We start from the raw sequence: 59,797 nt of genomic DNA, 5'->3' as shown, positions 1-59,797 counted from the left end.
GTGAGGGACAGGCCTGTCGAGTCTGACTGTGAGGGACAGGCCTGTAGAGTCTGACTGTGGGGGACAGGCCTGTAGAGTCTGACCGTGAGGGACAGGCCTGTAGAGTCTGACTGTGAGGGACAGGCCTGTAGAGTCTGACTGTGAGGGACAGGCCTGTAGAGTCTGACTGTGAGGGACGGGCCTGTAGAGTCTGACTGTGAGGGAGGGCCTGTAGAGTCTGACTGTGAGGGACAGCCTGTAGAGTCTGACTGTGAGGGACAGGCCTGTAGAGTCTGACTGTGAGGGACAGGCCTGTAGGTGACTGTGAGGACAGGCCTGTAGTTGGGGGACAGGCCTGTAGAGTCTGACAGTGAGGGACGGGCCTGTAGAGTCTGACTGTGAGGGACAGGCCTGTAGAGTCTGACCGTGGGGGAAGGGCCTGTAGTGTCTGACTGTGGGGACGGGCCTGTAGTGTCTGACTGTGAGGGACAGGGCCTGTAGTGTCTGACTGTGAGGGACAGGCCTGTAGTGTCTGACTGTGAGGGGACAGGCCTGTAGTGTCTGACTGTGAGGGACAGGCTGTAGTGTCTGACTGTGAGGGACGGGCCTGTAGAGTCTGACTGTGAGGGACGGGCCTGTAGAGTCTGACTGTGAGGGACGGCCTGTAGAGTCTGACTGTGGGGAACGGCCTGTAGTGTCTGACTGTGAGGGACAGGCTGTAGAGTCTGACTGTGAGGGACAGGCCTGTAGAGTCTGACTGTGAGGGACGGGCCTGTAGAGTCTGACTGTGAGGGACAGGCCTGTAGAGTCGACTGTGGGGGACATGCTTGTAGAGTCTGACTGTGAGGGACAGGCCTGTAGAGTCTGACTGTGAGGGAGGCTGTGAGTCTGACTGTGAGGGACAGGCCTGTAGAGTCTGACTGTGAGGGACAGGCCTGTAGAGTCTGACGTGGGGGACAGGCCTGTAGAGTCTGACCGTGGGGGACAGGCCTGTAGTGTCACCGTGAGGACGGGCCTGTAGAGTCTGACTGTGAGGGACGGGCCTGTAGAGTCTGACTGTGGGGGACAGGCCTGTAGAGTCTGACTGTGGGGGACAGGCCTGACTGTGGGGGACAGGCCTGTAGAGTCTGACTGTGAGGGAAGGCCTGTAGAGTCTGACTGGGGGACAGGCCTGTAGAGTCTGACTGTGAGGGACGGGCCTGTAGAGTCTGACTGTGAGGGACAGGCCTGTAGTGTCTGACTGTGAGGGACAGGCCTGTAGAGTCTGACTGTGAGGGACAGGCCTGTAGGTCTGACCGTGGGGGACAGGCTGTAGAGTCTGACCGTGGGGTGTGGGGGACAGGCCTTAGAGTCTGACTGTGAGGGACAGGCCTGTAAGTCTGACTGTGGGGGACAGGCCTGTAGAGTCTGACTGTGGGGGACAGGCCTGTAGAGTCTGACTGTGGGGGACAGGCCTGTAGAGTCTGACTGTGAGGGACAGGCCTGTAGAGTCTGACTGTGGGGGACAGGCCTGTAGAGTCTGACTGTGGGGGACAGGCCTGTAGAGTCTGACTGTGAGGGACAGGCCTGTAGAGTCTGACCGTGGGGGACAGGCCTGTAGAGTCTGACTGTGAGGGACAGGCCTGTAGAGTCTGACCGTGGGGGACAGGCCTGTAGAGTCTGACTGTGGGGGACAGGCCTGTAGAGTCTGACTGGGGGACAGGCCTGTAGAGTCTGACTGTGAGGGACAGGCCTGTAGAGTCTGACTGTGGGGGACAGGCCTGTAGAGTCTGACTGTGAGGGACAGGCCTGTAGAGTCTGACTGTGGGGGACAGGCCTGTAGAGTCTGACTGTGAGGGACAGGCCTAACTTTACAGGATCGCTTTATGACAGCCACCTGTGACAGTGACCTGTGTGTGTGTTGTGTGTGTGTGTGTTGTGTGTGTGTGTGTGTGTGTGTGTGTGTGTGTGTGTGTGTGTGGTGTGTGTGTGTGTGTGTGTGTGGGTGTGTGTGTGTGTGTGGTGTGTGGTGTGTGTGTGTGTGTGTGTGTGTGTGTGTGTGTGTGTGTGTGTGTGTGTGGGTGTGTGTGTGGCTTACTGTCATTATGATTTAGGAAATAGACTGCTGTATATTGTGTCCATAAATAGAAAAACATGGTTAAGGTCCTGTTTCTTTACGAAACATGAAAGATAAATGGAAAATGTAATGGACGTGTTGATCCAAGGGGATTGCTTGTTATGTTGGAGATTACCCCAGTTTGCCGTAGATGCACGGAGGAGTCACGAGTTTTGCGGATTTTTACTATGGAACTAGCATCTGTTTCTGCATCAACAATGTGCCCTGAGTCGGCAAACATCTGCTAGCTTCAGGGGGGGGGGCGTTGGATTCTGTGGTTTAGTTAGCGGCTAACATCGCTAGCTTCAGGGGGGGATGTTGGATTCTGTGGTTTAGTTAGCGGAAAATCCGCTAGCTTCAGGGGGGGGGCGTTGGATTCTGTGGTTTAGTTAGCGGCTAACATCCGCTAGCTTCAGGGGGGGGGGACGTTGGATTCTGTGGTTTAGTTAGCGGCTAACATCCGCTAGCTTCAGGGGGGGGATGTTGGATTCTGTGGTTTAGTTAGCGGCTAGTAAACGCATAATTATCAATCTGTGATATCGTGGGGGTCTGGGTGTATTTCTCCAGTCTGTGGTCCGAGTGCTAGCTTTGGGAGTTTGTCATAAGAGCTGCCGTCGTATTTAGCTGCTAGCCCTTTCCCTCGGTCGGATCGCTGGGATCTAGCTCGGTGTTGGGTCAGGGTTAGGGTTAGTCTCTAACCTAGTCTCTAACCAGGGTTAGGGCTAGTCTCTAACCTAGTCTCTAACCAGGGGTAGGGTTAGTCTCTAACCTAGTCTCTAACCAGGGTTAGGGTTAGTCTCTAACCTAGTCTCTAACCAGGGTTAGGGTTAGTCTCTAACCTAGTCTCTAACAGGGTTAGGGTAGTCTCTAACCTAGTCTAACCAGGGTTAGGGCTAGTCTCTACCTAGTCTCTAACCAGGGTTAGGGTTAGTCTCTATAACTAGTCTCTAACCAGGGTTAGGGTTAGTCTCTAACCTAGTCTCTAACCAGGGTTAGGGTTAGTCTCTAACCAGGGTTAGGGTTAGTCTCTAACCTAGTCTCTAACCAGGGTTAGGGTTAGTCTCTAACCTAGTCTCTAACCAGGGTTAGGGTTAGTCTCTAACCTAGTCTCTAACCAGGGTTAGGGTTAGTCTCTAACCTAGTCTCTAACCAGGGTCAGGGTTAGTCTCTAACCTAGTCTCTAACCAGGGTCAGGGTTAGTCTCTAACCTAGTCTCTAACCAGGGTTAGGGTTAGTCTCTAACCTAGTCTCTAACCAGGGTTAGGGTTAGTCTCTAACCTAGTCTCTAACCAGGGTTAGGGTTAGTCTCTAACCTAGTCTCTAACCAGGGTTAGGGTTAGTCTCTAACCTAGACTGTGTCTCAAATCGCGCACTTCCCTTAGTGCACTTACAGAAGTACACTTCGTGCACTACGTACTGTCTTGCATAGTGCGTACATTTTGACAGAGGAGTGTTGTCTCAAATCGCGCCCTACCATGTGCACTTACCGGAAATGACGATCACATTTCATCTCTTCTTCTTCTTCTTCTTCTGTACAATTAGGAATTTCACCAGGGAGAGCATTCCAGTCTGCTATTGTGTTTCGCGAAAAATAATTCCTGCTTTGTTTTTGATCGTTTAACAAAAATAAATGTGATATATTTGCTCCGTGTCACGCCAGGATGACGATTGCGACGCCGCCGTTATGTCACCCCCCCCATTAGCTTCAAACAGTACACACAACTGTATCGTAATATTCGTTCTTGTTACTGCACTCTTAATTCATTAATTATACCTATTCTTTGCAGTCCACTCTTTTATGTATATGCTTATGTTCCTGCTCTAAAAATCAGTAAAGTAAATATTCATTATGTTACTGTTCATTTTAATGCTCAGCGGTTTCATGAGGACACTGTTGCCCATAGATAAGACTGTTGTTATGAAGCATTACCCCTTACAACTTATATTAATATAATAACAATATAATAACAATATAACATACCTTACAACTTACCTAATAGACAAACCATCATTACATCTTTTATATAAGTTGTATTTTTGTTCTAAATGGTCTTCATACAGTGACAATACAATAGTGAAAGCAGAGGGAACAGACCTGACATTTAAATAGACCCGTTCCTTTATATTCATTATATGCTTGCTACAGTCATGCAACGTGTAATACAAAAGATAACAAAGTTAAATACTTTTAATATAATTTTATTTAAAAATGTGCTTGTAGTTCTGCAGGCTCCCCCCAGGCCGTAGCTAGTGTGATGGGGACAGGGACATGAGGGGGGACTTCAGGCTCTCCAGGGATCCTTCTACGGTCTGATGGCCATCGTCACCCCTAAATGACGGCCCTCTATTCCTCGTTGGTCCCTGAAGAGACGGGTTATACAGGATACTCATCAGGGGGAGGCAGTATAAACAGGATCTACATCAGGTGGAGGCAGTATATACAGGATCTACATCAGGTGGAGGCAGTATATACAGGATCTACATCAGGGGGAGGCAGTATAAACAGGATCTACATCAGGTGGAGGCAGTATATACAGGATCTACATCAGGTGGAGGCAGAAACAGTGGATACGTTTTAACATTACGCTACTGTTAACGTTACTGGCTATCAGCTGATCGCTATTTCGCTGAATCGGATCATCGGATTATGTACAACTTGTTAAGATCATACATCTAACACTAAAATCGTCTACAATGGGACGAAAGTTTAACACAAATAACAGTATACTACTACACATGTAACGTTAGCTTATAACTTATTTGCCAATCTGGTTAAACTGCCGCTGTTAGCTAGCTAAGGTTGGCTTGCTAGCACGTCAAATTACGGTACTAATAAACGTTATAATTCGTGGTACAAAAATTATTATCGACTGTAAAATTAACCAAATATACATTTACAAGTGGCTTATATGTATAGCAAAAAGACTCACGTTCAACTTTGTATTGCTCCGTCGGTCTCGCTATCGCGTCTTCGGCCGCCGCTATCTAGTTTTTCAACGGTTGTTAGCCCCGCCCCTTCCGCTACGTAGCCAAGATGGCGACCGTTGAGTGTGGAAAGTGTCCATCGATCTACACTTAACTCTGTGACCGGTTTGAGTACACCATCCGGGTATTTTAAGTACACTGCATTTGACCGCACTTCGACAATGTGAACGCACTATGTACTCAAATAGTTAGTATTTAGTACAGAAGTGCGCGATTTGAGACACAGCCCTAGTCTCTAACCAGGGTTAGGGTTAGTCTCTAACCTAGTCTCTAACCAGGGTCAGGGTTAGTCTCTAACCTAGTCTCTAACCAGGGTTAGGGTTAGTCTCTAACCTAGTCTCTAACCAGGGTCAAGGTTAGTCTCTAACCTAGTCTCTAACCAGGGTCAGGGTTAGTCTCTAACCTAGTCTCTAACCAGGGTCAGGGTTAGTCTCTAACCTAGTCTCTAACCAGGGTCAGGGTTAGTCTCTAACCTAGTCTCTAACCAGGGTCAGGGTTAGTCTCTAACCTAGTCTCTAACCAGGGTCAGGGTTAGTCTCTAACCTAGTCTCTAACCAGGGTCAGGGTTAGTCTCTAACCTAGTCTCTAACCAGGGTCAGGGTTAGTCTCTAACCTAGTCTCTAACCAGGGTTAGGGTTAGTCTCTAACCTAGTCTCTAACCAGGGTTAGGGTTAGTCTCTAACCTAGTCTCTAACCAGGGTTAGGGTTAGTCTCTAACCTAGTCTCTAACCAGGGTTAGGGTTAGTCTCTAACCTAGTCTCTAACCAGGGTCAGGGTTAGTCTCTAACCTAGTCTCTAACCAGGGTCAGGGTTAGTCTCTAACCTAGTCTCTAACCAGGGTTAGGGTTAGTCTCTAACCTAGTCTCTAACCAGGGTCAGGGTTAGTCTCTAACCTAGTCTCTAACCAGGGTTAGGGTTAGTCTCTAACCTAGTCTCTAACCAGGGTCAGGGTTAGTCTCTAACCTAGTCTCTAACCAGGGTCAGGGTTAGTCTCTAACCTAGTCTCTAACCAGGGTTAGGGTTAGTCTCTAACCTAGTCTCTAACCAGGGTTAGGGTTAGTCTCTAACCTGGTCTTGGTGTTGTGTCTCAGTAGTGTCCAGTGTGTCCGTCTCTGTTTTGATGAACGCTATAAAGCCGACACGTTGGCTTTATTTTTGTAAGTGAAGATGTTCGTGTTTTGTGTGACAACAACGTTACACCCAGCCCTTCGCCTAGTGGACTAGATAGGATGCTGACAACAGGTAACCATAGCTACCTCTCTGTCCTCTGATAGGATGCTGACAACAGGTAACCATAGCTACCTCTCTGTCCTCTGATAGGATGCTGACAACAGGTAACCATAGCTACCTCTCTGTCCTCTGATAGGATGCTGACAACAGGTAACCATAGCTACCTCTCTGTCCTCTGATAGGATGCTGATAACAGGTAACCATAGCTACCTCTCTGTCCTCTGCCTGCCGTGAGCGTTTCAGTGCCCGGTCTGCGGCAGGTAGCATCGGGGGTGTTACTTGCCGGTGGTCTATCGGTCTGCCCTGGACTGGAGCCTGCAGGCCTCAGGTTTCAGTCTGGTGGTCTATCGGTCTGCCCTGGACTGGAGCCTACATGCCTCAGGTTTCAGTCTGGTGGTCTTAACCTCACCAGTGATGGTGAGAATCCAGGGCTGTCGGAGGGCTGGCCCGTTTTAAGGCCGCATGAGTTGAGGACTGGTTCTTCTTGTCAAAGGTAGCCTGTGGAAATGTGTCCTAACCCCAGCTGCCTTAGCCCTGTACAGGTCCTTACTGCAGCCCCCCCAGCCTTAGCCCTGTACAGGTCCTTACTGCAGCCCCCCCCCAGCCTTAGCCCTGTACAGGTCCTTACTGCAGCCCCCCCCCAGCCTTAGCCCTGTACAGGTCCTTACTGCAGCCCCCCCCCCAGCCTTAGCCCTGTACAGGTCCTTACTGCAGCCCCCCCCCCCTAGCCCTGTACAGGTCCTTACTGCAGCCCCCCCCCTTTAGCCCTGTACAGGTCCTTACTGCAGCCCCCCCCCAGCCTTAGCCCTGTACAGGTCCTTACTGCAGCCCCCCACCCCCCAGCCTTAGCCCTATACAGATCCTTACTGCAGCCCCCCCCCCCCAGCCTTAGCCCTATACAGCTCCTTACTGCAGCCCCCCCCCCCCCCCCAGCCTAAGCCCTGTACAGGTCCTTACTGTAGCCAGGGCCAGTACAGTATGACCCCCCAGACTTCTTTTTTTCCATTTCCCCAGCCGTATGTCCTCTAGCCTCCGACTCTTTGTATGCTGTTGCTATGGCTGCGTTGCTAGCGCTAGTTAGCCACGGAGTAGCTTAGCATGCCAGTGACGTAGTAGATTGTGGAATTCCAACATGGCGGCGCCCATGTAACAAAAACAACGCTTTCAACTTGCCATTTTATCTCTTTTAACAAATTCACCCATTTTAATAATTGTACCAGTGAGAAGAAATAAAATACATCTGTTATTTCTCCATTATTCAAATTCCAGTTCAGTTCATCTTTAAGGGTTGCACTAGCTGAAATAGAGAGATGTCTGCAGCGATCTCCTTCCTGTTGCACATTCCAGACCTGGACCTGTAGTACTCTAACAGAAACTAAGAAGTCAACCCATCTTCTTGTGGCCTGGCTCACGCTAACCCAGGACATCTTCTGGTGACCTGGCTCACGCTAACCCAGGACATCTTCTGGTGACCTGGCTCATATTAACCCAGGACATCTTCTGGTGACCTGGCTCACGCTAACCCAGGACATCTTCTGGTGACCTGGCTCATATTAACCCAGGACATCTTCTGGTGACCTGGCTCATATTAACCCAGGACATCTTCTGGTGACCTGGCTAACCCTAACCCAGGACATCTTCTGGTGACCTGGCTAACCCTAACCCAGGACATCTTCTTGTGACCTGGCTCACGCTAACCCAGGACATCTTCTGGTGACCTGGCTAACCCTAACCCAGGACATCTTCTGGTGACCTGGCTCATATTAACCCAGGACATCTTCTGGTGACCTGGCTCATATTAACCCAGGACATCTTCTGGTGACCTGGCTCATATTAACCCAGGACATCTTCTGGTGACCTGGCTCATATTAACCCAGGACATCTTCTGGTGACCTGGCTAACCCTAACCCAGGACATCTTCTGGGGCCAGTTGTTCAAAACATTTTATCCGGATCAAAATGATCCGGATTTGGAAATCCCATTTCTTCCTATCCAGGATCAGGTAATCCGTCTTACTTTTATGCCGGTTTTTCATAGCAACATTGGACCGGATCACCCTGATCCAGATACACAGTTTTCAAGATGACCAAATCCGGATTACCACTGCTCTAAATAGGACAACATATCACAACGTGGGCTACCAGCTACGTACAGAACAGGTAGAAGAGCCAAGATGGGGTTACTCTAAGTGATTATTTTGAGACTAAACGAAAAAATAACTCCCACTTCCATTCATAATTTCTTTTATGACCCCTCATCTGAGCCACTACAAATAAAAAACTAATATACATTAACAAATACATTGTGGAAAGTTTTGAAAACATCTTTAAAAAAAAAAGGTTAAAAGTGAAGTAGTAGTAGTAGTAGTAGTAGTAGTAGTGTAGTAGTAGTAGTAGTAGAATGTTCCGGGTTCTTCTTCATCTGAGGAGGAAAGACCAGGAATTTGTATTAGATTGTTTCCTTGAAATTAATATACGGTGATGAATGAGATATGTATATTATTATTTTGTATTTTGTTTTGTTATTTAAATCTGTTTGGGGGATTGTTCCATGAGGACAAGATAATTTGTATTTTTATTTTATTTTTTGCTTTACTAAACTTAACTAAGGTTAAACAAGTCAAGTGCAAAATATAAAAAGTGTATACACTAAATGTTGCAAATGTATTATTTGACCAATTTAAAGTTTTACTAAGTTTTTGTGCTGGAATCCACCTTGAAATCCACCTGGAAATCCACCTGGAAATCCACCTGGAAATCCACCTGGAAATCCACCTGGAAATCCACCTTGAAATCCACCTGGAAATCCACCTGGAAATCCACCTGGAAATCCTACCCCTGTTGGATCAGGATAATCCTGTTTTTTTGGATCAAAGTTATCCAAATCCTACTGACAACACAAAGTGAAGGTTTGATCCAGATTAAAACTAGGATTGGAGTCCGTGATCTAATCTGGTTTCAGATTCCTTCTTTCCCTTTTGAACAACCCAATTTCAAGATTTGATCCAATCCGATAACCAAAATCCGATTAGCTTACCTTTGAACAGCTGGCCCCTGGTTACCTGGCTAACGCTAACCCTGGCTAACGCTAACCCTGGCTAACGCTAACCCTGGCTAACGCTAACTATGTTTACAGAATTCCAAGATGCTGCCACCTTCAAAGAGATTCAAGATGGAGAACAGTGTTTCTGTTCACCAGAATGGGATCCAGACGGTCAAAACAGGTACAACTTCTACACCCGCACTGCACCCTACTACACCTGTACTGCACCCTACTACACCTGACCTGTACTACACCCAACTACACCAGCACTACACCCTACTACACCTGACCTGTACTACACCCTACTACACCTGTACTACACCCTACTACACCTGACCTGTACTGCACCCTACTACACCTGACCTGCACTGCACCCTACTACACCTGACCTGTACTACACCCTACTACACCTGACCTGCACTGCACCCTACTACACCTGACCTGTACTACACCCTACTACACCTGACCTGTACTGCACCCTACTACACCTGTACTACACCCTACTACACCTGTACTACACCCTACTACACCTGACCTGCACTGCACCCTACTACACCTGACCTGTACTACACCCTACTACACCTGACCTGTACTAGACCCTACTACACCTGTACTACACCCTACTACACCTGACCTGTACTGCACCCTACTACACCTGACCTGCACTGCACCCTACTACACCTGACCTGTACTACACCCTACTACACCTGACCTGCACTGCACCCTACTACACCTGTACTACACCCTACTACACCTGCACTGCACCCTACTACACCTGACCTGCACTGCACCCTACTACACCTGACCTGTACTGCACCCTACTACACCTGCACTACACCCTACTACACCTGACCTGTACTGCACCCTACTACACCTGACCTGTACTACACCCTACTACACCTGACCTGCACTGCACCCTACTACACCTGACCTGCACTGCACCCTACTACACCTGACCTGTACTGCACCCTACTACACCTGACCTGTACTACACCCTACTACACCTGACCTACACTGCACCCCACTACACCTGACCTGTACTACACCCTACTACACCTGACCTGTACTGCACCCTACCACACCTGTATTACACCCTACTAGGGCACCACAAACTATTGAGACATTTTAAAAAGGACCAAAAACATTTATTATTTGCAGAACCTATGAGTTTTAACTTTGCACAATAATGTCGTCACACTATTTATATTTTAAACTGTTTTTATGCTTTTATGATCTTACCTGTAACACTTAGAGGTTGGTCTTAAATGCAAAGTGCATTATAAATAAAATGTATTATTATTATTACTACACCTGACCTGAACTACACCCTACTGCACCTGTAACTGGGGTTGGGTTTACCCTCTGCTGCTCTGAACCGTTACTGGCAGCAGAAGCATTGCTGCACAAGACGATAGCTAACACTACGTAGCAGTTAACGTTAGCTTAACAAAGCTAACGCTACGCAGCAGCTAACCTTAGCCTACCGTAGCTAAAACTAAACCACCCAGCAGCTTTTTTTTAGCCTATCCCAGCTAGCAGCTAGCTTAATCATGGTTAAAATCCCTCCGTACTTCAGCTGCGTCCAGACGTTAAAACTGAACATGTTTCTGCGTTTCTACTTTTCTCTCCTAGGCCGGACCACACTGACCCCCCCTATGACCCCCGCCGTGACCCCCGCTGTGACCCCTGGCGTGACCCCTGCTGTGACCTCTGTGACCCCCGGCGTGGCCCCTGCTGTGACCCCCGCTGTGACCCCCGGCGTGACCCCTGCTGGGATCTCTGTGACCCCGGCGTGACCCCTGCTGGGATCTCTGTGACCCCCAGCGTATCCCCTGCTGTGACCTCTGTGACCCCCAGCGTAACCCCTGCTGTGACCTCTGTGACCCCCAGCGTAACCCCTGCTGTGACAGATGTGACCCCCAGCGTAACCCCTGCTGTGACAGATGTGAAGCCCTGCTCCGTCTCCGTTTCTCCTCTGCTGATTGCAGCCGGATCCAAACAGCTGAGTACCGCTGCTGCCTCCAGGTGAGCTGGCCAAACCCCTATGTATGAAACCACACCCCTTCCATATGAGACTACACCCTATGTATGAAACCACACCCCTTCCATATGAGACTACACCCTATGTATGAAACCACACCCCTTCCATATGAGACTACACCCCCACCATATGAGACTAAACCTCTATCGTATGAGACCACACCCCTAGCGTATGAGACCACACCCCTAGCGTATGAGACCACATCCCTAGCGTATGAGACCACATCCCTAGCGTATGAGACCACACCCCTATCGTATGAGACTACAACCCTACCGCATGAGACCACACCCCTAGTGTATGAGACCACACCCCTATTGTATGAGACCACACCCCTATTGTATGAGACCACACCCCTATTGTATGAGACCACACCCCTATTGTATGAGACCACACCCCTAGCATATGAGACCACACCCCTACCATGAGACCACACCCCTATCGTATGAGACTACAACCCTACCGCATGAGACCACACCCCTATTGTATGAGACCACACCCCTAGTGTGTGAGACCACACCCCTATCATATAAGACCACACCCCTACCATATGAGACTAGTTTGATGTTACAGCTGATAGATTCTTTTAATAAAATCTTAATTTCAATAGTTATTTAATTAGTTGAGCTTCTCCACAATCTTCCCCTGGTTCCACGGGCTGATAAAGTGTTTCTCTACTCCCTCAGCGTCTGTGGCTCCACCCCCACCCAGGCTCTGCCCCCTGACTCGCCCATGGAGGTGGATCCTGTGGCTGCGAGCCAGGACCGGGTCCTTAGCTCCGGAGACATCTCGGCCCAGATGAAAGAGCTGGAGAAAGCTCTGAGTTCAAGTCCCGAGGCTCTGGAAAAATCCGGAAACCCTGCAGAATCACAGACTCCCGAGTCTGGCCTGGTCCCAGATCCTGGCTTCACCCAGACCCCTGAGCCCGGCCCCTTGCCCACCCAGACTCTGGCTCCACCTCAGCAGCAGAAGGACTTGTCTGTGTCGCTACAGGAGGGCCAGGAGATCTACATCCAGACGGAGGGGCTGACGGTGCAGATGGCCGAGCCCGGTCTGGACCGGATTGTGATTGTCAACGGGCCGGACGGCACCACCATGCACATCCAAACCCCCGAGGGCGTCCCGCTGGAGGCGGTGCAGGCGCTGCTGGGCATCGAAGCATCAGATGCAGCAACGAATCCTCAGTGAACCTGAACACACCACGCTGACAGTCTGCATCTACAGGGTGGTGTTATAAACCCCGGACAGAACCTGAACACACCACGCTGACGGTCTGCATCTTCAGGATGGTGTTATAAACCCTGGACAGAACCTGAACACACCACGCTGACAGACTGCATCATCAGGGTGGTGTTATAAACCACGGACAGAACCTGAACACACCACGCTGACCGTCTGCATTTACAGGGTGGTGTTATAAACCCCTGACAGAACCTGAACACACCATGCTGAAAGTCTGCATCATGAGGGTGGTGTAATAAACCCCGGACAGAACCTGAACACACCACGCTGAAAGTCTGCATCATGAGGGTGGTGTTATAAACCACGGACAGAACCTGAACGCACCATGCTGTCTGCAGCTTTAAAAAATGTGAGTTGGAGGACTAACGGGACAACGTGGTCCTTTAATCTCTCGTTGACCCCGTGAAGTCTTTCCCAGGTCGTCCCCCGAGCTGCCGTCTGAAGGAGACTTCTGCTTTTCTTTTTCTCTTTTCGATATTTAAGAAAAACTCAGAGAAACAAACGGCTTCAACATTATTCTCACAAGGATCCGTTTGAGTTCTCGCGCTCACAAGTCTTATTTATCGTTCTCCGATTGGTTCCTTCAGTTTCTCTCCGGCCGTTTTTAAGGAATCTGGACTGATCAATTTGTTTTTTCCTTCAGTGTTTCCATATCTGAATGTGTTCATTTCAAAGTAAAAGCTGATTAGTTGCTGTTTATATGTAGATAAATACGAAAAACAAAGTTTAAAAAAGTTGCACTATTTTATTACTTTTTATAAAACTACACAGCGGAACATTAATGGAACGTTTGGAGAACGTTAACGGAACGTTTGGAAAATGTTTTCGGAACGTTTTTGGGCTGAAAACCCTTTGGAGGAAATGAAAGTTTGCTGATTTGTTGATGGTTTAAAACATTTCCTCTTCCTCCAATAAACTGATGTGACGAACTCGACTCCTGTTTGATTTCACTGAATGATGTCATCACTGAATGATGTCATTGCTAAATGATGTCATCACTGAATGATGTCATCGCTAAATGATGTCATCACATGATGGATATGGTCCCATTGTGCTGCCGATGGGCGGAGAACGTGAGAACTAACCCATGATTAGAGAATGTCTGATGATAAAGGATTCTGCAGATATTAAAAACCATTTTGTAGAGGGGCAGTAACGTGGACTTTGGGCAGGTAGAAAGAAACTGTTGAACAATAGAGAGGTTTTATATATTATATATACAGAATGTATTATTTAAGTTAATATCAGCATTTCTGCAGACAGAACTTCTGTTTCTGTTTTACATAAAGACAAAGTCCAAAACAAATTAAATTCTTTATTTTAAACAAAACCCTGAATGTCAACACATCTCCAAATGGAGCAGAAACTCAGTCTTTAATTCTGTGGGGGGTTATAGAGGGCGGTGTCCGGTCTCCAGCAGCAGAGCCTCCAGTGTGAGTCTGGTCTGGGGGGGGAGGAATGGCTGCTGCAGCCAGCAGGACAGGTAGACCATGCAGAGGTCCGATGTCGCTGTGTGACCCACTTCCTGCAGGATCAGCTGCTTCAACCGCAGCTCCTGCTGGAAGGATGCCAGCAGGAAGCCACACGCTTCATCTGAAACATCAGAAACAGACTCATCAGACTCATCAGACTCATCAGACTCATGAGAAACAGACTCATCAGAAACAGACTCATCAGAAACAGACTCATCAGACTCATCAGAAACAGACTCATCAGACTCATCAGACTCATCAGAAACAGACTACTCAGACTCATCAGAAACAGACTCATCAGACTCATCAGACTCATCAGAAACAGACTCATCAGACTCATCAGACTCATCAGAAACAGACTCATCAGACTCATCAGACTCATCAGAAACAGACTCATCAGACTCATCAGAAACAGACTCATCAGACTCATCAGACTCATCAGAAACAGACTCATCAGACTCATCAGACTCATCAGAAACAGACTCATCAGACTCATCAGACTCATCAGAAACAGACTCATCAGACTCATCAGACTCATCAGAAACAGACTCATCAGACTCATCTGAAACATCAGAAACAGACTCATCAGACTCATCAGAAACAGACTCATCAGACTCATCAGACTCATCAGAAACAGACTCATCAGACTCATCAGACTCATCAGAAACAGACTCATCAGACTCATCAGACTCATCAGAAACAGACTCATCAGACTCATCAGACTCATCAGACTCATCAGAAACAGACTCAGACTCATCAGACTCATCAGAAACAGATTCATCAGACTCATCAGAAACAGACTCATCAGACTCATCAGACTCATCAGAAACATCTGAAACATCAGAAACAGACTCATCAGACTCATCAGAAACAGACTCATCAGACTCATCTGAAACATCAGAAAAAGACTCATCAGACTCATCAGACTCATCAGAAACAGACTCATCAGACTCATCAGACTCATCAGAAACAGACTCATCAGACTCATCAGACTCATCAGAAACAGACTCATCAGACTCATCAGACTCATCAGAAACAGACTCATCAGACTCATCAGACTCAGACTCATCAGAAACAGACTCATCAGACTCATCAGACTCATCAGAAACAGACTCATCAGACTCATCAGACTCATCAGACTCATCAGAAACAGACTCATCAGACTCATCAGAAACAGACTCATCAGACTCATCAGACTCAGACTCATCACTCATCAGACTCATCAGACTCATCAGACTCATCAGAAACATCAGAAACAGACTCATCAGAAACAGACTCATCAGACTCATCAGAAACAGACTCATCAGACTCATCAGAAACATCAGAAACAGACTCAGACTCATCAGACTCATCAGAAACAGACTCATCAGACTCATCAGAAACAGACTCATCAGACTCATCAGACTCATCAGAAACAGACTCATCAGACTCATCAGAAACAGACTCATCAGACTCATCAGAAACATCAGAAACAGACTCATCAGACTCATCAGACTCATCAGAAACACTCATCAGACTCATCAGAAACACTCATCAGAAACAGACTCATCAGACTCATCAGAAACAGACTCATCAGACTCATCAGACTCATCAGAAACAGACTCATCAGACTCATCAGAAACAGACTCATCAGACTCATCAGAAACATCAGAAACAGACTCATCAGACTCATCAGACTCATCAGAAACAGACTCATCAGACTCAGACTCATCAGACTCATCAGAAACAGACTCATCAGACTCATCAGACTCATCAGAAACAGACTCATCAGACTCATCAGAAACAGACTCATCAGACTCATCAGAAACAGACTCATCAGACTCATCAGAAACATCAGAAACAGACTCATCAGACTCATCAGACTCATCAGAAACAGACTCATCAGACTCATCAGAAACAGACTCATCAGACTCATCAGAAACAGACTCATCAGACTCATCAGAAACAGACTCATCAGACTCATCAGAAACATCAGAAACAGACTCATCAGACTCATCAGAAACAGACTCATCAGACTCATCAGAAACCGACTCATCAGACTCATCAGACTCATCAGAAACAGACTCATCAGACTCATCAGACTCATCAGACTCATCAGACTCATCTGAAACAGACTCATCAGACTCATCAGAAACAGACTCATCAGACTCATCAGAAACAGACTCATCAGACTCATCAGAAACAGACTCATCAGACTCATCAGACTCATCAGACTCATCAGACTCATCAGAAACAGACTCATCAGACTCATCAGACTCATCAGAAACAGACTCATCAGACTCATCAGACTCATCAGAAACAGACTCATCAGACTCATCAGAAACATCAGAAACAGACTCATCAGAAACAGACTCATCAGAAACAGACTCATCAGACTCATCAGAAACCGACTCATCAGACTCATCAGAAACATCAGAAACAGACTCAGACTCATCAGACTCATCAGAAACAGACTCATCAGACTCATCAGACTCATCAGAAACAGACTCAGACTCATCAGACTCATCAGAAACAGACTCATCAGACTCATCAGAAACAGACTCATCAGACTCATCAGAAACAGACTCATCAGACTCATCAGAAACAGACTCATCAGACTCATCAGAAACAGACTCAGACTCATCCGACTCATCAGAAACAGACTCATCAGACTCATCAGAAACAGACTCATCAGACTCATCAGACTCATCAGACTCATCAGAAACAGACTCATCAGACTCATCAGAAACAGACTCATCAGACTCATCAGAAACAGACTCATCAGACTCATCAGACTCATCAGAAACAGACTCATCAGACTCATCAGACTCATCAGAAACAGACTCATCAGACTCATCAGACTCATCAGAAACAGACTCATCAGACTCATCAGAAACCGACTCATCAGACTCATCAGACTCATCAGAAACCGACTCATCAGAAACAGACTCATCAGACTCATCAGAAACCGACTCATCAGACTCATCAGAAACAGACTCATCAGACTCATCAGAAACCGACTCATCAGACTCATCAGAAACCGACTCATCAGACTCATCAGAAACCGACTCATCTGAAACATCAGAAACAGACTCATCAGACTCATCAGACTCATCAGACTCATCAGACTCATCAGACTCATCAGACTCATCAGAAACAGACTCATCAGACTCATCAGAAACATCAGAAACAGACTCATCAGACTCATCAGACTCATCAGACTCATCAGACTCATCAGAAACAGACTCATCAGACTCATCAGAAACAGACTCATCAGACTCATCAGACTCATCAGAAACAGACTCATCAGACTCATCAAACTCATCAGAAACAGACTCATCAGACTCATCAGAAACAGACTCATCAGACTCATCAGAAATAGACTCATCAGACTCATCAGAAACAGACTCATCAGACTCATCAGACTCATCAGAAACAGACTCATCAGACTCATCAGACTCATCAGAAACAGACTCATCAGACTCATCAGACTCAGACTCATCAGAAACAGACTCATCAGACTCATCAGACTCATCAGAAACAGACTCATCAGACTCATCAGACTCATCAGAAACAGACTCATCAGACTCATCAGAAACAGACTCATCAGACTCATCAGACTCAGACTCATCAGACTCATCAGACTCATCAGAAACAGACTCATCAGACTCATCAGACTCATCAGAAACAGACTCATCAGACTCATCAGAAACAGACTCATCAGACTCATCAGAAACAGACTCATCAGACTCATCAGACTCATCAGAAACAGACTCATCAGACTCATCAGACTCATCAGAAACAGAATCATCAGACTCATCAGACTCATCAGAAACAGACTCATCAGACTCATCAGAAACCGACTCATCAGACTCATCAGACTCATCAGAAACCGACTCATCAGAAACAGACTCATCAGACTCATCAGAAACCGACTCATCAGACTCATCAGAAACAGACTCATCAGACTCATCAGAAACCGACTCATCAGACTCATCAGAAACCGACTCATCAGACTCATCAGAAACCGACTCATCTGAAACATCAGAAACAGACTCATCAGACTCATCAGACTCATCAGACTCATCAGACTCATCAGACTCATCAGACTCATCAGAAACAGACTCATCAGACTCATCAAACATCAGAAACAGACTCATCAGACTCACAGACTCATCAGACTCATCAGACTCATCAGAAACAGACTCATCAGACTCATCAGAAACAGACTCATCAGACTCATCAGACTCATCAGAAACAGACTCATCAGACTCATCAAACTCATCAGAAACAGACTCATCAGACTCATCAGAAACAGACTCATCAGACTCATCAGAAATAGACTCATCAGACTCATCAGAAACAGACTCATCAGACTCATCAGACTCATCAAAACAGACTCATCAGACTCATCAGACTCATCAGAAACAGACTCATCAGACTCAGACTCATCAGAAACAGACTCATCAGACTCATCAGACTCATCAGAAACAGACTCATCAGACTCATCAGACTCATCAGAAACAGACTCATCAGACTCATCAGAAACAGACTCATCAGACTCATCAGACTCAGACTCATCAGACTCATCAGACTCATCAGAAACAGACTCATCAGACTCATCAGACTCATCAGAAACAGACTCATCAGACTCATCAGAAACCGACTCATCAGACTCATCAGACTCATCAGAAACAGACTCATCAGACTCATCAGACTCATCAGACTCATCTGAAACAGACTCATCAGACTCATCAGAAACAGACTCATCAGACTCATCAGACTCATCAGACTCATCAGAAACAGACTCATCAGACTCATCAGACTCATCAGAAACAGCTCATCAGACTCATCAGACTCATCAGAAACAGACTCATCAGACTCATCAGACTCATCAGAAAACAGACTCATCAGACTCATCAGACTCATCAGAAACAGACTCATCAGACTCATCAGACTCATCAGACTCATCAGAAACATCAGAAACAGACTCATCAGAAACATCAGACTCATCAGAAACAGACTCATCAGACTCATCAGACTCATCAGAACAGACTCATCAGACTCATCAGAAACCGACTCATCAGACTCATCAGAAAACCGACTCATCAGACTCATCAGAAACCGACTCATCTGAAACATCAGAAACAGACTCATCAGACTCATCAGACTCATCAGACTCATCAGACTCATCAGACTCATCAGACTCATCAGACTCATCAGAAACAGACTCATCAGACTCATCAGAAACATCAGAAACAGACTCATCAGACTCATCAGACTCATCAGACTCATCAGACTCATCAGAAACAGACTCATCAGACTCATCAGAAACAGACTCATCAGACTCATCAGACTCATCAGAAACAGACTCATCAGACTCATCAAACTCATCAGAAACAGACTCATCAGACTCATCAGAAACAGACTCATCAGTCTCATCAGAAATAGACTCATCAGACTCATCAGAAACAGACTCATCAGACTCATCAGACTCATCAGAAACAGACTCATCAGACTCATCAGACTCATCAGACTCATCAGAAACAGACTCATCAGACTCAGACTCATCAGAAACAGACTCATCAGACTCATCAGACTCATCAGAAACAGACTCATCAGACTCATCAGACTCATCAGAAACAGACTCATCAGACTCATCAGAAACAGACTCATCAGACTCATCAGACTCAGACTCATCAGACTCATCAGACTCATCAGAAACAGACTCATCAGACTCATCAGACTCATCAGAAACAGACTCATCAGACTCATCAGAAACCGACTCATCAGACTCATCAGACTCATCAGAAACAGACTCATCAGACTCATCAGACTCATCAGACTCATCAGACTCATCAGACTCATCAGACTCATCAGACTCATCTGAAACAGACTCATCAGACTCATCAGAAACAGACTCATCAGACTCATCAGACTCATCAGACTCATCAGAAACAGACTCATCAGACTCATCAGACTCATCAGAAACAGACTCATCAGACTCATCAGACTCATCAGAAACAGACTCATCAGACTCATCAGACTCATCAGAAACAGACTCATCAGACTCATCAGACTCATCAGAAACAGACTCATCAGACTCATCAGACTCATCAGACTCATCAGAAACATCAGAAACAGACTCATCAGAAACAGACTCATCGGAAACAGACTCATCAGACTCATCAGACTCATCAGAAACAGACTCAGACTCATCAGACTCATCAGAAACAGACTCATCAGACTCATCAGAAACAGACTCATCAGACTCATCAGACTCATCCGACTCATCAGAAACAGACTCATCACTCATCAGAAACAGACTCATCAGACTCATCAGAAACATCAGAAACAGACTCATCAGAAACAGACTCATCAGACTCATCAGAAACAGACTCATCAGACTCATCAGAAACATCAGAAACAGACTCATCAGACTCATCAGAAACAGACTCATCAGACTCATCAGAAACATCAGAAACAGACTCAGACTCATCAGACTCATCAGAAACAGACTCATCAGACTCATCAGAAACAGACTCATCAGACTCATCAGACTCATCAGAAACAGACTCATCAGACTCATCAGAAACAGACTCATCAGACTCATCAGAAACATCAGAAACAGACTCATCAGACTCATCAGAAACAGACTCATCAGACTCATCAGACTCATCAGAAACAGACTCATCAGACTCATCAGACTCATCAGAAACAGACTCATCAGACTCATCAGAAACAGACTCATCAGACTCATCAGACTCATCAGAAACAGACTCATCAGACTCATCAGACTCATCAGAAACAGACTCATCAGAAACAGACTCATCAGACTCATCAGACTCATCAGAAACAGACTCATCAGACTCATCAGAAACATCAGAAACAGACTCATCAGACTCATCAGAAACCGACTCATCAGACTCATCACTCATCAGAAACAGACTCATCAGACTCATCACTCATCAGAAACAGACTCATCAGACTCATCACTCATCAGAAACAGACTCATCAGACTCATCAGACTCATCAGAAACAGACTCATCAAACTCATCAGAAACAGACTCATCAGACTCATCAGAAACAGACTCATCAGACTCATCAGACTCATCAGACTCATCAGAAACAGACTCATCAGACTCATCAGACTCATCAGAAACAGACTCATCAGACTCATCAGACTCATCAGAAACAGACTCATCAGACTCATCAGAAACAGACTCATCAGACTCATCAGAAACAGACTCATCAGACTCATCAGAAACAGACTCATCAGACTCATCAGAAACAGACTCATCAGACTCATCAGACTCATCAGACTCATCAGAAACATCAGAAACATCAGAAACAGACTCATCAGACTCATCAGACTCATCAGAAACAGACTCAGACTCATCAGACTCATCAGAAACAGACTCATCAGACTCATCAGAAACAGACTCATCAGACTCATCAGACTCATCCGACTCATCAGAAACAGACTCATCAGACTCATCAGAAACAGACTCATCAGAAACAGACTCAACAGACTCATCAGACTCATCAGAAAGACTCATCAGACTCATCAGAAACAGACTCATCAGACTCATCAGACTCATCAGAAACAGACTCATCAGACTCATCAGACTCATCAGACTCATCAGAAACAGACTAATCAGACTCATCAGACTCATCAGACTCATCAGACTCATCAGACTCATCAGAAACAGACTAATCAGACTCATCAGACTCATCAGAAACCGACTCATCTGAAACATCAGAAACGGACTCATCTGACTCATCAGACTCATCAGAAACAGACTCATCAGAAACAGACTCAACAGACTCATCAGACTCATCAGAAACAGACTCATCAGACTCATCAGAAAGACTCATCAGACTCATCAGAAACAGACTCATCAGACTCATCAGACTCATCAGAAACAGACTCATCAGACTCATCAGAAACCGACTCATCAGACTCATCAGAAACCGACTCATCAGACTCATCAGAAACCGACTCATCAGACTCATCAGAAACCGACTCATCAGACTCATCAGAAACAGACTCATCAGACTCATCAGAAACCGACTCATCAGACTCATCAGAAACCGACTCATCAGACTCATCAGAAACAGACTCATCAGAAACAGACTCATCAGAAACAGACTAATCAGACTCATCAGACTCATCAGACTCATCAGACTCATCAGACTCATCAGAAACAGACTAATCAGACTCATCAGACTCATCAGACTCATCAGACTCATCAGACTCATCAGACTCATCAGAAACAGACTAATCAGACTCATCAGACTCATCAGAAACCGACTCATCTGAAACATCAGAAACCGACTCATCTGAAACATCAGAAACGGACTCATCAGACTCATCAGACTCATCTGACTCATCTGAAACATCAGAAACAGACTCATCTGACTCATCTGACTCATCTGACTCATCAGAAACAGACTCATCAGACTCATCTGACTCATCAGAAACAGACTCATCAGACTCATCTGACTCATCTGACTCATCAGAAACAGACTCATCAGACTCATCTGACTCATCAGAAACATCAGACTCAGAAACATCAGAAACAGACTCATCAGACTCATCAGACTCATCAGACTCATCAGAAACAGACTCATCTGACTCTTCAGAAACAGACTCATCAGATCTCATCAGACTCATCAGACTCATCAGACTCATCTGACTCATCAGAAACAGACTCATCAGACTCATCAGACTCATCAGAAACAGACTCATCAGACTCATCAGACTCATCAGAAACAGACTCATCAGACTCATCAGACTCATCAGAAACAGACTCATCAGACTCATCAGAAACAGACTCATCAGACTCATCAGACTCATCAGAAACAGACTCATCAGACTCATCAGACTCATCAGACTCATCAGAAACATCAGAAACATCAGAAACAGACTCATCAGAAACAGACTCATCAGACTCATCAGAAACATCAGAAATAGACTCATCAGACTCATCAGACTCATCAGACTCATCAGAAACAGACTCATCAGACTCATCAGACTCATCAGACTCATCAGACTCATCAGAAACATCAGAAACAGACTCATCAGAAACAGACTCATCAGACTCATCAGAAACATCAGAAAGAGACTCATCAGACTCATCAGACTCATCAGACTCATCAGAAACAGACTCATCAGACTCATCAGACTCATCAGACTCATCAGACTCATCAGAAACAGACTCATCAGAAACAGACTCATCCGACTCATCAGAAACAGACTCATCAGACTCATCAGAAACAGACTCATCAGACTCATCAGAAAAAGACTCATCAGAAACAGACTCATCAGACTCATCAGAAACAGACTAATCAGACTCATCAGACTCATCAGAAACAGACTCATCAGACTCATCTGACTCATCTGAAACATCAGAAACAGACTCATCTGACTCATCTGACTCATCTGACTCATCAGAAACAGACTCATCTGACTCATCTGACTCATCAGAAACAGACTCATCTGACTCATCTGACTCATCAGAAACAGACTCATCTGACTCATCTGACTCATCAGAAACAGACTCATCAGACTCATCTGACTCATCAGAAACAGACTCATCAGACTCATCAGACTCATCAGACTCATCTGACCCATCAGAAACATCAGACTCAGAAACATCAGAAACAGACTCATCAGACTCATCAGACTCATCAGACTCATCTGACTCATCAGAAACAGACTCATCAGACTCATCAGACTCATCTGACTCATCAGACTCATCAGACTCATCTGACTCATCTGACTCATCAGAAACAGACTCATCAGACTCATCAGAGTCATCAGACTCATCAGACTCATCAGACTCATCTGACTCATCAGAAACAGACTCATCAGAGTCAGGTTCTGGTGGCGTGGCGGCTGGGTCGGGGTTTAGGTTAACTTACTGAAGTGTTTGGTACTCCAGCTGTGAAACAGAGGAACCTTTCTTCCTTCAGGTCCGAACTGAAACTCCTCCAGATCCTGAACGCCTCGCTGTGATGTCATCAGACGCTCCATCTTCGTCACCACGGTGACCTGACAGGAAGAAGAGAAACATCAGAAAAAATCCTGGAAGTCTCTAAATAAAAACAAGTAGAACCATTCAGAGGTTATTGGCCCGTCCACTTTAACAACAAGTAGAACTATTAGGTTATTGGCCCGTCCACTTTAACAACAAGTAGAACTATTCAGAGGTTATTGGCCCGTCCACTTTAACAACAAGTAGAACTATTAGGTTATTGGCCCGTCCACTTTAATAACAAGTAGAACTATTCAGAGGTTATTGGCCCGTCCACTTTAATAACAAGTAGAACTATTCAGAGGTTATTGGCCCGTCCACTTTAACAACAAGTAGAACTATTCAGAGGTTATTGGCCCGTCCAGTTTAACAACAAGTAGAACTATTAGGTTATTGGCCCGTCCACTTTAACAAGTAGAACTATTAGGTTATTGGCCCGTCCACTTTAACAACAAGTAGAACTATTCAGAGGTTATTGACCCGTCCAGTTTAACAACAAGTAGAACTATTCAGAGGTTATTGGCCCGTCCACTTTAACAACAAGTAGAACTATTCAGAGGTTATTGGCCCGTCCACTTTAATAACAAGTAGAACTATTCAGAGGTTATTGGCCCGTCCACTTTAACAACAAGTAGAACTATTCAGAGGTTATTGGCCCGTCCAGTTTAACAACAAGTAGAACTATTAGGTTATTGGCCCGTCCACTTTAACAACAAGTAGAACTATTAGGTTATTGGCCCGTCCACTTTAACAACAAGTAGAACTATTAGGTTATTGGCCCGTCCACTTTAACAACAAGTAGAACTATTCAGAGGTTATTGGCCCGTCCAGTTTAACAACAAGTAGAACTATTCAGAGGTTATTGGCCCGTCCACTTTAACAACAAGTAGAACTATTAGGTTATTGGCCCGTCCACTTTAACAACAAGTAGAACTATTCAGAGGTTATTGGCCCGTCCAGTTTAACAACAAGTAGAACTATTCAGAGGTTATTGGCCCGTCCACTTCAACAACAAGTAGAACTATTAGGTTATTGGCCCGTCCACTTTAACAACAAGTAGAACTATTCAGAGGTTATTGGCCCGTCCACTTTAACAACAAGTAGAACTATTAGGTTATTGGCCCGTCCACTTTAACAACAAGTAGAACTATTCAGAGGTTATTGGCCCGTCCACTTTAACAACAAGTAGAACTATTCAGAGGTTATTGGCCCGTCCACTTTAACAACAAGTAGAACTATTAGGTTATTGGCCCGTCCACTTTAACAACAAGTAGAACTATTCAGAGGTTATTGGCCCGTCCACTTTAACAACAAGTAGAACTATTAGGTTATTGGCCCGTCCACTTTAACAACATTAGAACTATTCAGAGGTTATTGGCCCGTCCAGTTTAACAACAAGTAGAACTATTCAGAGGTTATTGGACCCGTCCACTTTAACAACAAGTAGAACTATTAGGTTATTGGCCCGTCCACTTTAACAACAAGTAGAACTATTCAGAGGTTATTGGCCCGTCCAGTTTAACAACAAGTAGAACTATTAGGTTATTGGCCCGTCCACTTTAACAACAAGTAGAACTATTAGGTTATTGGCCCGTCCAGTTTAACAACAAGTAGAACTATTCAGAGGTTATTGGCCCGTCCAGTTTAACAACAAGTAGAACTATTCAGAGGTTATTGGACCCGTCCAGTTTAACAACAAGTAGAACTATTCAGAGGTTATTGGACCCGTCCAGTTTAACAACAAGTAGAACTATTCAGAGGTTATTGGCCCGTCCACTTTAACAACAAGTAGAACTATTAGGTTATTGGCCCGTCCACTTTAACAACAAGTAGAACTATTCAGAGGTTATTGGCCCGTCCAGTTTAACAAGTAGAACTATTCAGAGGTTATTGGCCCGTCCACTTTAACAACAAGTAGAACTATTCAGAGGTTATTGGCCCGTCCACTTTAACAACAAGTAGAACTATTAGGTTATTGGCCCGTCCACTTTAACAACAAGTAGAACTATTCAGAGGTTATTGGCCCGTCCACTTTAACAACAAGTAGAACTATTCAGAGGTTATTGGCCCGTCCAGTTTAACAACAAGTAGAACTATTCAGAGGTTATTGGACCCGTCCACTTTAACAACAAGTAGAACTATTTGGTTATTGGCCCGTCCACTTTAACAACAAGTAGAACTATTCAGAGGTTATTGGCCGTCCAGTTTAACAACAAGTAGAACTATTAGGTTATTGGCCCGTCCACTTTAACAACAAGTAGAACTATTAGGTTATTGGCCCGTCCAGTTTAACAACAAGTAGAACTATTCAGAGGTTATTGGCCCGTCCAGTTTAACAACAAGTAGAACTATTCAGAGGTTATTGGACCCGTCCAGTTTAACAACAAGTAGAACTATTCAGAGGTTATTGGACCCGTCCAGTTTAACAACAAGTAGAACTATTTGGTTATTGGCCCGTCCACTTTAACAACAAGTAGAACTATTCAGAGGTTATTGGCCCGTCCAGTTTAACAACAAGTAGAACTATTAGGTTATTGGCCCGTCCACTTTAACAACAAGTAGAACTATTAGGTTATTGGCCCGTCCAGTTTAACAACAAGTAGAACTATTCAGAGGTTATTGGCCCGTCCAGTTTAACAACAAGTAGAACTATTCAGAGGTTATTGGACCCGTCCAGTTTAACAACAAGTAGAACTATTCAGAGGTTATTGGACCCGTCCAGTTTAACAACAAGTAGAACTATTCAGAGGTTATTGGCCCGTCCAGTTTAACAACAAGTAGAACTATTAGGTTATTGGCCCGTCCACTTTAACAACAAGTAGAACTATTCAGAGGTTATTGGCCCGTCCAGTTTAACAACAAGTAGAACTATTAGGTTATTGGCCCGTCCACTTTAACAACAAGTAGAACTATTAGGTTATTGGCCCGTCCACTTTAACAACAAGTAGAACTATTCAGAGGTTATTGGCCCGTCCAGTTTAACAAGTAGAACTATTCAGAGGTTATTGGCCCGTCCACTTTAACAACAAGTAGAACTATTAGGTTATTGGCCCGTCCAGTTTAACAACAAGTAGAACTATTCAGAGGTTATTGGCCCGTCCAGTTTAACAACAAGTAGAACTATTCAGAGGTTATTGGACCCGTCCAGTTTAACAACAAGTAGAACTATTCAGAGGTTATTGGACCCGTCCAGTTTAACAACAAGTAGAACTATTCAGAGGTTATTGGCCCGTCCACTTTAACAACAAGTAGAACTATTAGGTTATTGGCCCGTCCACTTTAACAACAAGTAGAACTATTCAGAGGTTATTGGCCCGTCCAGTTTAACAAGTAGAACTATTCAGAGGTTCAGAGGAAAAACTGGGGGACATTAACTACAACTTCTTCTTCTTCTGTGTTATGTGGCGGGTTGCAACCAAAAAATGATTAAAACTTAATAAGTAATTATTTATTCAGCAGATCAGGTTTAATCAGCGTTTCTCACGTAAGAAGAAAATCATCAAGAGGAAATCTGATGAGACCAACGCATTTCCTTTGAGTCGAAATTCATCACATTTATTGTTTCCATTAAGAATTCTTTGATGTGGATGGAAACAGAGCTATAAAGAAGGCTTGTTCCATCAACCCCTTAACTGACTACAAACATGGCCACCCTACACAGATAATGTGTAAATATGGTGTCTTGTAAGGTACAAAAAAGCGAGGGGGGGGGGGTCCACCATTTTCTGGACGACGTCCTGCAGTTTGCAGCATTCTTCCTGCAGCTCTGCAGCGGCCCCTGGCTGCTCAGACATGGCCGCCGGGGGGGAGGGGGGGTCGTCCAGCAGCTGATCACTCTGAGATCTGGAGACAGAACAGAAGAGAGAAAGTGAGGTCACCATTATCATGGAAGAACCCCCCCCCCCCCCCCCTCGCTGCGGCGTCATAAAGTGTATCTGTAACTGACCGTGTGAGGGCGATAGCCGTAGAGTAACTAGAGTAGAGAGTACCTAGAGTACCTAGAGTAACTGTAACTGACCGTGTGAGGGTGATAGCCGTGATGTAAGAGTAGAGTAACTAGAGTAGAGTACCTAGAGTACCTAGAGTACCTAGAGTAACTGTAACTGACCGTGTGAGGGCGATAGCTGTGATGTAAGAGTAGAGTAACTAGAGTAGAGTACCTAGAGTACCTAGAGTAACTGTAACTGACCATGTGAGGGTGATAGCCGTGATGTAAGAGTAGAGTACCTAGAGTACCTAGAGTAACTGTAACTGACCGTGTGAGGGCGATAGCCGTGATGTAAGACTAGAGTAACTAGAGTAGAGAGTACCTAGAGTACCTAGAGTAACTGTATCTGACCGTGTGAGGGTGATAGCCGTGATGTAAGAGTAGAGTAACTAGAGTAGAGAGTACCTAGAGTACCTAGAGTAACTGTAACTGACCGTGTGAGGGTGATAGCCGTGATGTAAGAGTAGAGTAACTAGAGTAGAGAGTACCTAGAGTAACTGTAACTGACCGTGTGAGGGTGATAGCCGTGATGTAAGAGTAGAGTAACTAGAGTAGAGAGTACCTAGAGTACCTAGAGTAACTGTAACTGACTGTGTGAGGGTGATAGCCGTGATGTAAGAGTAGAGTAACTAGAGTAGAGAGTACCTAGAGTACCTAGAGTAACTGTAACTGACCGTGTGAGGGTGATAGCCGTGATGTAAGAGTAGAGTAACTAGAGTAGAGAGTACCTAGAGTACCTAGAGTAACTGTAACTGACCGTGTGAGGGTGATAGCCGTGATGTAAGAGTAGAGTAACTAGAGTAGAGAGTACCTAGAGTACCTAGAGTAACTGTAACTGACCGTGTGAGGGTGATAGCCGTGATGTTGCCCGCGGCGGTGAAACCGTCCTCGTTCAGTTTCTCCCAGCGCAGCAGCAGGTTGTGCCAGTCGGCTGCGTTGTCTTTGATCTTTCGGCTACTTCCTGTGACAGAAAGGCACTTCCTGTTTGGTGATGTCACTGTGATGTCAGCAGACAGAGAACCTCGTTAACGCCAGATAACTCTCATTATGATCCTAGAAACTAATTATGGTCTAAATGGTGAAACTGGCTGTGGGACGGTGAAGTAATGAATGGATAAATTAATTCATTAATGAACTGATAAATGAATGAACTAATGAACTGATAAATGAATGAACTAATGAACTGATAAATGAATGAACTAATGAATGGATAAATGAATGAACTAATGAACTGATAAATGAATGAACTAATGAATGGATAAATGAATGAACTAATGAACTGATAAATGAATGAACTAATGAATGGATAAATGAATGAGATTATTTGCGTTTCTGGTAAAAATTGAACATTTAAGTAGGGCTGCACGATTATGGCCAAAATGATAATCACGATTATTTAGATAAAAATTTTGATCATGATTATTCTCACAATTATTTATTGATTTTATTGTCCCGTAGGCTATTTCTAACTGCGAGAGGGGGGGGGGGGTGATGGACGCTACTCACAGAGAGACGGCTGATCATTATGAATGGGGGGGGGTGATCATTATGAATGGGGGGGGGGTGATCATTATGAATGGGGGGGGGTGATCATTATGAATGGGGGGGGGGGTGATCATTATGAATGGGGGGGGGTGATCATTATGAATGGGGGGGTGATCATTATGAAGGGGGGGGGGGGTGATCATTATGAAGGGGGGGGGTGATCATTATGAAGGGGGGGGGTGGGGTGATGGGGGGGGGGGTGTTCATTATGAATGGGGGGGGGTGATCATTATGAATGGGGGGGGGTGATCATTATGAATGGGTCCAGCACGGGTGGATACACATATCGTGAACGGTCGAAGTCAACACAAGGGTTAAATGTTTACATGTTTAGAGATAAACTATAGCTGGTTATGGTCGGCATAACACACCTATTAACCGATTAACGTGTTTGGTCCATGAACTATTAAATAATAATAGTTCCCCGTGTTGTTGTTGTTGTCCTTAGGACCGGAAGTGAGAATCAAGCATCAGCTGATTGACTCGCGGAGCCTCGTTTTCTCCTCACGCTAACCCAGGACTAGCGTCAGGCTACTAGTTACGGGTCGTTAACGTTAGGGTCGTTAACGTTAGTTAGGGTTAGGGTCGTTAACGTTAGGGTCGTTAACGTTAACGTTAGGGTCGTTAACGTTAACGTTAGGGTCGTAAACGTTAACGTTAGGGTCGTTAACGTTAGGGTTAGCTACAGCTCCAGTTCGCCCCAGTTCGCCCCAGTTCGCTCCAGTTCTCCCCAGTTCGCTCCAGTTCGCCCCAGTTCGCCCCAGTTCCAGAACAAGAGAAACCTACCTTCCATCCCCTCGGCACCATGGATGGATTATTATCACAGACAGTTATGATTATTATAGTGTGGACGTTGACGGTCATCCCTCCACGGTCTTCTTCTTCTGCTGCTGTATTTGATGGCGGACTCGTAGCGCGAGGATGTGTATACCGCCCCCTACCGTGTCTGAATATTACAACATGACCCTGTTACACGCTGAGACCGTTAATAATAACAATAATAATAATAACAATAATAACAATAATAATAATAATAATAATAATAATAATAATAACAATAATAATATACAGGTTACATCCAGAGACAGTTATATACTATGGTGCTGTGTGTGTGTGTGTGTGTGTGTGTGTGTGTGTGTGGGGGGGGGGCGGCAGAGGGCCCACCACTGCATCCAGGCAGCCGGAAGTCGAGAAGAAGAAGCGGAAGAAGTATGAGGGGGAGCGGTCTCGCGCTCTGTCTTTCAGTAGAAGATGGCGGACACAGAGGGTGAGTGTGCAGCACGTTTCAGGGAAAACTCAACTTTACAATTTAAAGTTCACAATTAGCGAACTCCTAACTCGGTTAAATGGCTCCAACCCGTCAGAATTAACGTGTTAACTCGGTTAAATGGCTCCAACCCGTCAGAATTAACGTGTTAACTCGGTTAAATGGCTCCAACCCGTCAGAATTAACGTGTTAACTCGGTTAAATGGCTCCAACCCGTCAGAATTAACGTGTTAACTCGGTTAAATGGCTCCAACCCGTCAGAATTAACGTGTTAACTCGGTTAAATGGCTCCAACCCGTCAGAATTAACGTGTTAACTCGGTTAAATGGCTCCAACCCGTCAGAATTAACGTGCTAACTCGGTTAACTAACCCACTCGCAGTGTAACGCCGTTACTGCCGAACTGCATTGGGGAAGAAGGATATTTAAAGAAATATATTTTGTAGTTTGTCGTGTTCTCTGATGTTTTCACCGCGGTGGCTAGTTCGGCTCGTGTCTCGTTACTAAGCAGAAGTCCAGTCCCCGGTACCGGAGGTCTTACAGCCGGTAACGGGAGGACCCACATGGGCAGTGTAGAACACCGTAAAGAGCACCAGGCCGCTGGTCTGCAGGGTCTTAAGCCTAATATGTAAATAATATCTGATTAACGGATTAATTGCCGACCAGCGGCTCCGCCATGTGCGCAGCACGCTGGGTAATTATGGGATGTTCTGGCGGCCTGTTAGCTTAAAGTTAGCCGTCTGATGCTAACTGCCACGTGTTGTCATGGCTTGCACGTGGGCTGCTGTGACCTCATTAATCTGAAATATCCTTCAAAAAGAAGATCCGTTTCATCCTTTAGATAGACAGATTGTGTTCATTATATTAAATGTGTGATGTTAATAAAACGCATTCCTGACTGTTTCAGTGAAGAAGAAGAAGAAAGTGAAGAAAGTCAGTGAAGATGAAGTCGGGGTGAGTTGTGTGTGTGTGTGTGTGTGTGTGTGTGTGTGTGGGTGTGGGTCCTTAAAGTCTTTAATCACGTTTCCTAAAAGGAAGGCCTTAGAAAGCATTAAATCATCTTAAATTCAGATTGGGTAGGTCTTAAATTTGTTTGTAGTAAATGAATGCAGGCAATCTGTTGTCGAATATTTTTTTCCCCGGTAGGCTTTGTGCTGCGTTGTCGCGGTAACATAACCCCATTTGTACAGGTCCTATCCCCTGACCAATCGGCTATCCTAACCTTAACCACTCCAACCAATCAAGCTGCTTCGTGGGCGGGTGTTGGCGTGGCCGTAGTCAGTGAGATTTGTAATCTCGCAGCATGCAGGTGATACAGTACCTGTTGGTCGCCGTCTAGAAACACGGGAAATGCAAGTTCAGTGACAAATGGCTTGAAAACGACGAGTATCCTCGGTTAAGGCCGGTACCTGAAAATGCTTATGATGCGAACTGCGCTGTGTCGGAAGATTTTCAAACTTGGGACAGATACAGGGCTAAATTTGGATTGGTGCCATATATAAAAAGACGTCATTACAGAAGTTCAGAAATACGGTGCGTTTGTAATTATGTTCGAAAAGACACTGAACCAGACAACCAAAAGCAAACAGCTGGACTTGCATGTGCGTGTATCGTTATAAACTGGTAAGGACACTCTTTTGGGAAGGCTTGCTCAAGGGCAAAGTCACTGTTTTATTATAGTATATCAATTGTTTTCCAAGTATATTCACAAAAGCTCAGGAGTAGACATCAAATCTTGAACCAAAATTGGTCACATTGAGACCTGAAAACACACACATATATATATACACACACACACTCTCCCACACCGCAAAACACTCATACACACTGCTGTCTACTTTCTCTCCATGAGTCCTCCACAAACTGCAACCCATCCATCGGAGTGTATTTCCATCGTACATTTGGTCTTAAATTTCATTTAGAATTGGTATTAAAAAGTCTTAAATTTAACTTGTTAATACCTGTAGTGTGTGTGTGTGTGTGTGTGTGTGTGTGTGTGTGTGTGAGACACAAATGTAAATGTTGTAGTTTTCCTGGTTAAATGGCGATGTGTGTGTGTACAGGAGATCCAGCAGAGCGGAGACTTCTTCATCCAACCGGAGTCTAAGGTGGCGACGCTGGACACGTCCCAGTGGCCGCTGCTGCTCAAGGTCACTGCCTAACTACAGAGTCAACCCCTCTACTAACCCCAACTACCGAGTCAACCCCTCTACTAACCCCAACTACCGAGTCAACCCCTCTACTAACCCCAACTACCGAGTCAACCCCTCTACTAACCCCAACTACCGAGTCAACCCCTCTACTAACCCCAACTACCGAGTCAACCCTCTACTAACCCCAACTACCGAGTCAACCCCTCTACTAACCCCAACTACCGAGTCAACCCCTCTACTAACCCCAACTACCGAGTCAACCAACTACAGAGTCAACCCCTCTACTAACCCCAACTACAGAGTCAACCAACTACCGAGTCAACCCCTCTACTGACCCCAACTACCGAGTCAACCCCTCTACTAACCCTAACTACCGAGTCAACCCCTCTACTAACCCCAACTACCGAGTCAACCCCTCTACTACCCCTAACTACCGAGTCAACCCCTCTACTAACCCTAACTACCGAGTCAACCCCTCTACTACCCCTAACTACCGAGTCAACCCCTCTGCTAACCCTAACCCAAGGTCATTGCTCAGCTCCATTTAACCCTAAATGAATAATAAATAAAATAAATAGTGTTCTCAGTATTAACGGACTGCGCCTCCCTGGAGCAGTCTGATATTAACTAGCTAGTAATAACTAGTAACGTCAGGTGTGACATGATGAAGCAGTTTATCCATTCTCCGAGCGGCCATCTTGTCTCAGTCACCCCCCCCGTTGCCGTTCTGGGGACGGGGCCTCTCCGTCACGGCGACGGTCGTCACGGCGTTCTGCCATGGCGACTGGAAACCGAGCGGAGAGACGACTCGACGGGATGCTGCCGAGACGAGCCGACTGTGCTGATCACATTATGTGTCATAGAAATGACATCACCACACTACCAAAATAAGAGCATTTGTTCTCTTCAGACAGGAAGTGAAAATGTGTCAAACTTTGTCTCCTCAGAACTTTGATAAGCTGAACATCCGCACGGCTCACTACACGCCGCTGCCACACGGCAGCAACCCTCTGAAGAGGACCATCCAGGACTACGTCAAGTAAGCTAACAGTAGGGCTACGTCAAGTAAGCTAACAGTAGGGCTACGTCAAGTAAGCTAACTGTAGGGCTACGACAAGTAAGCTAACAGTAGGGCTACGTCAAGTAAGCTAAAGTGCCAACCTCAGGACTATGTTAAGTAAGCTAACATGCTAACCCCAGGACTATGTCAAGTAAGCTAACATGCTAATGCTAACATGCTAACACCACGGCTATGAAACATTATCTACTTGATAAAAGTTCCTTTTCTTTGAGAAATATTAATCTGTTAAACAGCTGATTACATTACATTTATTAAGTCACTGGAGGGGTAATCTGAACATTAATGTTAGTGATTAGTGTCGGGGGGGGGGGGGGGTGATGAGAATCAGAGAGGTTTCGCTAACAGGACTGAACTCTGTGATGTCACCTTCTCTTGGCTGTCTGACCAATCCCTGACAAGAACACACATAGACACACACAGACCTACACATTAACACTCATAGACACACACACACACACACACACACATAAAGACGCGTTTGTGAAGGTTCCTGATTCTACTTCCTGTTTCCTGTCAGGACGGGCTTCATCAACCTGGACAAGCCTGCTAACCCATCGTCCCACGAGGTGGTGGCGTGGATCCGGAGGATTCTGCGGGTGGAGAAGACTGGGCACAGCGGCACGCTGGACCCCAAGGTCACCGGCTGCCTGATCGTCTGCGTCGACCGTGCCACGCGATTGGTCAAGTCCCAGCAGAGTGCCGGTACTTCCTCTTTAATGGGGCGCCACTTCTTGTTTGTCCCGTGTGTCGCCCCAGTAACTCCAGCGGCCCCCCTTACCTATAATATAATAATTTAAAACCTGAGTGCTAGAGGTGAGGTCATTAAGGTGGAAAAGGTTTAAATATATAAATGGTAATGTTAGAACTCATGAGTTCTGCTGGAAAGATGTTTTGAGTCCTTTTTAAAGCCCCCCCCCCCCCCCCCCCCCCGTTGCAGGTAAAGAGTACGTGGGCATCGTCCGGCTGCACAACGCCATCGAGAGCGAGCACACGCTGGCCCGGGTGAGTTACATCTCTGCTTCCATGGATGTCATTTAGGCTGTTTTAATACTGTGTGTGTGTGTGTGTGTGTCCATCTATCTCTAGCTTACAAATGAAGCGGTTAAAAGCCTGTGTTGTGATTGGCCAGCTGTGTCTTGTGTTGTGATTGGCCGGCTGTGTCTTGTGTTCTGATTGGCCGGCTGTGTCATGTGACTGCTTTCAGGGGCTGGAGATGCTGACCGGCGCTCTGTTCCAGCGGCCGCCGCTGATCGCCGCCGTGAAGCGGCAGCTCCGAGTCCGGACCATCTACGACAGCAAGCTCATCGAGTACGACCCCGAGAGGAGGCTGGGTGAGGACGTAGTCCTGATAACATTCAGTGGCTCATCATTAAATCACTGGAGGGTTACTCGGAATAGTAGTCAGAGATGGCTGAAGTACTCTTCCCGTACTCAAGTAGAAGTACAGATACTTTTGTTAAATACTGTTGAATAGTAAAACTGTGAAATCTCGTGGAGTGTCGGGGGGATGATGAGAATCAGAGAGGTTTCGCTAACAGGACTGAACTCTGTGATGTCACCTTCTCTTGGCTGTCTGACCAATCCCTGACAAGAACACACACACACACACACACACACACCGCATGTGATCGCAGCTGAGTTTTTGTCTGCGGTCCTTGGGCTTTTAGGGATCTTCTGGGTGAGCTGTGAAGCGGGGACGTACATCCGGACGCTGTGCGTCCACCTGGGGCTGATGCTCGGGGTCGGAGGTCAGATGCAGGAGCTGAGAAGAGTCCGCTCCGGCGTGCTGGGAGAGAAGGTGAGAGCCACTTCCTGTTTCCTGCCTGGGACCCAGAGTGTTGAGTCGCGTCCTGCTGCTCGGTGCAGGTCTGCTAATGAAACTCTGGAACAGGAAACGCAGCGGAGACGCACGCCGCCGTCTGTAGAGACGGTGCAGCCTCGCCGCTGTGACATCATCATGACATCATGTGTCTGGGTTGTAGGACCACATGGTGACGATGCACGACGTTCTGGACGCCCAGTGGCAGTTTGATCACAACAAAGATGAGACGTACCTGAGGAGAGTCATCTTCCCTCTGGAGAAGCTGCTGGTGTCCCACAAACGCCTCGTCATGAAGGACAGCGCCGTGAGTTCATAACCACAAGAATCTATCCAATGTACATCTCTGGATCTATCATCTGTCTTATATAAAGGACATAACTCTGATACAGAAGTTATATCTCTATATATCTAATTTAAAGGACATAACTCTGATACAGAAGTTATATCTCTATATATCTAATTTAAAGGACATAACTCTGATACAGAAGTTATATCTCTATATATCTAATTTAAAGGACATAACTCTGATACAGAAGTTATATCTCTATATATCTAATTTAAAGGACATAACTCTGATACAGAAGTTATATCTCTATATATCTAATTTAAAGGACATAACTCTGATACAGAAGTTATATCTCTATATATCTAATTTAAAGGACATAACTCTGATACAGAAGTTATATCTCTATATATCTAATTTAAAGGACATAACTCTGATACAGAAGTTATATCTCTATATATCTAATTTAAAGGACATAACTCTGATACAGAAGTTATATCTCTATATATCTAATTTAAAGGACATAACTGGAATATAGAACTTATATCTCTGTATATATCTTAAAGGACATGACTCTAATAGAACTTGTATAAAGGACGGCGCCTGTGTGTCCAACAATGCCCAGGTCTGCTGTAACCTAACTGATAAAAGTGTGTGTGTGTGTGTGTGTGTGTGTGTGTGTGTGTGTTTGTTTGTTTGTAGGTGAACGCCATCTGTTACGGGGCAAAGATCATGCTGCCGGGCGTCCTGCGCTACGAGGACGGCATTGAGATGAACCAGGACATTGTTGTCATAACAACCAAGGGAGAGGCCATCTGCACAGGTGAGACACGAGGGTGGGGGGGTGTGTCTCTCGCTCGGTCTGTCTCTGGCCACATGATGAGATGTATAGATGCAGCAGCCTTCGGGCCGTGATGACCTGCTATCTATCACCCTTCTCTGATGGTTTCACCCAGAATCCAGTGGGACCAAGTCTCATAAGTGATCTAGTTTTGACCGGGTCTCATGGGAAGTGACTTAGTGGGATCGGGGTCTCATGGGAATTTATCTAGCAGGGACCAGGTGTCTCAGGGGAAGTGATCTAGCGGGACAAGTTCTAAAGGGAAGTGGTCTAGCGGGGACCGGGTCTCCGGGGAAGTGGTCTAACGGACGTGTTCCCCCTCAGCTGTGGCTCTGATGACGACGGCGGTGATCTCGACGTGTGATCACGGCGTCGTGGCCAAGATCAAGAGGGTGATCATGGAGAGAGACACGTATCCTCGCAAGTGGGGGCTGGGCCCCAAGGTAACTACCAGCTCTAATAATAATAATAATAATAATAATAATAATAATAATAATAATAATAATAATAATAATAATAATAATAATAATGTGTTCCATCAGGCGAGTCAGAAGAAGATGATGATTCAGAAAGGACTCCTGGACAAACACGGGAAACCCAACGGCAGCACGCCTAGCGACTGGAAGAAAGACTACGTAGACTACAGGTACCCCCCCTTAACTTAGACTACAGGTACCCCCCGCCTTAACGTAGACTACAGGTGCCCCTCTCCTTAACGTAGACTAGTTATCCCTGGGGGTGCTGCTGTTACATTATAGGGGTGGGGGGTGCAGACAGTTATCCCTGGGGGGGCTGCCGTGCCCCCTCAGGGAGTCGCTCTGCTACATTAACTCTCAGCTCTGAGCTTCTTCAGTCAGCTGATCGCTGAGCTGCAGCTCACTGAGCACACTGATGATGTCATCACTGATGTCATCACTCTGACAGTTTGAATGTCTAATCTTCAATTTGATTAAAAAGTTTTTATTTTGACAGCGTCTCCAAGGCAACGGAGGAGTCAGCTGACCCGTCGACAAAGGTAAAGGTGATTATTACTGCTTCATGCGTTTGGTCTGGTGGATGGCTGTTTCTGATTGGCTGCCTATTTGAGTGATGTCACTAATGACTCTAACCTTTGACCTTCAGAGGAAGAGGGAGGCGGCGGACAGCGACGCCGACGTCCCAACGACGCCGAGTGGTGAGGACGGAAAGAAAGAGGAGAAGAAGAAGAAGAAGAAGAAAGAGAAGAGGGCCAAACTAGAAGAGGCGGAGCCTGTAGAGACGGGGGCGGAGCCTGTAGAGACGAGGGCGGAGCCAGAGGTGAGTTACATCATCAAACTGTTTAATAAAGAAGCTGCTAGAACTTATGCTGTAATGAGATAATAAGAAGTCGGTAAGACCAGCTGATAAAATGTTAATTATTAAATGTTGGGGCCCCGGACCTGGGAGAAACCTGAGTCTGTCACATGTCTAAATATCTAAATACTGTTTTAATGGAACTGTGATATAATTTTAACAGAACTATAAACATGTTTGTTGTCTAAATACCGTCTGACCTGCAGGTTGAAAGTGCAAAGAAGAAAAAGAAGAAGAAAACGAAAGATGGCGAATCGTCGGAGTGATCAACCAACCACAGAACTGGACGCAAAGCATTCTGGGAGTTTTATTAAAATGGACTGCATGAACGCAGAGAGAAGACCGTTTTTTTTTTTTGTTTTATATATATTTTTTTCTGCTGTAAATACCTAAAAGGAAGCCTGTTTGTAATTTCAAAATAAAAGTCTGTTTTTCTGTATTTTTAATCTGTTTATATTAATTTAAATCTAAAACTAGATGTGAACATGTACAACCATAACTTTAAGTTTCTGGGTTATGTAGCTATTGTCCTCTTCAGACTACGGGGGGGCATAGAATCAAGATGCATTTTATTTTATTGTGAGTTTGTAAATTTCTCTTAAAATGACCGAAGTAATGTTATTGTTTTAATATTAAACATTAACAGATTTAAGACTCCTGATAATTATAGTCTGAAGGTTCATGTTGGCCAGCAGGTGGAGCTCTGGTCTTAATGTAGTGTTTAACGTTGGCCAGCAGGTGGAGCTCTGGTCTTAATGTAGTGTTTATGTTGGCCAGCAGGTGGAGCTCTGGTCTTACTGTAGTGTTTATGTTGGCTAGCAGGTGGAGCTCTGGTCTTACTGTAGTGTTCATGTTGGCCAGCAGGTGGAGCTCTGGTCTTACTGTAGTGTTCATGTTGGCCAGCAGGTGGAGCTCTGGTCTTACTGTAGTGTTTAACGTTGGCCAGCAGGTGGAGCTCTGGTCTTACTGTAGTGTTTATGTTGGCTAGCAGGTGGAGCTCTGGTCTTACTGTAGTGTTCATGTTGGCCAGCAGGTGGAGCTCTGGTCTTAATGTAGTGTTTCATGTTGGCCAGCAGGTGGAGCTCTGGTCTTAATGTAGTGTTTATGTTGGCCAGCAGGTGGAGCTCTGGTCTTACTGTAGTGTTTATGTTGGCTAGCAGGTGGAGCTCTGGTCTTACTGTAGTGTTCATGTTGGCCAGCAGGTAGAGCTCTGGTCTTACTGTAGTGTTCATGTTGGCCAGCAGGTGGAGCTCTGGTCTTACTGTAGTGTTTAACGTTGGCCAGCAGGTGGAGCTCTGGTCTTACTGTAGTGTTTATGTTGGCTAGCAGGTGGAGCTCTGGTCTTACTGTAGTGTTCATGTTGGCCAGCAGGTGGAGCTCTGGTCTTAATGTAGTGTTTCATGTTGGCCAGCAGGTGGAGCTCTGGTCTTAATGTAGTGTTTATGTTGGCCAGCAGGTGGAGCTCTGGTCTTAATGTAGTGTTTAACGTTGGCTAGCAAGTGGAGCTCTGGTCTTAATGTAGTGTTTAACAATGGCCAGCAGGTGGAGCTCTGGTCTTACTGTAGTGTTTAACGTTGGCTAGCAAGTGGAGCTCTGGTCTTAATGTAGTGTTTAACAATGGCCAGCAGGTGGAGCTCTGGTCTTAATGTAGTGTTTAACGTTGGCCAGCAGGTGGAGCTCTGGTCTTACTGTAGTGTTTATGTTGGCCAGCAGGTGGAGCTCTGGTCTTAATGTAGTGTTTAACAATGGCCAGCAGGTGGAGCTCTGGTCTTACTGTAGTGTTTATGTTGGCCAGCAGGTGGAGCTCTGGTCTTAATGTAGTGTTTATGTTGGCCAGCAGGTGGAGCTCTGGTCTTAATGTAGTGTTTATGTTGGCTAGCAGGTGGAGCTCTGGTCTTACTGTAGTGTTTAACGTTGGCTAGCAAGTGGAGCTCTGGTCTTACTGTAGTGTTTCATGTTGGCCAGCAGGTGGAGCTCTGGTCTTAATGTAGTGTTTAACAATGGCCAGCAGGTGGAGCTCTGGTCTTAATGTAGTGTTTAACGTTGGCCAGCAGGTGGAGCTCTGGTCTTAATGTAGTGTTTAACAATGGCCAGCAGGTGGAGCTCTGGTCTTACTGTAGTGTTTATGTTGGCCAGCAGGTGGAGCTCTGGTCTTACTGTAGTGTTTATGTTGGCCAGCAGGTGGAGCTCTGGTCTTACTGTAGTGTTTATGTTGGCCAGCAGGTGGAGCTCTGGTCTTACTGTAGTGTTTAACGTTGGCCAGCAGGTGGAGCTCTGGTCTTACTGTAGTGTTTAACGTTGGCCAGCAGGTGGAGCTCTGGTCTTAATGTAGTGTTTAACGTTGGCCAGCAGGTGGAGCTCTGGTCTTAATGTAGTGTTTAACGTTGGCCAGCAGGTGGAGCTCTGGTCTTAATGTAGTGTTTATGTTGGCCAGCAGGTGGAGCTCTGGTCTTACTGTAGTGTTTAACGTTGGCTAGCAGGTGGAGCTCTGGTCTTACTGTAGTGTTTAACGTTGGCTAGCAGGTGGAGCCCCCATCTTAATATAGTTTGTCATGTTGGTGGAGACGGGTATGGCTGCAGCCTGGAGCGTCCCATGTCATCTGTCTCGTCTCATGCGGTCCCGTCTCATGCCGAGGTGTGTCCAACGTTAAATCCAGAGGGTCAAAAATACAAAATCGCGAATAATTTTCCAGATGGAGTCACGGGTAAATTCTTGATCACATTTGTTAAAATTAATTGAAAAACGTTAAAGTAACCACATCGCCGTTCATACAGTTTTCTGATTCCTGATGTTATGGTTGTGGTGTTCCATATCAACGTGGTCGTGAAGACCAGGATCTGGTTCTGCACAAGATCTCCTGAGGAGGGAGGACCAGGATCTGGTTCTGCACATGTCGCTCTGGTGTGCCCCCCGGTCCGTCCGGACGTGTCGGGTCCCTCTCATCCTGGAGGTCTGCTGTTCGCGGCGCGGTCTGGAGTCCCCCCGGCCCAGGGGACGGTCACTCACCGGTGGACAGGCTGGAATCAATGGTAAGTAAGTAAGTAAGTAAACTTTATTTCTATAGCACTTTTCACAGACCAGGGTCACAAAGTGCTGCACAAGTTTATAAAGAAAAATAAATTAAAACAACATACAGAAACAGTAAAACACAGTATTGAACTAAAAAACAAGTTTAAAAAAGTGGGTCTTTAGTTGTTTCCTAAAAGTGTCTATACAAACAAGAGAACCAATGGTACAAGGTAACTCATTCCAGAGGCGAGGCGCCACAGCTTCAAAAGATCTGTCTCCTCGGGTCTTAAAATGGGTCCGAGGAACCATCAGCAAGTTCAAATTGGACGACCGGAGGTTCCTAGTGGAAACATAAGGCTGAATGAGGTTCTTAATGTAGTCTGGTGCCTGTCCATGAAGAGCTCTAAAAGTCAGTACCAGGATTTTGTAGTGCATCCTGTAAAATACAGGCAGCCAGTGCAAACTTTTGAGAATGGGTGTAATGTGTTCCCTCCTGCGAGTGCGAGTGAGCAGGCGTGCTGCAGAATTTTGCACAACCTGCAGACGCGCAAACTCCCTCTTGTTAAGACAGGTGAACAAACTATTACAATAATCTAATCTCGATGAGACAAACGCATGAATAATCCTCTCAAGCTCATTATAAGTCACCATCTTACGGAGTTTAGAAACGTTCCGAATTTGGAAAAAGCAGCTCCTAACAAGCTGATTTATGTGCTGCTCCATCGACATCGCTCCATCCATGAAGACACCCAGGTTGCGCAGGTTGCTTTTAACAGTGCAGCTCAAGTTTCCGAGGTGCTGCTTAATTCCAGGCACAGCACTGTCAGGAGCAACAATCAAAGTCTCTGTCTTGTTGGAGTTTAGTTGCAGGTTGTTCTCAGTGAGCCATTCTGTCACTTCGACCAAACAAGTAGTGAGAGCGCAAAGTTTATGTGGCTCAGTGGGCTTGAAGGAGCAGTACAGTTGCAGATCATCCGCATACAGATGATAGGACACATCACTGAACTTCTGGATGACCCTGCTCAGAGGAAGTAAGTACAGCAGGAACAAAATAGGTCCCAAGACCGATCCCTGCGGCACACCCCACAAAAGCTCTGCAGAATCAGACACAACATTTCCCACTGACAAACTAAAAGTTCTGCCAACCAAGTAAGAGGTGAACCATTCCAAAACGCAACCCGATATTCCAACAAAGTGTTGGAGTCTACTTATCAGGATGCCATGGTCCACTGTATCAAACGCCGATGACAGATCCAACAAAACCAGCACAGAACATTTGCCGGTGTCAGCTGCCATCATAATATCACTAAAAACCTTCAACAGGGCTGTTTCAGTGGAGTGGAACTCACGATACCCAGATTGAAAAGTGTCATAAATGTCATTTGCCTGCAAAAATGATCTAAGTTGGGTACAGACTACTTTTTCCAGGACTTTGGCCAAGAAAGGGGTCTTGGATATTGGCCGAAAATTCTTGGGTTCGGAAGAGTCCAGTCCCGCTTTCTTTAACCGTGGCTCCACAATGGCATGTTTGAAAAAACAAGGAAACACACCACTGGTCAAAGACATGTTAAACAATTTAGCAATATAAGGCCCAATCGAGTCGAAAACCCTCACAAACAGTTTAAATGGAAGAACATCTAAGGTACAAGAGGACGGTTTCATTTTTTCTACGATGGTTGAGATGTCTTCCACAGTGACAGGCTCAAATGAGGCCCAACTTTGAGAGGGGGGTTCCAAATACTGGGAACCATGGCACGGAGGCAAGCTGTCCTTTATGACTCTGACCTTATCAATGAAGAAAACCAGAAACTCATCACAACTAATTGTAGAGTTATAAGGATTTACAGCAGCGGGTGACACAAGAGAGCTGATAGTGTCAAATATCACTTTAGGATTTCTCTTATTTGAGGCAATCAGACAATTAAAATAACTTGCCCTGGCCTCCTCTATCCTATTATTCATAGACAATATTAGGTCTCTTAAATGCAGCCTATGGACTTCCAGTTTTGTAGACTTCCATAAACGTTCAGTCTGGCGGCATGTTCTCCTCAGAGACATAATTTCATCATTTATCCAAGGACAACCATTTTCCCGTGGTGCCTTCCTAGCCTTAACTGGTGCTACTTGATTCAAGATATCAGCACATTGGCTATTAAAAGAAGTCATAAAACAGTCAGTTTCAGTGAGATTATTAAAAAGGGAAGGTTCAAACTTATCACAGAAAAGCACAGCTGTTGCCTCTGTGATAATTCTCCTCTTTGCCTTAGTAAATACAGGCCGAGGTTCAAATGGCACCATCAAATCAAAGAAAACACAGTAATGGTCACTAAGAAGCACATCCTCCACACACACATTGGTAATTTGCAGGCCCAATGCAAAAACCAGGTCTAACGTATGACCCTTGTTGTGTGTGGGACCTGACACATACTGTGTAAAGTTAAGCGCCTCTGTCAGAGATATAAGATCTCTTGCTGGGATAGAAGTAACATCATCAATGTGAAAATTAAAATCACCCACAATCAAGACCTTTTCCAATCTAATTATAGATGATAAAAATTCAGTGAAATCCTGTAAAAAAGTCCCAGCAGGGCCAGGAGGGCGATAGATCAAAATAGCATAAAATGTGTCTGAGGAACCAACTTCCATCATGAGGGCTTCAAAAGAGGTGGTGTGGCTTGTTTTTGACAGTCTGCATGTGTACCAGTCACGGTGCACAGCGGCCAGTCCTCCTCCACGACGGCAGGGACGAGGCTTACCTACTGCTAAGCAACCAGCAGGACAGAGCTCATTTAAATGGACAATTTCATTTTCCCTCTGCCACGTCTCTGTGAGGAAAAGGAAGTCCAAGTTTTTCCTGACAATGAGCTCATTAATAGAGAACGATTTATTTGAAATTGAACGTGCATTCAGTAATCGAATCCGATTTTGCGATGACCGGATAGTCAAGTCGGCTGGGCGCAGCGGGATAGGCTGAAGACATCTCCCACGGTCGCGTGACGAACAGCTGTACCGGAATGACCCACACTGCTCTGTTGATGTAAACGATGGATCTGGAACCCAGGCGGCGCGTCCATCACGGGTCCAGCGATGTCCAGGCCTTACTCCATAACCCGAAAGAGTGGATGGATGCGTAGATGGGGCAGCACCCCCAGCTGTATGGCCGTCCACTAGCGGAACCAGACGCAGCCACCTGTAGCTCCGATCTGCATGAACCGCACGCCGCACGCCACGCCTAATCCGAACCTGGACACCCGCTCGGCAGCCTCTTCTCCTCTTTTTCGGATTACCTGGACGTCGCCTTAACGCCAGGTATTCACAGGAGGTTGGGGGACACACAAATGGGGGAGGAAAAGTTTGTTTGTAGCTATCCCAGTCGTGAAAAAGGCTTTCCATTGACTCTTTAATTCTAAAAAGAGAGTCACGATTGTAAGTCCTTATTGCATTCACGCAAACGATGTCCGTCAGAGTAGATATGGCAGCAAACACAAGCAAGAAAATGGAAGAAAAACGGCATTGTAACAGACGAGCAGCAGCAGCCTGAACACACACAGGCGCCATCTTAAGCAAGGTCAATTGTGACTGTAAAACTTATAGTAATAAATGTAAATTCCTCCTTTCCGGAGGAAGAACTGTTGGAGTAGCAGTAGCATAGCCACAGACATTAAAAACGTGAAAAACACTTGAAAAATGCTGAATAAATGAATAAAACGTGATGGTCTTACGTGTCGTGAGAATTATTAATAGCAACGTTTCGGTCAAAATAGACCTTCCTCAGGCTTGTACCTCACATCTTATCGTCCTCAGCAAAGTAGCAGGCACATTCAGACAGCAGTGATCTCCGAACAACCGGAAGTGAGCAAATCTCAATATTGTCCTTCAACATAAGAGCTTCCGTTGTATTGTCATTTAAAAATAAAAGCCACAATAGTGTTTCTCATATATAAAAAAAACCCTTAAATTAATTGAATTCAATCACAGGGTCACGGTGTCTGGTTGGGTTTAAATCAAAAAGATATAGCTCAAATTTAAGTCAAGGAGACTTTAAACTGGAATTTGGGTCCAAAGACCTTTTGTAAAGCCCATATTGAAAAGTATTAAAATGTAGGCAGCTGTGTGAGGAGGACCACCCCGGAAAGAGGAAGAGAAGAGGAGCGGCCCCCCCAGAGTACGGGCTGGATTAGGAATAAACGGAAAAAACCTCGCCGCCGAAGGCGGGGAGGTTTTGATGCACAAACTACAAAGGGAGGCCTAACTCCACACACTCCACCCCCCACCGAGAGGACCCCCCCCCACACACACCACAAAAGACATAAAAATAATAAAAACCTTTTGAAATGGGTCAAGAGCCTTGATATTTTCAGGTCAGATGGCGCTTGGTTAAATTGAATTGGGTCAAAAAGGGTCGACTACACTCCGTCTGTGTCAGCAGATTAACAACAGCAATATGGTGAGGCCCAAAGGAACCAGGTTGGGTTTAGGTAAGGGAATTACTGAATAATTTCTATGGTGAGGCCCAAAGGAACCAGGTTGGGTTTAGGTAAGGGAATTACTGAATAATTTCTATGGTGAGGCCCAAAGGAACCAGGTTGGGTTTAGGTAAGGGAATTACTGAATAATTTCTATGGTGAGGCCCAAAGGAACCAGGTTGGGTTTAGGTAAGGGAATTACTGAATAATTTCTATGGTGAGGCCCAAAGGAACCAGGTTGGGTTTAGGTAAGGGAATTACTGAATAATTTCTATGGTGAGTGCCCAAAGGAACCAGGTTGGGTTCAGGTAAGGGAATTACTGAATAATTTCTATGGTGAGTGCCCAAAGGAACCAGGTTGGGTTCAGGTAAGGGAATTACTGAATAATTTCTATGGTGAGTGCCCAAAGGAACCAGGTTGGGTTCAGGTAAGGGAATTACTGAATAATTTCTATGGTGAGGCCCAAAGGAAACAGGTTGGGTTCAGGTCAGGTGGCGCTTGGTTAAGTTCAGGGCTTGAAAACTCTTGGATAGGCTTCACATTAGAAAACATACACTTACCCAACCAGAAAACCACCCTGCCAAGGAGACTGCTGCAAAACCTTTTACATTACTATGCTGGGAAAGACACAACCATCACGAACTTAACACACCATATAATGTTAGGGTTAGGGTTAGGGTTAGGGTTAGGGTTAGGGTTAGGGGTTAGGGAAGAAAAAATTGAATTCTGCTGCCGAAGGCAGCAGAATTTAATGCACAAACCTTGGACATTTGGTCTAATCCCCATCCCCTCTATCTCTCATTTAGGCCCAAAGGGAGGTGGGTGCCCAGCCTGGAGATCCAGACCTTCTCCCTCCTGGTGCGTTGCTGCACCGTCCAGGCTGGGTCAGACTCCAGGATGGTGGCCCTGAGGCTAGACCAACCATGCTCAATAAAGTGTTGAACTAAGGGGATTTCTGTGTTTTTTGTCTCATGATGTTGTACCTGTGTTGGGTGAATCTGGTGAGAATAGTGTTACCCGTCTGGCCCACATACTGTTTGGTACACTTAAGACACCTGATCAGGTAGACAACATTTTTCACATGGACATTTGTGTTTTTTTGTGTTAAAAATACCTCTTTAGAGTTTTGATTTTGTACCATTTTATAGTTTCTGAAAAGTCAGATTTGGCCCTGGTCTTGGCTCCTGTAAGGGCCTCAATTGGCTCTGACTAAGATATCCCCCAGATTTTTATTCTTCCTAAAGGCCGCAATTAATTTATAATCTTTTAGAAAAATTTGGTTACCACCGGCCGAAATGAAATTCTTTTTTAATTGTTTAATAAGTTTGACATTTCCAGTTGAGAAGGTGGTGATGATGGGGAGAACTGGGTCCAGACAGACAGGTTTCACTAGGGTGAAGGTTTTCAAAGACTGACGCAGCATTGTGTAGGTGTAACCCCTGTTAAGCAGTGATGAAAACAAAATCTTGACTGCAGCCTTAAAATCTTCTGCTCTGGTGCAGATTCTTTTAAATCTCAGCAGCTGGGACTTTACCAGTCCTGCAAAAGTGTGTTTTGGGTGATAGCTAGACCTGTGCAACAGCGCATGCGTGTCTGTTTCTTTGAAGAAAACCTTCACCTCTAGCCTGTGTGTCACAGGGAAATCCGTCCCTTTAAACGTGGTCGTGTCCAGAAAATCGATGGAGTCCGGGCTGATGGTGGACTTGACCCGGATGGACTGCCTGTGGCCGTTTAAGGTTTGTATAAAAAGTTTAAAATCCTCTTCTGAATGCTGCCAAACACCCCAAATATCGTCTAAGTAGCGATAATAATGCAGCGGCCTCTTCTGGCAGGCTGCCAGGGCGCTGTCCTCCCACTCAGCCATAAAAATGTTGGCGTATGAGGGAGCAAAACGCTTCCCCATAGCCGTGCCTTTCACCTGGAGGTAATATTGCCCGTCAAATTCGAAGTCATTTTTGGTCAAATTGATTTCCAATAATTGAAGAATTTCTTTCTCTGGTCTTTTGCTGTCGGGATATTTTTGGAAGGCGTGTCTAATTGCCAATAGGCCCTCAGGTGTCTGAATATTGGTGTAAAGGCTGTCTACATCAAGGGAAAACAGAAATGAAGAGGATGGTAAAGTGATACTTTTGATTTTCTCAACAAAGTCATAAGTGTCCTTGATGTAGCTCTGGTGCAATATTGAGAGGGGCTGCAAATAAAAATCTATGAACTCTGCTGTGTGGTATGTTTCACTCTCACAGTCAGAGACTATGGGCCGGCCTGGGGGGATGCAGTAGGGGAGGCTCCAGGACTCCCTGCTCTTATGGATTTTTGGCAGCATATAGAAGCGGCGCAGTCTGGGCTCCTTGTCACCCTGGAGGTAGGTTTTTTGCTTCAAATTTATAAATTTCTTATTGTATAATGATAATAAAATCTTTTCTACTAGAGGTATTGTGTCCTTATAGATAGGTTTGTCTAATTTAATATAATAATTGGTGTCGTTAAGCTGCCTATAGCCCTCCCAGAGGTAGTCCTTCCTGTCCATGAGGACCACCGAGCTCCCTTTGTCTGCCGGTTTTATGACCACATCTTTGTTGCTGCTCAGCTGATGAAGTGCCTCTACTTCATACTGGGTCAGATTGGTTTTGGTCCAGCCTATCCTGTGATTGTGCTGGAGGTGTTCTAAGTCTAATTGAGTCAATTTTGTAACTTCAGGTGGGAGCTGTGTGGCAGTAGGGAGCCAGGTGGACTTGGGGATGAAAGGTAACTGGCCAGAATCAGGTTTCCCCTCATAATACACAGACAACTTTAACCTCCTGTGATAACCTTGTATATCCATCCTAACTTGATCCTTTTGTTCTTTATGGTTCTGTTTAAGTTGGGAAGGAATAAAGGTTAACCCCTTGTTTAAAAGCACGGTCTGTGCTGCTGTAAGTTTAAAAGATTCACAGAGATTAATTACAGTTTTTAACCCTGTTTCTTTTTCATTACTTACAGGGTTCAGGCGTTTAAATGCTGGACCCAGTGTCGCAGCATTTGGTCCCCGGTCTGACTGGACCAGTGGATCAGGTCCTTGTCCACTGTGAAGCTGTTTCTGGACAGCTGGGGAATGGAGTCATAGTTGGCCAGATGTGCTCATTGAGGAGCCTCAGGTTGGCCTGTTCTGTGGGGGGGAGGGACCTGGAGAAGTTAATCAGGGGAATCAGGATCTGTGACCTGGGGAAGGCTGCTTCAGCCATCCTTACAGCCTTCCTCAGCTGTGGGAAGGTAACAGACTGTGGGTTGTCGCCCCTGTTGTTAATGCCCAGGGAGAGAATTGTTTTTTCCACTCTCAAGGAAGAAGTGTTTTGGCCAGGATGGCCTCCATGTGGGCGAAGGTGGCCCCCGAAAGCTGTCCACCTGCAGATTGTTGAGGGCAAAGGATGGCATTCTGGACAGGTTGGAGTCCCCCATAATGAGCCACTGCGTTTTTGGGTCCAAGACCAGACAGCTGTTTTGTGTCTGGTCTTTTCGTGTCTGAGGGGCCTATTCTCAGGGCCACTGAGACAGGTGCTGCTGGGGCGGGCAAAGGAGAGGGTGCTCTGTACCGGGCCCTGGGCAGGGAGGTCAGCTCCGAGTGCAGCAACGAGCTCAACGTGTCGGTCGATCTCCTCTGTGTCTGTCTGTTGCAGGTTGGGGAGCCTGCGTGCCGGTCTCTGCGGGAGTGGTGTCCTCTGTTGGACCTGGATCACCGGCGAGAGAGCTGGAGGTGGGTTGGGGAGAAGGGGAAAAGAGGTGGAGAGAAAGAGGAGGGGATGGGGGAGGAGGGAGAAAGGTCTGGGGGAGGAGGGGAAGAAGGAGGAGGGAGGGGAGGGTGGGTGGGAGACTGGGGATGCCGGAGCGATGGGCTCTTCCTCTAGGGAGATCAGCTCCACATCTGGTTCAGGCTGTGGCAGCTCCCGTGCTGCAGGCTGCGGCTGCTCACGTGCTGCCTCTGTGGTGGGGTGGCTATTGTGCACAGGTCCACTGGAGGTTGTCTGTTCCTCTGCTGTCCTCCGTGTGGAGGCCACTCTCAAAGCCTCCCACTGGGTGACCATCAGTGGGACTCCTGGCTTTGGCTGAGGTTGAAGAATGGGAGGATTTCGCTGAATCATCTCCCTCATGGGTGCACTAAGGTGTCTCCTCCGTGCAGGCAGAGTCACTGGAGCTGTGGATGGAGGAGGTGGAAGAGGAAGAGGAGGAGGAGGGGCAGGTGGAGGAGGAGGAGGAGGACGCGGCCCAGTGGCTGCTGCTCCATCTGCAGCTGGCGTGGTCTGGGCCTGGTGGTCATCCTGCTGAGGTGTGTTAGAGCTTGGTGTGACAGAGAGAATTTTGGCATAAACATTGTCTAACATTTCTTGTGACAGTTTTCTGCCAAAGTGGCTGCGGGACCAGGCAGCAGCTATGCCAAAGTTCCTCCTCCAGTCCCCGGTATTGAGCTGCTGCAGGATCTGAAAGTTATTCTCAATACAATCTTTGTAATGCTCCCTCAAGGTGAGTAGGGTTGTGTATTCCCAATTTCTAGCATTACCCTCAATAATGCTGCTGGTTGTGGGATTGGGTCTGCCGGTTTTATGCATCAATAAGGTTCTGAGTCATTCTGGCAATAGCCGGCGGTGTCTCAGGAGAGGACACATTATTCAGGTGATGTGCAGCCTTTATTATTCTATGTATCACTCTCGTCCTTATGATAAAATCTGGATCATGCCATATTTGTCTGTTGTTCATCAGAATGGGTGCGGACAAACCTCCCTCCTCGGCGGTTTCCGCGTTGCTGGTCCTGCTGTGGACGCTGCTGCTGCTGCCGCTGACGCGGGCGCCGTTTGCCGCGCCACGGAGCTCCGCGGCGGCTGGACCCATTCTTCTGAGTCTGGTGGCTCTGTGAGTGGTTTTCGTTCCAGCCCTTGTTCTGGTGAGTGTAGTTAAAATTGTTGAAGTATCCGGTGTTGTTCTTACCGTTGTACCTCTTGTAGTTGGACCTCCCGGTGCCGTTTTGCGTGTGGCGGGAGTCGCCGCGCTGGCTCCCCCGTGCCGCGTCAGCGTACGTGGGCTGGTTGTGAGAAGGCTGGCGGTCTTGGTGAGTAGAATTATGTGTGGACGGGGGGTACTGTGCTTTATTTCTTTTTCTTCCCCGTTTGTGACTCACCACCTGCCATCCTGTGTCCCAGTCTCGGCCCGCCATTCTCCGCAGGAGGAAGAAAATCGAGTGGAAAAATAACTTTTTAAATTAAAACTATCTCGTAAAAATACGGAGACGTGATGGTGAATAAAATCAAAATGTTTTATTTTCAGTGAGCGACGCGTTTCGGTATTACAGTTATACCTTTTTCAAGCTCAGAAAAATAAATCTCTCACAATTCTGTTCCTCTCACACAGGCTGTCAGGACGGAATGAAAAGGCCCGGCAAACGGACAGTTACAAATGGAAGCATCCGGCAACAGGTATCTACATGTGACTCTCAGGGCCAATGACAACACTCCAAATAAAGTCATTGTGTGTATGTGGGAAAAGTGAGTGGCTTAATTCAAATCCTTAAAGGGGAAACAGCCGTTTAGGACATAATTTGACCAGACAGTGTCCTAAAATCATGCCTGCTATATATACCAATTTATTTTTGGAGAAAGATTACTCCAATTAAATTTAGACCCTTTATTTATGTTAAAATTAACCTTGAAACATGTTTTTGTCAAATTAATGACTTTAATAAATAAATTATTCAATTTTTTATTTTAATTTAAACTTATTTTTTCAGGGGGGCATGCAAAAAGGTTTGCATATATGCCACACACACCCGGTTGGGTTTAGGCAAGCCCCCCAGAGTGAGGCCCTCTCCCCAACTGGTTGAGGTTAGGGCTCTAAACTCTGGGCAGGGGGTCACCTGAAAAGACCACCGTCTACTGGTTGGGTTCAGGCATAGAATCCCAAATTAAAATGCCCAAAGTGACTTGGTTGGGCTTAGGCATAGAGCCCTTAAATGTATCCCCATAAACTAATGGTTAGGGTCAGGTCTGGGAAGTCACTGTGTACCCACTAGAGAGATCTTTCAGGGGTATGTAGGAGAGCCAGATGCTTCAGGGGCCTTTTCTTCCGCTATTAAAACAAACTTAAAGAACAATGTGTGAGTAATGAGATCACCATCACAGTAATTATGTTGAAAACAATAGATATAACAATATGAACATACTTATATATATCTTTCCATATAAAAATACATGTAAAGTAGAACAAAATACTTTTTAAATCCAGTTGTGAACTGGATGAAAACAACTCCACTCTTTGTCCAGTAGATGGCAGCATTGGTGTGCAAATCTAAGGAGCCAGAACCAAAACTCCTTTCTGTCCATCATATACACACCTGCCATCATGAAATCAAAGCAGTACTGCATCCTGTGTATCTGCTGATTATTTGAGTGATAAGCTGAAAGGTCACTCAATACAGAAATGGTGACATTTTCACAAAAAGCTTTAATCAACTCCAAAGACATTTAAAAAGAAAGAAAATTCCCTCTTGGCCATGTGTTGGCCTCCCAGTAGTCCTCTTATAAACAAAACAATTGTTTATGTACTGAGAAAGATTGTGTTGTCAGTCGATAATACACATAGACATAATTAAAAAATTCTAAAGTCTAGTACAGTGCAATTAAGTTTTAACTCAATATCCTATGTTCCATGTGTCCAATTCTAGGTGGACTGTCTAAAAAATGGCCTGTCTGGGGAGAGAGAAGGAGAGGAGGGGAAGCCGCAGTCCAGGTACAGGCCGGATAGGGAAGAAAAAATTGAATTCTGCTGCCGAAGGCAGCAGAATTTAATGCACAAACCTTGGACATTTGGTCTAATCCCCATCCCCTCTATCTCTCATTCAGGCCCAAAGGGAGGTGAGTGCCCAGCCTGGAGATCCAGACCTTCTCCCTCCTGGTGCGTTGCTGCACCGTCCAGGCTGGGTCAGACTCCAGGATGGTGGCCCTGAGGCTGGACCAACCATGCTCAATAAAATGTTGAACTAAGGGGATTTCTGTGTTTTTTTGTCTCATGATGTTGTACCTGTGTTGGGTGAATCTGGTGAGAATAGTGTTACCCGTCTGGCCCACATACTGTTTGGTACACTTCAGACACCTGATCAGGTAGACAACATTTTTCACATGGACATTTGTGTTTTTTTGTGTTAAAAATACCTCTTTAGAATTTTGATTTTGTACCATTTTATAGTTTCTGAAAAAATCAGATTTGGCCCTGGTCTTGGGCTCCTGTAAGGGCCTCAATTTGGCTCTGACTAAGATATCCCCCAATTTTTATTCTTCCTAAAGGCCGCAATTAATTTATAATCTTTTAGAAAAATTTGGTTACCACCGGCCGAAATGAAATTCTTTTTTAATTGTTGAATAAGTTTGACATTTCCATTGAGAAGTGGTGATGAGGGAGAACTGGGTCAGACAGACAGGTTTCACTAGGGTGAAGGTTTTCAAAGACTGACGCAGCATTGTGTAGTGTAACCCCTGTTAAGCAGTGATGAAACAAAATCTTGACTGCAGCCTTAAAATCTTCTGCTCTGGTGCAGATTCTTTTAAATCAGCAGCTGGGACTTTACCAGTCCTGCAAAAGTGTGTTTTGGGTGATAGCTAGACCTGTGCAACAGCGCATGCGTGTCTGTTTCTTTGAAGAAAACCTTCACCTCTAGCCTGTGTGTCACAGGGAAATCCGTCCCTTTAAACGTGGTCGTGTCCAGAAAATCGATGGAGTCCGGCTGATGGTGGACTTGACCCGGATGGACTGCCTGCCGTTCCGTTTAAGGTTTGTATAAAAAGTTTAAAATCCTCTTCTGAATGCTGCCAAACTCCCCAATATCGTCTAAGTAGCGATAATAATGCAGCGGCCTCTTCTGGCAGGCTGCCAGGGCGCTGTCCTCCCACTCAGCCATAAAAATGTTGGCATGAGGGAGCAAAACGCTTCCCCATAGCCGTGCCTTTCACCTGGAGGTAATATTGCCCGTCAAATTCGAAGTCATTTTTGGTCAAATTGATTTCCAATAATTGAAGAATTTCTTTCTCTGGTCTTTTGCTGTCGGGATATTTTTGGAAGGCGTGTCTAATTGCTAATAGGCCCTCAGGTGTCTGAATATTGGTGTAAAGGCTGTCTACATCAAGGGAAAACAGAAATGATGAGGATGGTAAAGTGATACTTTTGATTTTCTCAACAAAGTCATAAGTGTCCTTGATGTAGCTCTGGTGTAATATTGAGAGGGGCTGCAAATAAAAATCTATGAACTCTGCTGTGTGGTATTTTCACTCTCACAGTCAGAGACTATAGGCCGGCCTGGGGGATGCAGTAGGGGAGGCTCCAGGACTCCCTGCTCTTATGGATTTTTGGCAGCATAGAAGCGGCGCAGTCTGGGCTCCTTGTCACCCTGGAGGTAGGTTTTCTGCTTCAAATTTATAAATTTCTTATTGTATAATGATATAAATCTTTTCTACTAGAGGTATTGTGTCCTTATATAGTAGGTGTCTAATTTAATATAATAATTGGTGTCGTTAAGCTGCCTATAGCCCTCCCAGAGGTAGTCCTTCCTGTCCATGAGGACCACCGAGCTCCCTTTATCTGTCTGCCGGTTTATGACCACATCATTGTGCTGCTCAGCTGATGAAGTGCCTCTACTTCATACTGGGTCAGATTGGTTTTGGTCCAGCCTATCCTGTGATTGTGCTGGAGGTGTTCTAAGTCTAATTGAGTCAATTTTGTAACTTCAGGTGGGAGCTGTGTGGCAGCCGGGAGCCAGGTGGACTTGGGGATGAAAGGTAACTGCCCAGAATCAGGTTTCCCCTCATAATACACAGACAACTTTACTCTCCTGTGATAACCCTGTACATCCATCCTAACTTGATCTTTTGTTCTTTATGGTTCTGTTTAAGTTGGGAAGGAATAAAGGTTAACCCTTGTTTAAAAGCACGGTCTGTGCTGCTGTAAGTTTAAAAGATTCACAGAGATTAATTACAGTTTTTAACCCTGTTTCTTTTTCATTTACTCACAGGGTTCAGGCGTTTAAATGCTGGACCCAGTGTCGCAGCATTTGGTCCCCGGTCTGGCTCGACCAGTGGATCTGGTCCTTGCCCACTGTGAAGCTTTTCTGGACAGCTGGGGAATGGAGTCATAGTTGGCCAGGATGTGCTCATTGAGGAGCCTCAGTTGGCCTGTTCTGTGGGGGGGAGGGACCTGGAGAAATTAATCAGGGAATCAGGATCTGTGACCTGGGGAAGGCTGCTTCAGCCATCCTTACAGCCTTCCTCAGCTGTGGGAAGGTAACAGACTGTGGGTTGTCGCCCCTGTTGTTAATGCCCAAGGAGAGAATTGTTTTTTCCACTCTCAAGGAAGAAGTGGTTTGGCCAGGATGGCCTCCATGTGGGCGAAGGTGCCCCCGGAAGCTGTCCACCTGCAGATTGTTGAGGGCAAAGGATGGCATCTGGACAGGTTGGAGTCCCCCATAATGAGCCACTGCGTTTTTGGGTCCAGAGACCAGACAGCTGTTTTGTGTCTGGTCTTTTCGTGTCTGAGGGGCCTGTTCTCAGGGCCACTGAGACAGGTGCTGCTGTGGCGGGAAAGGAGAGGGTGCTCTGTACCCGGGCCCTGGGCAGGGAGGTCAGCTCCGAGTGCAGCAACGAGCTCAACGTGTCGGCGTCGATCTCCTCTGTGTCTGTCTGTTGCAGGTTGGGGAGCCTGCGTGCCGGTCTCTGCGGGAGTGGTGTCCTCTGTTGGACCTGGATCACCGGCGAGAGAGCTGGAGGTGGGTTGGGGAGAAGGGGAGAAGAGGTGGGAGAGAAAGAGGAGGGGATGGGGGAGGAGGGAGAAAGGTCTGGGGGAGGAGGGGAAGAAGGGGAGGAGGGAGGGAGGGTGGGTGGAGACTGGGGATGCCGGAGCGATGGGCTCTTCCTCTAGGGAGATCAGCTCCCATCTGGTTCAGGCTGTGGCAGCTCCCGTGCTGCAGGCTGCGGCTGCTCACGTGCTGCCTCTGTGGTGGGTGGCTATTGTGCACAGGTCCACGGAGGTTGTCTGTTCCTCTGCTGTCCTCCGTGTGGGAGGCCACTCTCAAAGCCTCCCACTGGGTGACCATCAGTGGGACTCCTGGCTTTGGCTGAGGTGGAAGAATGGGAGATTTCGCTGAATCATCTCCCTCATGGGTGCACTAAGGTGTCTCCTCCGTGCAGGCAGAGTCACTACTGGAGCTGTGGATGGAGGAGGTGGAAGAGGAAGAGGAGGAGGAGGGCAGGTGGAGGAGGAGGGAGGACGCGGCCCAGTGGCTGCTGCTCCATCTGCAGCTGGCGGGTCTGGGCCTGGTGGTCATCCTGCTGAGGTGTGTTAGAGCTTGGTGTGACAGAGAGAATTTGGCATAAACATTGTCTAACATTTCTTGTGACAGTTTTCTGCCAAAGTGGCTGCGGGACCAGGCAGCAGCTATGCCAAAGTTCCTCCTCCAGTCCCCGGTATTGAGCTGCTGCAGGATCTGAAAGTTATTCTCAATACAATCTTGTAATGCTCCCTCAAGGTAGTAGGGTTGTGTATTCCCAATTTCTAGCATTACCCTCAATAATGCTGCTGGTTGTGGGATTGGGTCTGCCGTTTTATTGCATCAATAAGTTCTGAGTCATTCTGGCATAGCCGGCGGTGTCTCAGGAGAGGACACATTATTCAGGTGATGTGCAGCCTTTATTATTCTATGTATCACTCTCGTCCTTATGATAAAATCTGGATCATTGCCATTATTTGTCTGTTGTTCATCAGAATGGGTGCGGACAACCTCCCCTCGCGGTTTCCTCGGTGCTGGCCTGCTGTGGCGCTGCGGCTGCTGCCGCTGCTGCTGCTGCCGCTGCTGCTGCTGCTGCTGCTGCGCTGACGCGGGCGCCGTTTGCCGCGCCACGGAGCTCCGCGGCGGCTGGACCCATTCTCTGAGTCTGGGGGCTCTGTGAGTGGTTTTCGTTCCAGCCCTTGTTCTGGTGAGTGTAGTTAAAATTGTTGAAGTATCCGTGTTGTTCTTACCGTTGTACCTCTTGTAGTTGGACCTCCGGTGCCGTTTGCGTGTGGCGGGAGTCGCCGCGCTGGCTCCCCGTGCCGCGTCAGCGTACGTGCTGGTTGTGAGAAGGCTGGCGGTCTTGGTTAGAATTATGTGTGGACGGGGGGTACTGTGGTTATTTTCTCTTTTTCTCTTCCCCGTTTGTGACTCACCACCTGCCATCCTGTGTCCCAGTCTCGGCCCTCCATTCTCCGCAGGAGGAAGAAAATCGAGTGGAAAAATAACTTTTTAAATTAAATTAACTATCTCGTAAAAATACGGAGACGTGATGTGAATAAATCAAAATGTTTTTTATTTCAGTGAGCGACGCGTTTCGGTATTACAGTTATACCTTTTTCAAGCTCAGAAAAATACAAAAAAAAAAAACTCTCACAATTCTGTTCCTCTCACACAGGCTGTCAGGACGGAAGAGGGTTAGGGTTAGGGTTAGGGTTAGGTTCAGGGGTTAGGGAAGAAAAATGAAATTGAATTCTGCTGCCGAAGGCAGCAGAATTTAATGCACAACCTTGGACATTTGGTCTAATCCCCATCCCCTCTATCTCTCATTTGGCCCAAAGGGAGGTGAGTGCCAGCTGGAGATCCAGACCTTCTCCCTCCGGGTGCGTTGCTGCACCGTCCAGGCGGGTCAGACTCCAAGGATGGTGCCCTGAGCTAGACCAGCCATGCTCAATAAAGTGTTGAACTAAGGGGATTTCGTGTTTTTTTGTCTCAGATGTGGTACCGGTGTTGGGTGAATCTGGTGAGAATAGTGTTACCCGTCTGGCCCCACATACTGTTGGTACACTAAGACACCTGATCAGGTAGACAACCATTTTTCACATGGACATTTGGTTCTTTTGTTTTAAAATACTCTTTAGAGGTTTGATTTTGTACCATTTTATAGTTTCTGAAAAAGTCAGATTTGGCCCTAGTCTTGGCTCCTGTAAGGGCCTCAATTTGGCTCTGACAAATATCCCCCAGATTTTTATTCTTCCTAAAGGCCGCAATTAATTTATAATCTTTTAGAAAAATTTGGTTACCACCGGCCGAAATGAAATTGTTTTTATTGTTTTAATAAGTTTGACATTTCCCGTTGAGAAGGTGGTGATGATGGGAGCACTGGGTCCAGACAGACAGGTTTCACTAGGTGAAGGTTTTCAAAGACTGACGCAGCATTGTGTACGTGTACCCCCTGTTAAGCAGTGATGAAAACAAAATCTTGACTGCAGCCTTAAATCTTCTGCTCTGGTGCAGATTCTTTTAATCTCAGCAGCTGGGACTTTACAGTCCTGCAAAAGTGTGTTTTGGGTGATAGCTAGACCTGTGCAACAGCGCTCGTGTCTGTTTCTTTGAAGAAACCTTCACCTCTAGCCTGTGTGTCACAGGGAAATCCGTCCCTTTAAACGTGGTGTGTCCAGAAAATCGATGGAGTCCGGGCTGATGGTGGACTTGACCCGATGGACTGCCTGTGGCCGTTTAAGGTTTGTATAAAAGTTTAAAAATCCTCTTCTGATGCTGCCAAACACCCCAAATATCGTCTAAGTAGCGATAATAAGCAGCGGCTCTTCTGGCAGGGGCTGCCAGGGCGCTGTCCTCCCACTCAGCCATAAAAATGTTGGCGTATGAGGGAGCAAAACGCTTCCCATAGCCGTGCCTTTCACCTGGAGGTAATATTGCCCGTCAATTCGAAGTCATTTTTGGTCAAATTGATTTCCAATAATTGAAGAATTCTTTCTTCTGGTCTTTTGCTGTCGGGATATTTTTGGAAGGCGTGTCTAATTGCTAATAGGCCCTCAGGTGTCTGAATCTGGGTGTAAAGGCTGTCTACATCAAGGGAAACAGAATGAAAGGATGGTAAAGTGATACTTTTGATTTTCTCACAAAGTCATAAGTGTCCTTGATGTAGCTCTGTGTAATATTGAGAGGGGCTGCAAATAAAAATCTATGAACTCTGCTGTGTGGTATGTTTCACTTTCACAGTCGGAGACTATAGGCCGTCCTGGGGGGATGCAGTCGGGGAGGCTCCAGGACCCCTGCTCTTATGGATTTTTGGCAGCATATAGAAGCGGCGCAGTCTGGGCTCCTTGTCACCCTGGAGGTAGTTTTCTGCTTCAAATTTATAAATTTCTTATTGTATAATGATGATAAATCTTACCTACTAGAGGTATTGTGTCCTTATAGATGGTTTGGTCTAATTATATTATTGGTGTCGTTAAGCTGCCTATAGCCCTCCCGAGGTAGTCCTTCCTGTCCATGAGGACCACCGAGCTCCTTTGTCTGCCGGTTTTTTATGACCACATCATTATTGCTGCCATGATGAAGTTGCCTCCACTTCAAACTGGGTCAGATTGGTTTTGGTCCAGCCTATCCTGTGATTGTGCTGGAGGTGTTCTAAGTCTATTGAGTCAATTTTGTAAACTTCAGGTGGGAGCTGTGTGGCAGCCCGGAGCCAGGTGGACTTGGGATGAAAGGTAACTGCCAGAATCAGGTTTCCCCTCATAAAACACAGACAGTTTTAATCTCCTATGATAACCTGTACACCATCCTAATTGATCCTTTTGTTCTTTATGGTTCTGTCTAAGTTGGGAGGAATAAGGTTAACCCCTTGTTTAAAAGCACGGTCTGTGCTGCTGTAAGTTAAAAGATTCACAGAGATTAATACAGTTTTTAACCCTGTTTCTTTTTCATTACTCACAGGGTTCAGGCTTTTAAATGCTGGACCCAGTGTCGCAGCATTGGTCCCCGGTCTGGCTCGACCAGTGGATCTGGTCCTTGCCCACTGTGAAGTGTTTCTGGACAGCTGGGGAATGGAGTCTAGTTGCCAGGATTGTGCTCATTGAGGAGCCTCATGGTTGGCCTGTTCTGTGGGGGG

The 59,797-nt window shown here is 45.9% G+C and overlaps 3 protein-coding genes and 1 non-coding gene across 7 annotated transcripts; 3 read left to right on the top strand and 1 right to left on the bottom strand.

The window, feature by feature from the left end:
* Positions 1-9,162: 9,162 nt before the first annotated feature.
* On the top strand, positions 9,163-12,840 carry znf839 (zinc finger protein 839). 2 transcript variants are annotated; one of them, XM_032508630.1, is made up of 4 exons: positions 9,384-9,512; positions 10,964-10,991; positions 11,027-11,356; positions 12,056-12,840. In XM_032508630.1, the coding sequence occupies exons 1-4, from the start codon at positions 9,434-9,436 to the stop codon at positions 12,555-12,557; spliced, it is 939 nt and encodes a 312-aa protein (XP_032364521.1). In that variant the 5' UTR covers positions 9,384-9,433; the 3' UTR covers positions 12,558-12,840. The 2 variants fall into 2 exon arrangements, with proteins under 2 accessions (XP_032364520.1, XP_032364521.1); XM_032508629.1 differs by having other exon boundaries at positions 9,163-9,512; positions 10,964-11,356.
* A 1,097-nt stretch (positions 12,841-13,937) lies between these two features.
* On the bottom strand, positions 13,938-30,562 carry cinp (cyclin dependent kinase 2 interacting protein). 2 transcript variants are annotated; one of them, XM_032508632.1, is made up of 5 exons: positions 30,422-30,562; positions 28,931-29,051; positions 27,822-27,945; positions 23,990-24,119; positions 13,938-14,204 (listed from the first exon to the last, which is right to left on the bottom strand). In XM_032508632.1, exons 1-5 carry the CDS (start codon positions 30,426-30,428, stop codon positions 14,002-14,004), a joined length of 585 nt encoding a protein of 194 aa, XP_032364523.1. In that variant the 5' UTR covers positions 30,429-30,562; the 3' UTR covers positions 13,938-14,001. The 2 variants fall into 2 exon arrangements, with proteins under 2 accessions (XP_032364523.1, XP_032364522.1); XM_032508631.1 differs by having other exon boundaries at positions 28,931-29,087; positions 30,422-30,537.
* Positions 30,563-30,857: 295 nt separating this feature from the next.
* On the top strand, positions 30,858-38,852 carry dkc1 (dyskeratosis congenita 1, dyskerin). Of its 2 annotated transcripts, none has more exons than XM_032508627.1 (15): positions 30,858-30,902; positions 31,809-31,855; positions 32,965-33,051; positions 34,002-34,093; positions 34,653-34,837; positions 35,073-35,137; positions 35,340-35,466; positions 35,803-35,933; positions 36,118-36,261; positions 36,943-37,063; positions 37,406-37,524; positions 37,624-37,727; positions 38,054-38,096; positions 38,204-38,377; positions 38,620-38,852. In XM_032508627.1, the coding sequence occupies exons 1-15, from the start codon at positions 30,887-30,889 to the stop codon at positions 38,677-38,679; spliced, it is 1,515 nt and encodes a 504-aa protein (XP_032364518.1). In that variant the 5' UTR covers positions 30,858-30,886; the 3' UTR covers positions 38,680-38,852. The 2 variants fall into 2 exon arrangements, with proteins under 2 accessions (XP_032364518.1, XP_032364517.1); XM_032508626.1 differs by having other exon boundaries at positions 38,054-38,102.
* LOC116678891 (small nucleolar RNA SNORD83) lies at positions 37,112-37,188 on the top strand. The gene has a single exon (XR_004329405.1). It is a non-coding gene; the product is annotated as a small nucleolar RNA SNORD83 (small nucleolar RNA).
* Positions 38,853-59,797: the final 20,945 nt, after the last annotated feature.

The sequence above is a fragment of the Etheostoma spectabile genome, unplaced genomic scaffold (assembly GCF_008692095.1).
Source record: "Etheostoma spectabile isolate EspeVRDwgs_2016 unplaced genomic scaffold, UIUC_Espe_1.0 scaffold00008545, whole genome shotgun sequence".
Lineage (NCBI taxonomy): Eukaryota > Metazoa > Chordata > Actinopteri > Perciformes > Percidae > Etheostoma > Etheostoma spectabile.
The sequence above is the reverse complement of the archived record's forward strand: the minus strand, read 5'-3'. Positions and strand labels throughout refer to the sequence as shown.

Bases quoted from the DNA above. Each gene is read 5' to 3' on its own strand.
- cinp (XM_032508631.1), bottom strand. The intron at 24,120-27,821 runs GTGGACCCCCCC...TCTTCCTGTCAG, and splicing joins AGGACGTCGTCCAGAAAATG to GTCACCGTGGTGACGAAGAT. The intron at 14,205-23,989 runs GTAAGTTAACCT...CTGATGTTTCAG, and splicing joins CTGGAGTACCAAACACTTCA to ATGAAGCGTGTGGCTTCCTG.
- znf839 (XM_032508629.1), top strand. From the start codon at position 9,415: ATGTTTACAGAATTCCAAGATGCTGCCACCTTCAAAGAGATTCAAGAT. The intron at 9,513-10,963 runs GTACAACTTCTA...TTTCTCTCCTAG, and splicing joins GATCCAGACGGTCAAAACAG to GCCGGACCACACTGACCCCC. The intron at 11,357-12,055 runs GTGAGCTGGCCA...CTACTCCCTCAG, and splicing joins AGTACCGCTGCTGCCTCCAG to CGTCTGTGGCTCCACCCCCA.
- dkc1 (XM_032508626.1), top strand. The intron at 33,052-34,001 runs GTCACTGCCTAA...TTGTCTCCTCAG, and splicing joins AGTGGCCGCTGCTGCTCAAG to AACTTTGATAAGCTGAACAT. The intron at 35,934-36,117 runs GTGAGAGCCACT...TCTGGGTTGTAG, and splicing joins CCGGCGTGCTGGGAGAGAAG to GACCACATGGTGACGATGCA.